Source organism: Callorhinus ursinus, unplaced genomic scaffold (genome assembly GCF_003265705.2).
Source record: "Callorhinus ursinus isolate GAN/ISIS: 27379988/994484 unplaced genomic scaffold, GSC_fseal_2.0 scaffold26, whole genome shotgun sequence".
Classification (NCBI taxonomy): domain Eukaryota; kingdom Metazoa; phylum Chordata; class Mammalia; order Carnivora; family Otariidae; genus Callorhinus; species Callorhinus ursinus.
The window spans coordinates 6,611,395-6,683,303 of record NW_027397088.1 but is presented as its reverse complement, the minus strand read 5'-3'; the positions used below and the strand labels follow the sequence as shown (position 1 = coordinate 6,683,303).

General features: G+C 47.5%; 1 protein-coding gene and 1 long non-coding RNA gene across 2 annotated transcripts; one reads left to right on the top strand and one right to left on the bottom strand.

Moving 5' to 3' along the window:
* Positions 1 to 1,607: 1,607 nt before the first annotated feature.
* LOC112838277 (integral membrane protein 2B-like) lies at positions 1,608 to 2,690 on the top strand. The gene has a single exon (XM_073877546.1). It carries the CDS (start codon positions 1,719 to 1,721, stop codon positions 2,517 to 2,519), a length of 801 nt encoding a protein of 266 aa, XP_073733647.1. The 5' UTR covers positions 1,608 to 1,718; the 3' UTR covers positions 2,520 to 2,690.
* An 18,468-nt stretch (positions 2,691 to 21,158) lies between these two features.
* Positions 21,159 to 45,605, bottom strand: LOC141370121 (uncharacterized). The gene is made up of 3 exons (XR_012373881.1): positions 45,496 to 45,605; positions 26,145 to 26,245; positions 21,159 to 21,286 (listed from the first exon to the last, which is right to left on the bottom strand). It is a non-coding gene; the product is annotated as an uncharacterized lncRNA (long non-coding RNA).
* Positions 45,606 to 71,909: the final 26,304 nt, after the last annotated feature.

The following is a 71,909-nucleotide window of genomic DNA, read 5'->3' as shown; positions in this document are numbered from 1 at the left end:
CAATAGTTACCCTGAATGTAAATGGGCTAAATGCCCCAATCAAAAGACACAGGCTATCAGATTGGATTAAAAAACAAGACCCATCCATAGGCTGTCTGCAAGAGACTCATTTTAGACCCAAAGACACCCCCAGATTGAAAGTGAGGGGGTGGAAAACCATTTACCATGCTAATGGACACCAAAAGAAAGCTGGGGTGGCAATTCTTATATCAGACAAATGAGATTTTAAAACAAAGACTGTAATAAGAGATGAAGAAGGACACTATATCTTACTTAAAGGGTCTATTCAACAAGAAGATCTAACAATTGTAAATATCTATGCCCCTAACATGGGAGCAGCCAATTATATAAGGCAATTAATAACAAAAGCAAAGAAACACATTGACAACAATACAATAATAGTGGGGGACTTTAACACTCCCCTGACTGAAATGGACAGATCATCTAAGCAAAAAATCAACAAGGAACTAAAGACTTTAAATGACACACTGGACCAAATGGACTTCACAGACATATTCAGAACATTCCATCCCAAAGCAACGGAATACACATTCTTCTCTAGTGTCCATGGAGCATTCTCCAGATTGATCACATCCTAGGTCACTAATCAGGTCTCAACCAATACCAAAAGATTGGGATTATCCCCTGCAAATTTTCACACCACAATGCTTTGAAACTAGAACTCAATCACAAGAGGAAAGTCGGAAAGAACTCAAATACATGGAGGCTAAAGAGCATCCTACTAAAGAATGAATGGGTCAACCAGGAAATTAAAGAAGAATTAAAAAAATTCATGGAAACCAATGAAAATGAAAACACAACTGTTCAAAATCTTTGGGATACAGCAAAGGCAGTCCTAAGAGGAAAGTATATAACAATAGAAGCCTTTCTTAAGAAACAAGAAAGGTCTCAAATACACAACCTAACTCTACACCTAAAGGAGCTAGAGAAAGAAGAGCAACTAAAGCCTAAACCCAGCAGAAGAGAAATAATAAAGATCAGAGCAGAAATCAATGAAATAGAAACCAAAGAACAGTAGAACAGATCAACGAAACTAGGAGATGGTTCTTTGAAAGAATTAACAAGATTGATAAACCCCTGGCCAGACTTATCCAAAAGAAAAGAGAAATGACCCAAATCAACAAAATCATGAATGAAAGAGGAGAGATCACAACCAACACCCAAGAAATACAAACAATTCTAAGAACATATTATGAGCAACTCTATGCCAGCAAATTAGAGAACCTGGAAGAAATGGGTGCATTCCTAGAGATGTATCAACTACCAAAACTGAACCAGGAAGAAATAGAAAACCTGAACAGACCTATAGCCACTAAGGAAATTGAAGCAGTCATCAAAAATCTCCCAACAAACAAAAGCCCAGGGCCAGATGGCTTCCCAGGGGAATTCTATCAAACATTTAAAGAAGAATTAATACCTATTCTCCTGAAACTGTTCCAAAAAATAGAAATGGAAGGAAAACTTCCAAACTCGTTTTATGAGGCCAGCATTACCTTGATCCCAAAACCAGACAAAGACCCCATCAAAAAGGAGAATTACAGAGTAGCCGCCTCTGCCGCCGCGGAGCCGCTCGCCCCTGGTCAGGCGTTGCTGAGCCGCGCCGGGAGGCCGGCCAAGGAGGCTGCAGCCCCAGCCAGGAGCCCGCAGCCCCCGCCTCGAGCCCTCCGCCGCCCTCCGAGGGCGCCCCAGGCCGCGCCATGGTGAAGGTGACGTTCAGTTCGGCTCTGGCCCAGAAGGAGGCCAAGAAGGACGAGCCCAAGTGCGGCGAGGAGGCACTCATCATCCCCCCCGATGCCGTCGCGCTAGACTGCAAGGACCCAGATGAAGTGGTACCAGTTGGCCAAAGAAGAGCCTGGTGTTGGTGCATGTGCTTTGGACTAGCATTTATGCTTGCAGGTGTTATTCTAGGAGGAGCATACCTGTACAAATATTTTGCACCTCAACCCGATGATGTGTACTACTGTGGAATAAAGTATATCAAAGATGATGTCATCTTAAACGAGCCTTCTGCAGATGTCCTGGCTGCTCGCTACCAGACAATTGAGGAAAATATTAAGATCTTTGAGGAAGAAGAGGTTGAATTCATCAGTGTACCTGTCCCAGAATTTGCAGATAGTGATCCTGCCAACATTGTTCATGACTTTAACAAGAAACTCACAGCCTATTTAGATCTTAATCTGGATAAGTGCTATGTGATTCCACTGAACACTTCCATTGTTATGCCACCAAGAAACCTGCTGGAGTTACTTATTAACATAAAGGCTGGAACCTATTTGCCTCAGTCCTATCTCATTCATGAACACATGGTTATCACTGATCGCATTGAAAACGTCGATCACCTGGGTTTCTTTATTTACCGACTGTGCCATGACAAGGAAACTTACAAACTGCAACGCAGAGAAACCATCAGAGGTATTCAGAAACGTGAAGTCAGCAATTGTGTTACAATTCGGCATTTTGAAAACAAATTTGCTGTGGAAACTGTAATTTGTCCTTGAACAGTCAAGAAAAACATTACAGGAGAAAAATTTAATATCGCAGCATAACCCCACCCTTTGTATTTTGTGCAGTGATTATTTTTTAAGATCTTCTTTCATGTAAGTAGCAAACAGGGCTTCACTCTCTTTTCATCTCATTAATTCAATTAAAACCATTACCTTTTAAAAATCTTTTCTTCTTTCCAAGTGTGGTGTCTTTTATCTTGAATTAGTAGTTGTATGAAGTCATAGATATTGATACACTTCACCATAGATCTTATGTGTTAGGAAGAATTTAAATTTCTTTAAATCATTTATTCAGATTTTTATGTTTGAATTATGCATTTTCCAGAGGAGGGGTTATCTAAAGAATAATCGTATATATGCATACGTAAAAATGGACCACAGTGACTTACTAGTAGTTGTTAGTTGCCCTGCTACTTAGTTAGAGCATTTGAACACACATTTTAATTTTCCTCTAATTAAAATGTGCAGTATTTTCAGTGTCATATTTAACTATAAGTTGTTTGACTAAAAAAAAAAAAAAAAAAAAGGAGAATTACAGACCGATATCCTTGATGAACATGGATGCAAAAATTCTCACCAAAATACTAGCCAATAGGATCCAACAGTACATTAAAGGATTATTCACCATGACCAAGTGGGATTTATCCCTGGGCTGCAAGGTTGGTTCAACACCCGCAAATCAATCAACGTGATACAATACATTAACAAAAGAAAGAACCATAGTCATATGATCCTCTCAATAGATGCAGAAAAAGCATTTGACAAAGTACAGCATCCTTTCTTGATCAAAACTCTTCAGAGTATAGGGATAGAGGGTACATACCTCAATATCATAAAAGCCATCTATGAAAATCCTACAGCGAATGTCATCCTCAATGGGGAAAAGCTGAGAGCTTTTCCCCTAAGGTCAGGAACGCGGCAGGGATGTCCACTATCACCACTGCTATTCAACATAGTATTAGAAGTCCTAGCCACAGTAATCAGACAACAAAAAGAAGTCAAAGGCATCCAAATCGGCAAAGAAGAAGTCAAACTCTCACTCTTTGCAGATGATATGATACTGTATGTGGAAAACCCAAAGGACTCCGCCCCAAAACTGCTAGAACTCATACAGGAATTCAGTCAAGTAGCAGGATATAAAATCAATGCACAAAAATCAGTGGCATTCCTATACACCAACAACAAGACAGAAGAAAGACAAATCAAGGAGTCGATCCCATTTACAATTGCACCCAAAACTATAAGATACCTAGGAATAAATTTAACCAAAGAGGCAAAGGATCTGTCCTCAGAAAACTATAAAATACTCATGAAAGAAATTGAGGAAGACACAAAGAAATGGAAAAACGTTCCATGCTCATGGATTGGAAGAACAAACATTGTGAAGATGTCAATGCTACCTAGACCAATCTACACATTCAATGCAATCCCCATCAAAATACCATCCACTTTTTTCAAAGAAATGGAACAAATAATCCTAAAATTTGTATGGAACCAGAAGAGATCCCGAATAGCCAGAGGGATATTGAAAAAGAAAAGCAAAGCTGGCAGCAGCACAATTCCTGACTTCCAGCTCTATTACAAAGCTGTCATCATCAAGACAGTATGGTACTGGCACAAAAACAGACACATAGATCAATGGAACAGAATCGAGAGCCCAGAAATGGACCCTCAACTCTATGGTCAACAAATCTTTGACAAAGCAGGAAAGAATGTCCAATGGAATAAAGACAGTCTCTTCAACAAATGGTGTTGGGAAAATTGGACAGCCACATGCAGAAGAATGAAACTGGACCATTTCCTTATACCACACACAAAAATAGACTCCAAATGGTTGAAAGACCTGAACGTGAGACAGGAGTCCATCAAAATCCTAAAGGAGGACACAGGCAGCAACCTCTTCGACCGCATCCACAGCAACTTCTTCCTAGAAACATTGCCAAAGGCAAGGGAAGCAAGGGCAAAAGTGAACTATTGGGACTTCATCAAGATAAAAAGCTTTTGCACAGCAAAAGAAACAGTCCACAAAACAAAAGACAACTGACAGAATGGGAGAAAATATTTGCAAATGACATATTAGATAAAGGGCTAGTATCCAAAATCTATAAAGAACTTATCCAACTCAACATCCAAAGAACAAATAATCCAATCAAGAAATGGGCAGAAGACATGAACAGACATTTTTCCAAGGAAGACATCCAAATGGCCAACAGACACATGAAAAAGTGCTCAACATCGCTCGGCATCAGGGAAATCCAAATCAAAACCTCCATGAGATACCACCTCACACCAGTCAGAATGGCTAGAATTAACAAGTCAGGAAACGACAGATGTTGGCGGGGATGTGGAGAAAGGGGAACCCTCCTACACTGTTGGTGGGAATGCAAGCTGGTGCAACCACCCTGGAAAACAGTATGGAGGTTCAAACAGTTGAAAATAGAGCTACCATACGATCCAGCAATTGCACTACTGGGTATTTACCCCAAAGATACAAATGTAGCGATACGAATGGGTACGTGCACCCCAATGTTTATAGCAGCAATGTCCACAATAGCCAAACTGTGGAAAGAGCCAAGATGTCCATCGACAGATGAATGGATAAAGAAGAAGTGGTATATATACACAATGGAATATTATGCAGCCATAAAAAGGAATGAGATCTTGCCATTTGCAACGACATGGATAGAACTGGAGGGTGTTATGCTGAGTGAAATAAGTCAATCAGAGAAAGACATGTATCATATGACCTCGCTGATATGAGGAATTCTTAACCTCAGGAAACAAATGAGGGTTGCTGGAGTGGTGGGGGGTGGGAGGGATGGGGTGGCTGGGTGATAGACATTGGGTAGGGTATGTGCTATGGTGAGTGCTGTGAATTGTGCAAGACTGTTGAATCACAGATCTGTACTTCTGAAACAAATAATGCAATATATGTTAAGAAAAAAAAAGAAGCAGATAGCAGGAGTGGAAGAATGAAGGGGAGTAAGTCAGAGGGGGAGACGAACCATGAGAGACGATGGACTCTGAAAAACAAACTGAGGTTTCTAGAGCGGAGGGGGGTGGGTGGATGGGTTAGCCTGGTGATGGGTATTAAAGAGGGCATGTTCCGCGTGGAGCACTGGGTGTTATGCACAAACAATGAATCATGGAACACTACATCAAAAACTAATGATGTAATGTATGGTGATTAACAATAATAAAAAATTTAAAAAAAAGAATAAATAGGTATAAAGTACCTATAAGAATATGACAAAAGTTTAAAGTACTTTTAGGTAAATATTTTTTTTAATTTTTTACACATAACTGGTTGAACAAACATACCCAACAGAGCAGATTAATAAGCAAATGTCAGCCTCTAGTGAGATCTCAATTGGCTCTATCATCATCCCAGTCTTGTCAAGTGTTTTTATAAGTGATTCAGATAAAAGAGGGCTACTATAACTGACCAAATGTATGTTACCATGAAACTGGGAATGATGATCAAGACGTTGAATAACAGAATTGGAATCCTAAAGCCCTCAGTGTTGCTCTGATCTGCCAGCCCAGTCAGTGGTGTGATGTGTCCAGATAGAGGGAGAGATGTACTCATCATGCCCAGTGCTGTACTTAGCACACCTGTGGCTGTCCTTCAGAGGCAACTCATTCTAAGAGGAACTTTAAAGTAGAACAGACTCTAGGCAAAGAGACCAGGAAAATGTGACTTGAAACCAGTGTAACTAAGGGCAGATGTGCAATCTAGCATAGAAGAGGTAGCCTATGATTTCATGAGATCCACTGCCATACCTTTAAGGGAATGCCTATGAAACAAAATAGGACTTTCAGCTTATTCTGTGGCATTCCACAAGGCTGAACTAAGATAAGATAGGGTTTGACTTTATAGGAAAGAAAAGGAATATTGAAGGGCACCTGGGTGGCTCAGTCTGCCTTCAGCTCAGGTCATGATCCCACCAGGGTCACGGGATCGAGCCCCACATGGGGCTCCCTGCTCAGTGGGGAGTCTGCTTCTCCCTCTTCTTCTACCCCACCTCCCCCCTCTTGTGCGCCCACTCTCTCTCTTAAATAAATAAAAAAAAATCTTTTTTTTTTAAAGTAAAGGAACATTGACTTAGTACCTATCTAGCGCCAGAAACTGTGCTTACCATTTCATAATAATTCTCTTATCAAAAAACTAAGATACTTATTATTTTTCCATTTTATATGTTGTTCTGTTTATCTATTACTAAATAGCAAACTGTTACAAAACTTAGTAGCTTAAAATAACCATGTATTATTCTTCTATCTCACCCATCTGTAGGTCAGAATTTGGACAGGGCAGATCACGGAGAGCTTATCTCTGCTCCATGATGTCTGGGGCCTCAGTTGGAATGTCTTGAATGGCTGGGGGCTGTTCATGCATCTCCCTCTGTCTCTCCATCCAGCTTCCAAGGGTGGGCTTCCTCACAGTGTGGCGCCCTCTGGATGGGTGAACCTCTTAGGTAGGGCTCAGGGCTCCAAGAGGTGAGGCAGATGTTGCCCTTCCTCTTGGGCCTAGGGTAGAAGCCAGCCCTTGCACTGCATTGGTTGGGGGTGGTCCCAGGGCCAGCCCACATTCAGGGAGAGGGAGCTGGAGAGAGGGCATAAGGCTCCATGGCTGTCTATGACCCATCACACAGGGGAAGAAGCACAGGATCATAGGAACTGGCAGAACCAGGACTCAAACCAGATCTGATCATCCCACTCACTATTCTCAGGCCCTCAGGTGTCCTCCCAGATGTCCTCTAAATGTGTTTTCTGCCCCAGCCTTGCTTCTGAGCTCTAGACCTTTATCTCCAACTGTGAACTACACATCTATGTTTGAATTTCGTGGCAGTCCCTCAGACTCAGCAGGAGCAGGTATGGATCCTAAACTCATCACGGGTCCCCTCTCCATCCCAAACTAGGCAAACCGGCAGCCCCTAACACCCACCCAGGCTCGCTGGTTCAGCTCATTGTGGTGAATCTGCCCCTGCTCTCTCTCTCATTTCCTGGGTCCCAGTCAGTCACTAAGGCCTGTGGGTTCACGTGCACCACAGCCCACGAGGCTGCTCAAGGATCTGGCCCCACTGCCCCTCAAGAGACCCCTCTCCAAGTGCACCCCACCCCAGACACACTGCCCTGCTGCTCTTCCGCCCCCTCTCCCGCCTTCAAGTTTCTGCTCAGATACCATCTCTGAGAGGCCACGCCAGCAAAAATAGCACCATCCCTTAGCCCTTCCATCCCCTAAGCTCACTTTCTTCTTCACGGTATTTTTTGTTACCTGATATGGCACTATTTATTTGCTTATTTACTGATTGTCCCTGTCTCACTGGAACAGTGCTCTTCAGTGGAAATACGGCACAAGCCACGTTTGTAACTTTACATTTTATAGTAGCCACGTGTTAAAAGCCCAAAGGAAACAGGTGAAATTAATTTTAATAATATATGTTCTTTAGCCCAAGATATCCAGAATATTGTTATTTCAATACATAACCGATATTAAAAAAAAAGGGGGGATTGATGGGATACGTTACACGTTTTGGTCTCAGTTTTGAGTTCTGGTGTGCATGCCCTCCTGGCATTTCTCACTGAGACTGGCCCCATTTTAAGGGCTCAGGGGACCCAGGAGCTGCAGTTGTGCTTGGACAGTCCTGTTCTAAAATATAAGCTCCAGGGGTCAGCATCATCGTCCTTCTTATTCACCTCTCTCTTCTCAGTGCCTGAAACAGTGCCTGGCACTGTTTGTGGATTGCATGAATACAATAAAGTATATGCATCCCTTGGGTTTGGGTCTCTCCCTCCCACATCAGCCTGGTTCCTCCTCAACTGGAGGTGAGGCAAGAGCTTGCTCCCTGTCTGCCCCTGAAGGTGTGGCTAGTAGCTACTCCTTTCCCACCTGGGGTACTCTCCCCTTGTCATCAGTTCTAGAAGCCACTGGAAAGAGGCTCTCTGAGGGAGCAGCTGGGGTGCTGTGTCTGTGCCTGCCTCCAGTGGCGGTAAGATTCAAGCTAGGGATGCTGTAGAATATGCCCGATCTGGGGGCCCCTGCCGACGGGTGCCTTGTCGGCTGCTTCTTCAACAGTGTGGTGCTAGCCCGCTGCCCCAGCTCTTGGCCTTGGCTGACAGTTCCAGTCATCTCATCCCTGGATGTCACATCTACATGTGGCCCAGAGCGGTCAGCTGGTTTTCAGTTCCTCTTCTACTGATTCTTCTTTGTTAATGGCTTTATAGAGTTATAATCCATGTACCATACAACTTTCCCCTTAAAGAGTACAATTCATAGTTACCCAAAGGATACAAACATAGTGATCCGAAGGGGCACATGCACCCCAATGTTTATAGCAGCAATGTCCACAATTGCCAAACTGTGGAAAGAGCCCAGATGTCTATCAACAGATGAATGGATATATATATATATATTTATATATACACATACACACACACACACACAATGGAATACTACTCAGCCATCAAAAAAAGAAATCTTACTATTTACAACAATGTGGATGGAACCAGAGGGTATTATGCTAAGCAAAATAAGTTAAAGACAATTATCATATGATCTCACTCATATGTGGAATTTAAGAAACAAAACAAATGAACATAGGGGAAGGGAAGGAAAAGTAAAATTAGATAAAATGGAGGGAAGCAAACCATAAGAGACTCGTAACTCCAGAAGACAAACTGAGGGTTGCTGGAGGGGAGTTGGGTGGGGGGAAGGGAAAATTGGGTGATGGGCATTAAGGAGGGCACGTGATGTAATGAGCACTGGGTGTTATATGCAATGGATGAATAACTGAACTCTACCTCTGAAACTAAAAAATATCTGTTAAATAATTTAATTTAAATATGATGAAAAAATTTTAAAAAGAATATGATTCAATGGATTTTGCTATATTTACAGACATGTGCAAATATCACCATGGTTCATTTTAGACATTTTTCATTACCAGTAAAAGAGAAACCCCACACCCTCATTCTCCCCGACAGCCCTCGGGAACCAGTCATCAGAACTCTCTATCTCTATAAAGCTCCCTATATCCTGAACACTCCCTATGAATGGGATTACACAGTATATGGTCTTCTCTGACTGGCTTCTTTCACTTAGCATCACGTTTCCAAGTTTCCTCATGTAGCGTATCCCTTCCTCTTTATCGCTGAGTAATATCCCACTGTATGGACATGCCCATTCATCAGCTGATGGACATCTGGATTCTTTCCACCTTTCAGCTATTATGAATAATGCCATATGAACACTCAAGTACAATCCCCCACCAATTCTCCCTGTATCTTGCTGCCAGGTTAATCTTTGGCAAACATGGGAGAGCAGGTCAGTTTACTGTTCTGACACTTGCAGGGGCTTGCCAGTGGGGAAAATTCAATGTCTTGGCCCCTCATAGCTGGAGCTCCCTCCATTTCCCCACTGGCTACAGAGAAGCCATGGAGGGAGGGCCATGGTCAGGGCAAAGGCTTTGGAACCAGGGGTCACACAAACAGTGGTTAGTGGGCTAAGTCAGACACAAGGCCAGCCCAGTTTTGGGGTTTGGGGAGAAAGGGGATGATTCTTCCACTATGATTTACTATCAACTAGGCAACAAGCAGATCAAAGATGCCATGGGCTGTGCTCCATAGGGCTACCCACTGCGTCCTACAGAGATGCCCAGGCTTAGGAGGCAGCCGGCCAGATTGAGCTAGCCCCCTCCAGGGGAGAGGACAGAGCCCAGCTTCTCAACAGCTGGAGAGGGACAGCACTCAGGGTCCTCCAGGTTAGCACCGCGGTCACACACACATGTCCTACCTCTTCCTGCTTCATCGGGTACCACCGCAGCATCTCTTCTCACCTGTGAAAGGCAGTATTAATAGCACCAACCTCATAGGATTCTTGAGAATGCATGCATAACATGCTCAAACCAGGCCAGACCAAGGAAAGCACTCAATGCATGTTAGCAATGACTTCTTCCCAAGGCAAATGCTTTGTTCTGGGGAGACTTATCTCCAACCTGTGCTCATCCCCTCTTCATCCCCAGCATCTTGATTCTCCTGTTAACCAAGTTCTGGCTATTTCTATTAGTTTCCTATTGCTGCTATAACAAATTACTACAAACTCAAATGCAATGTCTTAAAACACACAAATTTATTATCTTACCGTTCCGGGGGGCAGAAGGCCAAAATTGGCCAGAGCAGGCCAAAATCGAAGTGTTAGCAGGGCTGTGTTTCTTCTGGGGATGCTAGGGAAGAATTGTTCTCTGCCCTTTCCAGCTTCTCAAGGCCACCCACAGGCCTTGGCTCATGGCCCCTTCCTCCCGCTTGAAAACCAGCAGTGGCTGGTGGAGTTTTTTTTTTTTTTGAAGATTTTATTTATTTATTTAATAGAGAGAAAGAAAGAGCACAAGTAGGCAGAGCGGCAGGCAGAGAGAGAGAGAGAGACAGGTTCTCCATTGAGCAGGGAGCCCCACGTGGGGCTTGGTCCCAGGACCCTGGGATCATGACCTGAGCCGAAGGTAGACGCTTAACCCACTGAGCCACCCAGGCACCCCTGGTGGAGTCTTTCTCAAATGATATCTCTCTGCCTCTCTGAGTCTGTTGTCACATCCCCACTGACTCTCCTGTCTGCTTCCACCCTTGGGTTCTCCTGGGCCCACCTGGATAATCCAGGCTAGTATCCCCATCTCGAGTCAGCTCATTAGCAATCTAATCCCCCCCTTACCACAAAACCGCTCATCATCGCATCTCCCAGCATCAGAGCACAGGTATCTCTGGGGCGCATTATTCTGCCTACCAAACTATTCTTTAATGTTCAATTCTGGTCTCCCCTTGCCACTCAGGTCTTCCCCAAATGACCCAGTCCTCTGCCTTCTTTCCTGAATGCCCAAAAAACTTGCCATCTGTAAGCTTCGTTTTGCATAGCTTTTGTGTCACCTCGGACTGTTCCCTAAGTGAAATGTAATGTCCAGAAAGACATGGACCACGTCTCACCCCATGAGGGAGACAGCGTGGCAGAGCAGAAAGGCACAGAGCTGGGAGCCAAGAGCCCTTTCTTCCATTCCCGCTCCTGACTGGGAAACCCTTGGCAATTTTCTGAACATCTGTGATTCTCATTTTCCTCTCTGTAAAATGGGGCCCATCCATAACTCTAGCCCCAGCCATTGTAGGAATCAAACTAAAGCAACATAATAACAAAACAAACAACTCAATTTAAAAAATAGGCAAAGAACTTGAATAGACATTTCTCCAAAGGAGACATAAAAAAGGACCAACAAGCACGTGAAAAAGATGCTCAACATCACTCATCATTAGGAAAATGCAAATAATAATCACAATGAGATATTACTTCATGTCCGATTAGGATGGCTATTATAAAAAAGACAGAAAATTACAAGTGCTGGCGAGGATGTGGAGAAATTGGGACCTCTGTGCACAGCTGGCAGGAATTTAAAATGGTGCAGCTGCTGTGGAAAACGGTATGAGGATTCTTCAAAAAAGTGAACATTGAATTACCATATGATCCAGCAATTCCACTTCTGAGTGTATGCCCAAAATAAGTGAAAGCAGGGAGTTGAACAGATATTTGCGCACCCACGTTCACAGCCACATTACTCACAATAGCCAAAAGGTAAAGCAACCCAAGTGTCCATCCACAGATGAAGGGATAAACAAAATGTGATGTATACAGACAATGGGATACTATTCAGTCTTAACAAGGAAGGAAATTCTGGAACATGCTACAAAGCGGATGAACCTTAAAGATACTGTGCTAAGTGAAATGAGCCAGTCACAAAAGATGAATATTTCATGATTCCACATATGAGGTTCCTCAAATAGTCGAGTTCATAGAGGCAGAAAGGAGAGAGGTGGTTGCCAGGGGCTAAAGGGTTGGACAGGAGTTAGTGCTTAATGGGGACAGAGTTTCAATCTGGGGAGATGGACAACTTCCCGGGGATGGATGGTGGTGATGGTTGCAGAACAATGTGAAGGTACTTAATGCCACAGAACCATGCACTTAAAATGGTTAAGATGGTACATTTTATGTGATGCATATTTTACCACCACAACAAAAAATACAGCAGTGAAAGTGTTTTGGCAGCTACAACATTTGTACAAGTTTAAGGTGACCGTATTCCTGATATTCCATTGCCTCCTCACCATATTCCTGCGCATATTCCAGCTCCAAATAAATAGTTGCTAACTCAATGCAGAGAGGAGTCCCCCAGGGAAATACGTCCTCCTCTCCTCTCCTTTCCCAGCCCACCTGCAGATGTGTATAGCTGACCAACTTACCTGACGATGCCTTTTAAACTAGAGCAGTCTGAACATTCTTAATGTGACAAAATGTGAAAGGGATGTAGAAAGCAAGGTAGAGAGATGTGCGTGCATTGTGCATTCATGGATTTGTGTTTATAATCCAATGATGCTATTTTTTTAAGTCTGCTAAAGCTGGTTCCACCTGCTGGTTCCTTTTGGTGACCTGAATATGTGTATGCATTCTCCATATGCTTTGGAGTCAGCTCACATAAGCTGTGTTTGTCCCTTGCCTGACTTTACGCAGTGGAAACAGAATCCACAGCACGTAGCCCGGGGAGCCCGAGATCCCGAGCCATGCCGCATGCGGGGTAGGTAGGGACTGAGGGAAGCAATAAGACCTAATAACCTCACCCATTCTCCTAATTGCTTTCTTCTCACAAAGAACCACACCAGCAGCTCTGCTGGCCCTCAGGGAAATCTCTGCTTGTTATGAGGCCGGTGGGCAATCCTTCCATCACTGTGAAATGCTGGCAGTTTGTGTCAACAAATCCAATTTCAGTCAATCAATAGACACCCCGCCTCCCAGCTCTGTCCTCCCAGCCCCACGGAACTGAGAGCTGGCTTCCCCTTCCTCCCAGCCCTGCACACGGGAGACCTGGCAGGGAGAGCTACTGGCTGGGGAGAGGATGTGCCCTCAGTGGGGTCAGGCTGGTTATGGCAGAGGGCCATGGACAGGGAGGGTCCCACTGCCCACCAGAAACTCACTGCGGTGTGTAGGTTAGAAGCGCCAGCTTCGCACAGACAGACCCAGGTGGCTCTGCTACTTTGGGCTGTATGACCTTTGGCAGGTTCTTCACCCCTTTGAGCTCCAGGTTCCTTATTTCGAGGGCAGGGTGGTAATGGTGTCTACCTCCAGGATTGTAACAAGTGTTAGCAATGCATACAAAGCACTCAACCCATCTCTGGCCCGCAGTAAGTATAAAGAGGGAGAGGCGTTTGTGATCTGCCAAGTCTTACAAGCCAAATAGGGCTGTACATGGGAGCTACTGTGGATTTTACAGCCACCATTAACACCATCATCATTACCACCGTCTTCTTGAGGATTGTGTGGAAAACAGCTCAGGCTTATACTAGGAGAGTGGGAACCATCCCATGTAGCCCTACCAATATAGAGGAGAACCTTTGACTGCTAGTTCATGAAGGTACACTAAGCAGAGATGCTCACTGGATGTCATCAATGTTTGCAAAAAGAAATATCCAAGTGGTAGTGTCCTCCTCAGAAGCCTGGCACCTGGCCTCTGGAGGGTCATTTGCAGGTACATGTGCCTAAGGAGGTTTGTTCCACTGCACAGCATAACACCAAGTAGAGACAGCGTTTGTCCTCAGACACACCGGTCCAGAGAGCAGGGCAAAAGGATCCCACAGTGGCTCCCTGAGATTTCTTCATTTCTCCTGGGAAGCCAGAAAGAACAAAGCCCTCTCACCAAAAGAGCCCTCTCATACATAGGGGAGGGCACAGCTTCATAGATCTTTGGGTGCTAAAGGTCCCTGCTGGGCAATAGAGAGTTAACCCCACTCTACTTCTTGCTGGCTGGCCATCATGCCTAATAGACTGGGGGGGGGGGGGCAGTGAGCCCCCCTCTGCATGAGCATGTGAACTCCCCAAAGGGTGGGCAGCAGCAAATCCCCTCAGAGCCGGATGCACAGGGGCAGGCAGCACAGGGTTCTATATAAGATCCAGGAGCACGGGATTTGTAACTAAGCGAGGATGCAAACATTCCTCCCACAGGAAATGGTTAGAAAGAAAGACCTTGGAGTGCATTTCGTGCCTGCTGCTGTTACTGTTTTGTCTAATTGGGAAGAGAAAGAGGGTAATTAGAGGTGAGGTTTCCAGATGCAGAATGCCCTAATATTTATGGACTTTCTACTCTGAGGCAGGCACTGTGAGAGACCCTTCCACATTTATTCTTTCATTTTATGCATCACAATAACCCTGCCTGGCCGGTATATTTACCTTGTTTTGTTAAATGAGGAAGCAGAGGCCCAGATGTAACCAGAAAGCTCAGGGACCTGGCACAGAACAGGTGCTTAGAAATGAGAGATTAAAAGACACTTGCCCAGGGTCATAGTCAGAAGGAAAGATTCAAATGCAGATTCTAAAGGTCCAGGCCACTCCAGACCCCACTTTGCTCTCTCCCTACCTGCTTGCTCAGGGCAGGAGACTGGGAGGCCTTCATCAGGAATGGGTTTTGGCCCTTGGGAAAAACTTCCAGATGGAGGAAATAAAGCTGTTTCTAGGGGAATCTGCTTTTAGAAGAGCAGTCAGACCTCCATGCAGCCCAAGGGGAGATCCCTCCAAACACTTAAGGTAGTCTCAGATGTTTGGAGGAGACAGTCAAAGATTCTGAATTAAAAAGAAACAAAAGAGAGAAAGGCCCCAGGCCAGTAAAATGTGAGCTATATCTGCTATAAAATTGGGTTTTTCTCATGTGGCAGGGGGTCAGTGCCGGCTCCCTTTCTGGAATTTACCTTATTGTGATAAGAGTGAAAACAAAGAGAACAAATCCAGGTCGCCATGCATGTTTGGGAAATTTGGGATTGAGACATGTAAGCACTGTGGGAAGAGTCATGACTCTCAGAAATTTAATTGCTGGATAGAAATGACAGAAATCTGGATTTCTATCCCACCTTAACAGGCTCATATAAAACTCAACATGCCTAAAGTCAGTCAGCTGCCGCCCCCACCATGCCCACCACCACCAAGGGGAACATAGCTGGCATTTTTCTACTTGGGTTGGTGGCATCATCCTCCACCCAACCTCTCAAACTAGACACTTGAGATGCACGCTAGGAACCCTGCCCCCCCACAGTCCAGCAGGCCACCTAGTGCCGAAGGCTCTCCTTGACACTGTCACTGCCCTGTGGCATCTTTCTTCTATTCTCATGCACCAACTTCTAGGCCAACCTCCCCAGTTATAGTCTTACCCTCCTCTGCCCCTCAGTGGCTCAACAGAGATCCCTCTAAAATTCTAATTTGACCATGGCACTCCTCTACTTACCACCTTCCATCACTCACCAGCACTGAAGAATCTAGAGCCCAATCTCCTTAGCATGCTCCAAAAACTTGCACGGTCCCCAAAGATGGATGAATTGGGCCTGCCTCCAAAGTACCCCACTGTCTAGGTAAATAAGCACTGCTGAGAAGGTTCATGTTATGTATCAACTTGCCTAGGTCAGATGTATTCGTCTGCTTGGGCTGCCATGCAAAATACCACAGACCGGGTGGCTTAAACAGTAGAAATGTATTTCCTTGCGGTTGTGGAGGCTGGAAGTCCAAGATCAAGGTGCAGCAGGATTGGCTTCTCCTGAGGCCTATCTCCTATCAGTCACCTTCTCCCTGTGTCACATGGTCAACCCTCTACATACGTGCACGCCTGGTGTTTCTCTGTGTGTCCCAATCTCCTCTTATAAGGACCTTGGTCGGAGTAGATAAAAGCTCACCCTAACAGGTTCACTTTAACTTAAACACCTCATCAAGTGTCCTGTCATATTAAATGCAGTCATATTCCAAGGTACAGGAGGCTAGGACTTCAACATAGGGATTTGGAGGGGACACAATTAAGCCCATGAGAGCCATCGTATCCAGTTTGGGTTCAAACACCAGTTTAGATGTTGCTGTGAAATTATTTTTTTTTTTTAGTTGTGATTGAAATGTAAATCAGTCGTCTTTGAGTAAAGCAGATTACCCTCCATAACATAGGTGGGGCTCATCCAATCAGTTGAAGGCCTTTAGGGAAAAGACTGAGGTTCCCCGAGGAAGAGGGAAGGCTGCCTTTGGACTTGAGCCACAATATTAGTTCATCTCTGGCTCTGCAGATTTCAGACTTGCCAGGCCCTACAAGTGCGTGAGGCAATTCCTTAAACAAATCTCTCTTTATATGTAGAGAGAGAGAGATATATACATACACGCATATATATATATATATATATTTATACACACACACATCTTATTGGTTCTATTTCTCTGAAGAACCCTGACTAACCTTAATCACATATCCCAGAAGATACCGGATAACATATAAAAATGTATATATACGAGGGTAGGCAGTCAGGGGTTGGTATGGTGTTTTCAAAATCATCAGGGACCCAAGCTATGTCCATCTTGATACTCCACAATCCTGAGTGTGCTATCTCATGGTCCAAGCAGGCTGCTTGAGCTCCAGATATCATGTCTCCATTCTGGCTAACAGGAGAGGGGAAGGGACATGAAAGGGAACACCTCCTCCCTTTAGAGACACTTTCTGTAAATTGAACATGAACATCTCGTTGGCCAGAATTTAGTCACATTCAGGTGCAAGGAAATAGGGAGTGTAGTCTCTATCCCAGGATATGTGCACCCAGCTAAAATCAGAAGGTTTTACGTAATGGTAGAAAGGGGGGCATGGATGTGGCAGTGCACCACAATACATTTACTACAAGTACCAGCTTAAGTGGGTGCCAAGAGGAATGAATTATTTAGAAATTAAGAGATTCATGCGGGCAGGGGCAGGCAGAGAAGGCTCTGTGGTGGAAAGAGGACCTGGGCTAATTTTGAAGGAAGGGTTAATTCGCTCAAGCAGGAGAACATCCCCACAAGCTTGTCCCAGGGTGAGCATAAACACTACTGTGATAACAGCATGACACGGTGGGGGCTCAACCCAGGATCGGGCTGAGTGTGAGGCCAGTGCTGGAAGGCAGGCTCTCTCCTCAACAGGCTTGCAGGCAACAACTGCCAGACGAGGATGGACAGGCTGACTGCTAATGGGGCCCACGGCCAAGGGCATGGCGATTCTTCCAGCACCCCTTGAGTCCTCGATGAGGCTGAGGGTGGGGGAAAGCTGGGGGTGAGGGAGGGGTCGTGGGACTGTATCCATCTCCTCAGGGCAAGCCAGCCAATGGGCAGTCTCGCTGATGCTGTAATACCCCAGCTCCGTGTTTCATTGGCCAGCCCTCTTTCTGGGGCTCAAACTATTTATTCTTTTTTTTTTTTCAGAAATTGCAAATAGGCATAAACAAAATACAGAGGAGAAGGACTGAGCCCAGATGGGAGGAAGAACACGCCCCTGAAGTGCAGTGTTGTCTGTGAGGACAGAAGCGGTGACAGCTCCCAAGCCCCTCACAGGCCCCGGGAAGGCCGGGCTCTCCTGCCCAGGCACCTGCTTCACTTCAGGGTCAGTGGAGAGATTTCTCCCCCTGTTATTCATTTTTATTTTCACAGTTTTACAATTCATGTTTCTTACTATAGGGTCGCTCAGAGCTTTTAACACACCACAGTGCACCGCGAAGCTTCGACAAGGATATGTCTGTAAGTAGCATTTCTTAAACCTGGATGATCTCAGAGCCTTTTACTCCCAGAGCATATTAAGGGTCCAGTGTTCCACAGGACACACTCTAGAAAATGCTCCTATAAGGAATAGGTCACTCTGGAATCCCCAGCTTGTCAGGAAATCATGCTCCCAGGGCCTCCTCACCGGGCTGTTGTTCTCTTGCCTTCACACCCACGTTGGAGGCTGCCCTTACCAGGCTCTGCTTGATGGAGGGTTGTGGCTTAAGGCATGAGCAGTGGCCCATGGTCATCCATGCCCCCAACTCGGGGTGGGAGGTGGAAGTGAGAAGTCTGGGGTTGGGGTTGGGGGAGCTTTACGCTCCCTCCTATGTCCCCCTTTGCACCCAAGTGTGGATCCCAGGTGACCAGGATCTCAGCCAGCCAGCAATGACTGAGGTCCTTCTTAGCACCAGCATCCTCGGGTGCTGGAGACAGATCCTGCACTCAGGGTGCTCCCTGGAAGGACCTAAGACAGAGGACAAAGCAAGTCCCTGCAATACAGTGTGCTCAGTACAAGAGTGGAAGTCATACCAGGTATGGTGGTGACTCAAAAGAAGGGAGTGATCACTCTTTTGGAGGGGAAGGTGGGAGGGGCTGTGGCACCAGGGAGAAAGGGAATAGCAGAGGCTAAAGACAAAAGTCAGTGTTTGAGATGGTCGAATAAAACCTACGCGCAGTTCAGAGTCCTTGGAAGTGTTCTCATCCCAGGAAACCAGGTCTGAGAACCAGGCTCATCAGAAAGGGCTAGCCTCGCCAGTGTACTGGAAGTGAAATGAATACCCAGTGCCTGCGCAGAGAGGGTCAGCGAGCCTGGGCTGGTGTATGCTGTGGTCAAGCCCATTGCTGGTTTTCCTACTGCAGCTCTCAGATTCTGTTTGATGCCCCAGAGGGAGCTTTGGTCAGGTGATAGCCACATGGTTGGAGGCCAGCAAGCCTCTTAACCCCAAGCGGGGTCAAGCAAATTGCATGGCAGTAGGGCAGAGGAGTGGGAGTTGGTGGTGCAGCTGAGGCATGGGGCTGAAGTGGAAAGAAGAGGCTGAGGACAAGAAGGAGAGAAACAAGGTAAAAGGGGAAAGAGAGAGGAGGAAAAAGCGAGTGAGTCTTGATGCAGTGCCAGTGCCCTGGGGATTAGGAGCTTTGCATTCTGGCCCCAGCTCCTCTTCTTACTACTGCCTACGTGACCTTGGGCCAGGCGTTTCTGCTCTGGGCTAGTTCACTTTTCTATAAAAGGAGGTGGGAAGAGTAGCTGTGATCCTTAAAGCGCCCTCCTTCTCAAGTGTCATAACAACCTCTTTTCTGGAAGGTCCCTTACCAACTGCAGCTGTTACCACTGTGAACAGGAATGGGTGGATAGGTGCAGATTACACAGTGGTCCTGATGGGGGTAAGGTGGAGATGCTGCATCCTGGGCTGACTCAAAATGGTGCAGTGTGCAGCCCTCTCCCCCTCCATCTCTCTGCTTTCTACCTGCTGAGCCCCCCGGGACCCAGCGACTAATGTAATAGTCTCCTCCAATGCCCCTAATGATCCTGCAGCAACTTCTGCAGGCTCTGCCTCTCTCTGCTGGCAGCAGGCTGTGAGTTCAGAGGAAAAATGAGCTCCCAGCTCTTGGGGAGGTGAAATTAGGCTCCAGTGTCAGCTTAGGACAGTAATAGAGCTGCAGTTTCCTCTGGACATGAGGCCTATGTGGGGCCCATATCTCATTCATTCGTCTGCCCCATAGAATCTAAATACAAAGAGAAGAATCAGCCTTTGCTCTTCATTTGATACAGTACCCTTTCCTGCAGTTGTTTTCAAATGATGTTTAACTAGAATCCTGTCTCTAAATGCAATCTTACACGAAAGTATAAACAACAATTAATGAATAATTATTTCTTGAATAAATATGTGTTAAATGCAGTGTTAAGAACTTGCTACACACTGGGTACCCAACCAGACTTACTCCCTGCCTTCATAGAGCATGGTTTAGCGGGTGAAGCCACCCATAAACAAATAAACATTTGATGAACACTTGTGATCAATGCAATGAAGGAAAAGAATGTGGGGATATGTTTAGGTTGATTTGTCAGGATGGATTTCCTGAGAAGGGATGCTCCTGCCTCTAATGAGGACCTGCTCAGTGTGAAAGCTGAGGCCAGGCAGAGCCCTGAGTGGCTAACAACACCCAGAAAGAATGAGCAGCCCCCACATGCAGATGGGACAGTGAGACCCACCCTGCTTGGTGGGAGGTGCTGACCTTCTCCACAGCACAAGCCAACAGCTCCCACCCATGCCCCCAGTGGCCTGCCAAACACCAAGCTGTAGTTTAATAAAATGTACAAATACAGAGATTTTCACACAATCTATATATATTAAACATTTGAAGGTGACCAACCCTATAAAGAAAACATCAACAAATTCAATAAAAGAAAGAACTTAAAACTGAGGAAACTGAGCTACTAGTGTAATCAGGACAGAAATGTTTAAGTCCATATATTTAATATCTTCAGAGAGATAAGGGAAGGTATCTATGCATCATATATCAAATGAGAAAAGGTGGGTATGACTCAAGAGCTGGCAATTATGAAAAGAACTAATGAGAGATCTTAGAAATGAAAAATATCATTATTCAAAAATTATTCTGACTACTGTGGAGAACGAATGCAAGGAAGCAAGATGCCTATAATCCAGTAAGAGATGTCTGTGGCTTTGGCTAGGTTGGAGGCATAGGAGAAAGAGAAGAGTAGATGGATTCAAAATATATTTTAATGGAGAGTCTGCAGGACTTTCTAACTTGCTGAGGGTTTGAATGTGAGGATGAAGGAGAGGGAGCACTCAGGGATGATGTCTGGGATAAACACAGAACTGTTCCCTGCACAGACCATAAAAACCTCTTTACCCTCTGTGTGCATCAAGATGAGTTGCACAGCCCATTGTGCAATCTCTAAACTGAGCCTTTTCAGGTTTTCTCTTCCCCTTGCCCTTGACCCAGAGGGCTTGAAAATAAGGGGAGAGATCTGAGTCCAGCACCGAATGTGGCCATTACATTTGTCATCCTTGGTGCCTCACGGTGAGTCATGGCTGTTGAGGGAGAGAAATGTGATGGTTGTAGATTGGGTGCTCTTGACAGCAGGCTCTGAGATTGAGTTTTTCACACAGAATGTTGATTAAGCAGCCAACACCTGTAAAAGGGAGGGGAAGGAAGGAGGATAAAGCAGAGAAAGAAATTGAACCAAACCCAATGACAGCCTTAGTCCACCTCAGGGGGGCCATGGGAGCTTGTATAGCTCTTCAGACTTTTTCCAAGTTGGGCTGGAGTGATCAGACCATTATGTACCTGCATCCCTCAGTCATTAGATTTGGGTAGCACTCTCCATTGCTGGAACAGCAAGTCCTTGTTGAAGGGACGTGGGGGTGGCACTTTACAATGCTCAGCACAGTGATTAAGACCTCAGAAGCTCCTCTAGTGGTTCAAGGTGCAGCTTTGTGTATATCTCACTGTGCCTTGTGTGTACCTGCTCTGAGGTCATTACTAAATATATCTCCAATTTTTGGGGAAATCAGAAGTTCAGAGGGAGTCCTAATCAGAGCCAAGAACACCATTCACTGGGGTAGGAGAGAAAGGAATGGCTTTATAGATGGTCAACATAAAGCTGAAATCGCCTCACTTATGGCAAACTGTATAATCTAAGCATGAACCTTGGGAAATTCATATTCTGTAATCCAGAGTCTACAAGTTCACAATATAATACCCTGTTGAGAAAAGCAAGTCTAACTCAATTGATAGAGACCCTCTCTGCTGATTTAAATTCTGTTTTCAGATGACCTGGCTGGCAGTGGGTTGAGCCCCATCTCTCAAAACCCTTTGAAGACCTAAATGTGGGCTGATGAGCTGCTACAGAATATCTTTGAGTCACTACATCATTCAGAGATTCTGTATCATATTAAAGTCTGCTTCTGTGATATTTTGACTTATGAATGTAAAAACTGAGGCAGGAGGCAAATAATGATGTACCTGAACATGCTCTCTGCTATTTGGTTCAATAGACCCTGGGATTTTTGAAATTCTGAAATAAAGTGGTTTACTGGGTGGTGTTCCCTGGAGGGAAGTGAGGAAGCAAGATAGGGAGAAGGAAGCCAAGCAATATGCAAAGTCAACAAAACCCCATGCTTGCAGGATGACTGGCTTATCTCCAGAGGGGAAGTCTGGAGACCATGAGCCCCTCTACCCACCTGTCATTAGGTAGGGGCTATCTCAGAGGAATGAACATTCGCAGGCACTTCCTGTTCTCTGTCCACTCAGGCAAAACACCTTCCAGAACCATGTCTCTGATGAAGAATGGAGTAAAAGCAAACTGGGAGCTGAGGGGCATGGAAATGGGAAGGGAACCTGAGGAGACGGAGCAGAATGGACACCACATCTGCCAGGAGTAAGTTCCATGGTTACTGAGTCAGCACCTATTGTGTCCAAGACCATCTTGCATATTGTGGAGAAGACAGAAGTCACCAGACTTCATGATTCTCATCAGTAACAGACGTCTGGTCCCTTGACACCTCAAACCAACCTTAAGTTTCCTTATCTCTCAGAAATGGCTTCCTGGAATGATGGCAGTGAACATCACTGAATATTAGGGACCATAGTTACATCTGGAAAATGACTGCCTTTTCAATGCACTGTATTCATAATGATAATAGCAGCAAAAATAATAATGTGCCTGAATTTAATTTAATACTCACCACACCTATTTTCTCTTCCTGGAATACAGCATAGTTTTCTATTCTAGCACCCTTGGATCTAGGTAGATTGGATCTAGCCCCCTTGGATCCATTCTCAATAATGTCATTGCTTTCAGGTTAAGGCAGTGAAAGCAGGCATGACTTTCCTTCAGAAACCTTAAAGTCTGCATGTAGAAGACAGTGATGCCACAAAATGGAATGGCAGAGTCCTTGAGTCCCTGGGTCACAGGAGAGCTCCCTGACCAGAATCACACATTGAATCCTGTGTTAGTGAGAAATAAACTTTTGCTAAGTCATGGAGATCTTCAAGCTCTGGGTAGTTAGCTTGCTCTATTACAGTTAACAGTAATAACCACAGAAACAAGTCAGGTAGTATCATGATTTTCATTTTGTAGGTGAGGTAATTGAGGCTCAAAATGGTTAAAAGGCTAGCAAATGGCAGAGATGGAATTCGAGTCTATCTTTTAATCCCTGTCCTGTGTTCACTGTCATGTAAAGCTTAGCGTGACTATGTTTGATGTTTTCCCACACATTGGCTTTGATGGGGTAGAGAGGAGAATATGGAAACCTTGGGTCTCTTGGATGGGATATAGAATGGGGAGGAAGGACACAGAAAAGAGAGGCTCCCCACATCAGAAGTCAAGCTTTGGGCACTCCACAATTTTGCTAAGGGCTTCCCCATCTGCTCACATATGGTCTGTTCCCAATATCCTCACTGTAATGAAGTTGTTTCTTCACGACAGTATGCTCCCTTGTCTCATGTGATTCCAATCACTATTTGCTACTGATAACCGAAGGGTCAAACCCTGAATTCCCAAAGCTATGTCCCTCAACTCCAAGTGGAGAAAGCAGAGAACCTCTTGTTTCTTGTGGACATCTTGCTTGCCTTCTGTTCTGCCAACCACCTGTTTCCTTCTTACTAGAATCTGCCTTAGTTCATCCTCATGCAAGTTACCAAGTCCTTCAGGGAAGTCTAGGCCATTCCCCTAATCAAGGGTGAGAGTTCATGGCCTAAGCTAAATATGATGGAGTGATTGCTCTGCCAGATGATTAGTTTAGGCCTGGGCATGGGATACAATTTTGACCAATGGACCTAAGCAGAAAATCTGCTGGTGAGGTTTTTGGGAAGGCTCTTTTTAACAACAACAACAACAACAACAAAAGATAAAAATGTTTGCTTTTCTGCCTTTGGGCTTGAGTGTGTGTATTGTACCTGAAACCAAAACAATCGTCATGGGTCCATTAGGAGAACAGTCTATGAGGATGAGCCAAACATTTAGGGTGGCAGAGTAGAAAGACAGAAATAACCTGGGTCTTTAAGACATTGGTGAACTGGTGAATTAACCAAACCTAGAACTGTCACCCCTTTGGACTTATTATGTGAGATAATAAACTGCTTAATTGTTCAAATCATGATGAATTGGGTTTCTATTACTTGCAACCGAATGCATCCCAGTGGATTCAACTGATATGTTGCCATATGCTCTATCAGGGAGATAGAGAAAAGAGCATCTAACTCCCACAACTCTTAGTGGCTCAGTTGGCTTTCTTGATAGGTTCTTAGCTTCCACCCACACCCCCCATCCTGACTGATTATAAATCCTTCCCCATTTCTCTTACTCGTGATTCTGCTAATCGTAGCTTCACTGCTCATTAGAGGGAGCATCCACTGAATTACCGCACAACAAATCCTCAGATTTCCTACCCAGTTGCCCAGCTGCCCATTCTTATGGCTGCAAGCAGGAGAAAGATGTTGAAAACCACAAGTCCTGGCAATGCTTTGTAAAGAAATGGTGACCGTTTTGGGTTTCCTTAGGTGAGAAATCAGAAGGAAAAGAAAAGAAGCTCATTTTTTCTAACATTAATTAATTCACATAAGGTCACATTTTACATCATTTTAATTAACTTTCATTGAGTTCACATTCAAAATGAGGAAAAACAGGTTCATTAAAATAAGTCATGAGGACCCTAGGTATAACAGCATGAGGTATTTAAACAGGATAGAAAATTGGAAATCTTTTCCTTCTGCTCTGATGCATGGTGGGGTTTTGTGAATTCCTAAATTTTCTCAAACATATCCTATTTGCAGAAGTGAGGAAGAAATAGACTTGAAAGTATTAACTCTTTCAGGAAGCCTTTTCCAAGACTTCTCACCCCGGCCTGTCCCCCTCCTCAACCATTGGCTAGGCCCCCTGCCCCACTAACACTTTGCAAACCCCTGTCTCACAACCACCACCTTATCCGACATTAATTGTTTAATTTTTTATTTCCTCCACAACATTGTGAGGTTCTTGAGGGCAAAACCTTGTGCTATTTCTTTATTTTCTGGCAGGATACTTGGCATACAGTAAATGCTCAGTATAAGTTTATTGAATGAATGAAAGCCAGGAAAATTTTTCCTGGGTCTCATTTTAATTTAACAAAGGACAAGTATATCTATGTAGCACTGCGTAAAATGAAAATTAAATGGGAAAGTCCTTTATGGTAGTATCAAAGGGCTGCAGAATCTGCTATATATGGCAGGTTGGCTGGTGGCACACAGTTGGTGGCTAGGCCATTCTCTGAAATGTGGACTTAGGACAAGTGTGGGTCCTTGTGCATCACCCCTAGGAATTTACTAACAGAGTCTTAAAGCACACCCAGTGCCACATCTGCACTAATCTGGGGGGCAGATGCTGCCAGAAGTACTTTTGTTCTATGTTTTGGCTTTTCGGATTGTCCCCAAATTAAGCAAAAGCATTTTTCTTAGGTGAGTTGACGCTGATTGTCCAGATACCTGCCCTCCACCACTCATTTTCTCTTTCTTAACAAGCCCCTGTCAGATGAAGTTTCATCTGTCCATGAGTCCTTGCTGAGCATGGTGATGTGCCCAGTTACATAGCAAGTCCAACTGCAGGACTACAGATCCTCCACAATGCCCCACCTGTGTCCTTCCTCATTGTCCACCTCACTGTCCAGCCACTTCACCTACTGTCCTCCTTATGTGACTCCCCGTACGGAATAACCTGCCTGTCCCCACTTGCCCAACCAGCATGAAATGGATGAGGAAAAGGCAAGAGTCTTCTCATTTTTTAAATAGGTGCTTTGTAGCTGGGAAAGTTTGAGGCTGAATTTCCTCAAGCTTGGATTTACCTCTCTCTTGAAATTTGTAAGTGCTTGAGTGACTTATTTTTTTTCCTTTTTTTTAAGATTTTATTTTTAAATAATCTCAATACCCAACACAGGGCTTGAACTTAAAACCGGAGATCAAGAGCCACAGGCTCTACTGACTGAGCCAGTCAGGCACCCCCTTGTGTGACTTACTTCTGAGAAAGCCCAATATTTGGATTTCTAAATGTAGATGCAAACATTATTCATGCCGTGAAAGGATTCTCCCATCTTCAAAGGACTTGTCCTCAGAACTCCTACAGGTCAATAAGAATAAGACAGTTAATCAAATTAAAAAAAAAATTAACAAAATGCTTGAACAAGCATTTCCTTTAAGAATTTAGCTAAATAGCTGATAACATAGAAAATTTTGTTCAATTGCATTAATCAGGCAAATGCAAATTAAAACCATGATCTAATACCGATAGACACCCACCAGCATAGCTAAAATGAAAAACAGAAAATAATAAGTGTTGACAAGGATGTGGACCAACTAGAAATCCTATATGCTACCAGCGAGAGAGGGAATTGGTATAATCACTATAGAAACATGTTTGACGGTATTTATAAAACTGAATATACACATAAGCTCTGACTCAAAGATTCCACTCTTAGGTATATACCCAGTGGAAATGCATATATATATATCCACCACACACAGGTAGTAGAATGTGCCTATCAGCACCATTTGTTGTAGAATATATCTGGTAATTATACAAATGCCAATCAATGGTAGAATGGATATAAAAAATTATGAATTATTCACATGACACAATATCTAGTGATGAGAATGGGCCCACAATGCATGCAACAATGTGGATGAAATTGATTAACACAAGGTTAAGCAAAAGAAGACAGACACACAAAAAAAATGTATTTGAATCCTTTTAAATAAAGTAAAACCTGGAAAAATTAACTTATGTTCTTAGAAATCAGAATAGTGTTTATCCTAAGGGGGTGAGTGACAGGAAGGGAGCACGGGGAGGGACCTCTAGAGTTTTGACACTTTTATTTCCTGATTCAGGTCCTGGTAACATAGATGTGTTCAATTTGTGATATGTGTGCTTTCCAGTATATGTGTATTAAATTTCAATTAAAAAAAAAAGGTTTTTAAAGTGTGATGAAATTTACAAATTTTTCAGGCCAAAATGGAACTTTCTAGAATTATATTTGCTATCCAGAATAAAGCACACTACCTATGTTCAGTTGGATTGAGTTTTTTCCCTCCCACCCTATCTTCACAAGTTCACTACTTCTGCAAGGATAGGGAATTGAGTTAGGATTGAGGGAGTGACTTCTACCTTCATGGCATTGGATCATGTGTTTTCAGTATTCTCTAATTACTCTGTGTCCCTCCACTGCAACTGAGACCCAGAGGACAGAGACCATCTTCCATTCTCCTTTCTCTCCACCCCATCAATGTCTTCTTCAATGCCCAGTTGCCCTGAGGACTCGTCAGAGGACACCGTGCCAAGCTGGAGAGGATTTCTTACCTCTCTAACTCCATCACTGAAACAAGCTCTGAGACAGGATGCCTGTTCTCTGTGAAGCAAGCATTTATTATGTGCCTGGCATCACCTCACTTCACCCCCACACTCCCAAACCTATACCCATTTCGCAGAGGAGAAAACTGAGAAGCATCACCCAAAAGGCCGCATCTTTCAGAAGTGATGGGCTGGCACCAGGATCCAGTTGGCTCCATGACCACACCATACTGCCTGGGGTTTTCTAGAGAAACCTTACTCTGCAATTTTAGTTTCCCAAAGTGGCTACCTTCTTTCTGCAAGCAACAACCTGGGCTGGCTGGTCATCATTGACTGGCCATCACCAGGGAGCTCTGATGTCAACTCTCCATCTCAGGGCCTGGAGACAATTTATCAGGACTCACCTCCTAGAGGCTTGGGCTCTTTGCGGATCCCAGTGGGACCCAAGACAGTGTCACCCGACCCTGAGCCTGCCTACTCTTTCTCTGCTGGAGAGGAAAGAAGCCCTAGAGTTTTGCTAGCTTCTCTGTGGCAGGCGGAGCGTGGAAGCTGTGCCTAATCTGTACCTGGGAAGGTCTGCTCTGGGTGCAGGGGCCCTGCCGATGCTGTCAGGGCTGCCCATTTATAAACAATGGCGGGCCGCCCAAATTTCCCCCAGGCAGCCTGACTGCATGCTTCACCTCACAGCCCGGCTGTGGGGAAGTCTCCATCTATATTGATCCCTCTAGCTCATCACTGCAGACATAAGCCGCTCTGTGATATGCTGGAGAAGGCACAGTACGACCCAGCATGGCGATTACAGCTCAGCTTGGGGAAGTGAGCCACTGGTCTTAAGCTCAGCCCAGGAGGCTTTTTTCTTCTGCCACCGGTGGAATTTTCCCCAGGCCTGCTCGGCCCAGTCCCAGGGACAGCAAAGTGACCACTCCCCAGTGCTCCAGTGTTGTCCTGGAAATGAGCAAAGGCAGCCTCGAGGGCAGGGTCTAAACCAGCTCACTGTGGTGGAGAGCATGGACACCCATGATCTCTGTGCTCAGGGTCCCCAAATTCCAATCTTTGGCCAACCTCCAACGACCATTTTCTGCACTTTATGCCTCCCTCCCTCTCGGGAGACAAGCTGCTGCATGAGCCCAGCAAGAGTGATGGAGTTACAGTTTGGCCAGGACCTTAGAGGCCATCTGGTGCTTATTTTACCAATGAGGAAACAAGCCCAGAGAAGTTAAGTGACTTGCCCAAGGTCACACAGCTCTGGGGGTAGAAGAGGTATGAAGAGAATCCAGGCCTCCTGATTCGATGGACCCTCCCCTCACCACCCCCCCCACAGCATTCCGGGCTGTTTATTCCTTTTTTATTTAAGGGACTCCTCTAATTCCTGCACAATTTCAGGTGGCAGTTTCAGGAGTGTCCGGAGTTGATCTGTTTCCTTCGGGGATGCTAGAGACCCACCAGGGATGACGGCTCTAAAGGAGAGCATGCCCCAGTGCCCAGGGTCCTCGGAGAAAGTGGGCAGCAGGTCAGCTTTGTTTGGGCAGCAGCAGGAAACAGTAAGGGGGACTCGTGAATAGTAATGTCCCAAAGGGCTGCACTGCAGGCATCGGGACATGCAAGGGTCTCCCAGGGAAGAGCAGTGGATGCCTGTTTCCCCTGGCAACACTGACACCTTGTCTGGGGACAGGGAATCCTGCGCTTTGCTCAATGCAGCCACTGGAATGGAAAATCCACCAACCCCCCAGGACGGTGGACAGGTAGCGCGTCTGAGGCAGCAGCTTGGTGAGCGGCCTCTTTTAGTCCCTTCCGACGTAGTCAGAGATGGGCAGAGTAGGGCCCGGCACTGGATCCGTGGCTGGTCCCGAGCTGGTAGCTTCTACAGTTCTTTCTTCTCTTCCCATTCCCCCCCTCTTCCTGTTCCCTGCCTTGGGCCAGCTTTTCCTCCTCTCCTTCTCCACCCCCTCCAGATTTGCCAGGCCTGTACTCTGCTTTCTGAAGGGCCTGCCTGCCACGTAACTGGCTGGGGAGCTGGGCCGATGCATCAGGATGCCAGTGGCGGCTGGTGATTCTCAGTTGGCCCATCCTTGGATAACTTTCCAAACCTAAGCCAGGGTGCCAAGCCCGGGCCAGGCTCCTTGCCTCTTGGGGCCTCTGCTTCCACAGCTGAAGCTCTGGGTCTTTTCAAGCAAGAGCCACCATGTATCCCAGGAAGATGGTGCTATTCTTAAAAATGTTCTTGTCTTTACTACATTTGTGCTCCAAATTCAGACAGAACAGACCTGAGCCCCGGCTTTGCCCTGTCTTCACAGCTGGTCCTCCAGTCCTCAGTGTCCTTGTCTGTATTATGGGACTGCTAATGTCAACCTCACGGCTCGTTTGAAGGATTGAGTGAGGTGATGCCTAGGAAGTGCTCAGCCCAGCATTACCCCAGTAAATGTAACCTTCCCTTGTTACATCTGGCAACGGGGGCCAGAACCACAGCCAACTCCCCTCATCTGCCAACCTTGTCGGCAGTGCTGACTTCATCCCCACATTCTAGCTCTCAGGTTGCCAGGGTAGGACAGAGTGTTCTAAGCATCCAGTTGGGTAGATGCTGCCGCAGAGGAGGACTCCTGAAGGAGCAGCTTCTGGGTGGGAATGGAGTTCATGTTCACAGACGTTTGACGTCCATCCCCATTCAAACCAGTCCCGAGTGCTCATTCCCAAGTCCTGGCCCCAGAGGGGAGGAAGGCAAGTGGGTAGGAACCCGTGAGTGGGTTTCCCCCTTGGGACAAGACTCAAGGTTGGTTGACAATGTTGGGGGTACTTAGGGGTCTGACTCCAGTTTCTAGGAAGCAAACTCAAATATTTTCAGGCCTCAGGTGAAGCAAAGCATGTGTCTCTTCTCAGAGGAATTACCATAATAAGTTTAGGAATCCAGTTACTACCTTCAGACGGGCCCAGAACGCTCCCCCCAGTATCCGCCCCAGTTGCAGTGCCTCCAACCAGAGCCATCCCCCTCACGGGACTGTGCCTCACACCCAGAACGAGCTCAAAAGTCGGTGCTGTTATCATGACCCCGCAGGGGGCCCCTGGCATCCCAGTGAGCCGACACCATGCATGGGGGCAGGGGCTATGACGGGTTCAAGGCCTCGCTACTGTGGCTGGGAAGACTGGGGATCTGGCTGGCCTGAGCAGAAGGACAGTGCAGGCCCATCTGTGTGTCCTGAGCTGCCCTGACCCTCCGCTCTCTATTGGCGCTTGAGGATGGCTGGGAGAGCCGGGCCTGGGGAGTCCCTCCTGACCAATGGGGCACCATGAAGCCTTGATGCTCAGGCTCCCGGGGCAACCCGAGAGCCCTGCAGCCCCCAGCCCACTGTCCTCAGCCGTTCCAGCAGATAGGCTATGCTCATTCCAGGTTTTTACGGTTATCCTCTCTCTCTCTCTCTCTCTCTCTTTTTTTTTTTTTTTTTTTTTTTTTTTTGCTCCCTCTGAGAGGCAAATGTTCTAACAAAGATGTGATGCTGGAATGAGGCATTAATTTCAATAGTCACTTAAAAGCAATTGCCTGGGAAATACTCATTTTCCCATTAAACACTGCATAGCCCAAACCTCAGGTGATTCTCCCTCCTTAATCTCCTTGGCCCCCCCACCCCTGCTTCCCCCACGCCTTAACCCCCCTTCCCTGCTGCCAACAACTCACCACCTGCAGATCATTTCTGCATCCCGTCCTAAAATTACATCCTGAGTAGATAAATGATTCTGTCTGGCTAATAAGTAACCTCTAGACAGCAAATGCCCGACGGGCAAATTACTCTGAGGAAATCACACTGGAGGGGCATCCCCCACCAGACGGGGTGTCTTTCTAGGAGCACAGAGCAGGTGGCTAATCATGTTAGCAGCTTCACTGATACTCCGTTCTTGGGACGTGAGGACCGGCAGGCACATGGGGGCCGGAGGTTTGGGGGGCAGGCTGCCTTTGGAGGTCTCTCCTTGGTAATGAGACATGGCTGATGGAAAGACTCGCGTTTCCAGGTCTTCCCTGGCCCTCCACAAGACAAAGGTGCAGAAGAGGCGAGCCTTTCAAGGCCCCTATCAGGGGAAGCTGTGATCCAGGTGGGTCAGAACCTGACCGACACAGTGGGTGCCTTGAAATTGATTGTGTGTCTTTCACTCCACTTGGGAGAGAAGTCCTGGCTGTCTCCCTTCATCTCCAGCTGAAGGCCCTGGGGTGTGCCTGAGGCAGAGCTAGAGGCTAGAAAAGGGGAGTCTTGGCCCAACCCCCATTTCCCCCAGGCTCCCTCTGTTCCCTGACGCCCAACCCCTTCCTTGTCTTCCAGCTACAGGCTCTCCTGGTTGCATTACTGCGGGGCCCCACACTCAGATGTCATCTAATGTAAGCTCCCTCCACCAGACACTCACCAAACACGCTACCAAGCGCTGTCTGCTCTTTCGCAGAGATTCCAATTATTATTATTAAAAATAAGAGGTGACTGATTAATATGTGGCAGACATCCACAGGCTCAATTCCCTCTGCTCTTTTCATCCACTGTGTGAGTGGTCCACCACCAGCACCAGTGAACAGAAGAAGATCTGAGCCCCAGACAAGTTCAGTCCTGCCCCCTAAGGTCACACGGCCCAGCTCTGAGGATTTGAGCTCAGGTTCTCCTGGCTCTGGGGCCCGAAGGATGGCCGTACCATGCATCCAGCCTGCAGGACACAAGGAAATTCATCTCCAGTGGGGGATCTTCGAGTCCTGGCAAGAGGCAGGGGCTGACCCCACAGCCTTCATATGGTTCACAGCTGGGGCACCTGCAGCCTCTTCACCCTGAGTAAGAGAGACCAGGAACCTCCAGCACACATGGAAAACAGCATGGTGGGTCCTCAAAAAATTCACAATAGAACTACCGAGTGATTCTTCAATCCCACTTCTAGGTCATATCCAAGGGAAACCAAATCAAGATCTCAAGGAGACCTCCGCACTCCCCTGTTCATTGCAGCATTATTTACAATAGCCAACATATGGGAACAACCTAAGCGCCCTGAGAGGGATGAATGGATAAAGAACATGTGGTCTATACGTACAATGGAACATTATCTAACCTTATAAGAAAAAAAAAAAAGGAAACCCTACCTTTTGCAAAAACAGATGAACCTGGAGGATACTATGCTAAGTGAAATAAGGCAGACACAGAAAGATAAATCCTGCAGGATACTTTTAGGTATGTGGAATCTAAAATCATCACACTCATAGAAGCAGAGACTAGAATGGTGGTTGCCAAGGGTTGGTGGATAGAGGGAAATGGGAAGATGTTGGTCATAGCCAAACACCAAGTTTCAGTGACACGGGATGAAGAAGTTCTGGGGACCTAAAATACAACATGGTGACTCTAGTTAACAATCCGTATTATATACTTGAAATTTGCGACAAGGGTGGATCTTAAGTGTTCTCACCACAAGAAAAGAAGAAAGAAAGGAATTGGTAATTATTTGAGGTGACAGATATGTTAATTAGTTTGATGGTGGTGATCATTTCACAACATATAAGTATATGAAAACATCAAACTATACCTTGAATGTGTACAATTTTACAAATTTTATTTGTCAATTATATCCCAATAAATCTGGGGGTAAGGAGAGAGACAGGAGCTGAGAGCTCTACATGCATTCTTTGTGAGTCTCACCTTCCTGAGTCCCACCTGAGGGGAGAGAAGCCGAAGCACAGAGGGGCTGAATCAAACAAGGCCACATAGAGGTAAGGCCTCTTCTCTTCTCTAGGCGATGGGCTTTAATGCTCCCTGTTCTTTGACGGCTCTGAGTCGTCCTTCTTGGGCTTGGGTGCCACCAAGCTCCTGCATTAGCCCTGATACCCGTGTGAACTTGGAGACGTGAACACTGTGGTTCCCTCAAGCCCATGCAGCCTATGTCAGGGCTGGGGTGTGAAACAGCAAGAGAAAGGGTCTTGGGGCTCTGCTCCAGCTGGCCACGCCTGCAGAAGGCCACAAGGGAAGGCTGGGCCACGGGACCGGGAGTGTGGCTAGAGTTAGCCACGCACACATAAGGAGCAGCTTTAGGAGCAGCCCTGCAGCGGTGGGGGGCTGGAGGGGGGAGCCTGCGAAGCTGCTGGAAGCTGCTCTGGTCTGTCTGGGGTCAAGCCAGCCCAGATCCCATCTTTCCTTCAGAGCAGAAAATCAAAGCGCATTGAAGAAAGCCCTGAGAAGGCTGTCGTTTTCCTCCCGTGAGGGCCTGGGGTGGACTTCTGGCAGGGTGGGAGGGGGAGGCGCTTGGAGGACTGACTTTTGTAGTGAAATAATGTGTCTGGGATAAGTGACGGTTCGCTCTCTTCTGCTGGCTGGTCCGCTCCCGCCGGCCTCACCAGCGGAGTGGCAAGAAATGGTAATTTGAGTTCTGTGATCTAAGGGATCCCAAGCACCCCAAGGCAGCCAGAGAGCCACACCGTTTGGAGAACCCAGTTGTATACTTTCCACAGCCTCCTACTGTTGGCGCTGTGTTGTCTCGAGGAGGCTAACACTGCAGCAGCAGCCGTGGCCAGCCCAGGGCCAGGAAGCGTGGGGCCGTGTAGTTGGTGTAGGAATGCGAGAGCATAGGCTGGGGAAGCAGAGAGGCAGGGCTCCGTCACCATGCTCGGTATGACCCTGGGGAAGTCTCAGCCTCTCCAAGCCTCAGTTTGTTCACCTGAGCAGTGGGGACAATAGTGTCAACTTCGCAGCCCGCCAGTGTGACAATTAAGCGAGAATCTTAATAGACGCCTAAAAATGTCAGCACCGTAATGATGGGAGTTTATTACTACCAACGACCCACATTTGCTCCACACCGACTGCAGACGGAGCTCTGTGCTGAGCATTTCATACTAATTGTCTCATTAATCATCCTAAAAATCAAATAAGGTACATATTATTATTACCCCCATTGTACAGATGAGAAAACTGAGACTCCAGAAGGCTAAGGTTTTCCAGAATCACCGCAGAAGGGTATGCAGAGAGCAAGCCACAAGAAGCCGGAGCATTGGATATCCACCATTCTCCTCCTGCCTTTTTCCCCCGGATGCTCAGGTGATAGCTGTTCCTTTAATGGAACAGATGTGCCTCTTATTGTAAAGTCTGCAGCCCCTCCCACATCCATACCTCACAGTCTTCTTTATGTGCGCCATGAAATAGGATACCTGTGCTTTTTTATTTTCAAAATGAAGAAAGCAAGATATTGCAAAGTTGTCACACACTGCTAGCAAGTGGCAGAGAGTGGAAGAAAACCAGCATTTACGCGTACCTACGACAGGGGGCTGTGATTATTTCAGGCTCCTGTTGTCACATGATCTGCAGGGGAGTTTCGGGAGATGTTGGAATTCCCTTGACTTCTCATAACTACCCAGGAAAGAAGGTCTGATTATTTATTATCTTATTTCACAGACAAGGAAACTGAGGTCCAGAGCATTAAATTAGACTCCGAAGCCTGTTAATGAGGAAGGAGAGGATCCCTTTCTGCTTTTCAAGGAATGTGTGGACAACTCTGATTCCCCCCTGAGGTTGAGATGGAGATGGGTTCTGTGTTCATCCCACATACCCGTGCCCGCACCCCAGATCCCACAGATCAGTCAGGGGGAGGAAAGCCCGCGGCACGGGCTTCCCGACAGAGCGAAGGCATGGGTCAAAAAGGGCTGCCACGTTTGTAGGTGGCCAGGCAGATCGAAACGCTGTGTTCCCCACTCATGCTCCTGCATAACTGCAGGTGAAGGCTGAGGCCCATGGCAAGCCGTCCCTTCTGGCCCCTGTCATCATCTCTAACATCAGACCCCATCTTTTTGCTCACTTCCAATACTGGTAACATAATTTGGGGCACACATCCAGTACATGAATGTTTATTGATTTATACATTCTATTTATGTGCTACTGAGCTAACTGAAGCATCACAAAGCAGACACAAACATTGACATTTCAAGGGGCCATACTGACTAGAATTTCTGATGTTTTCTCTCTGCACACCAGACAGGTCCCCTCTGGTGTGGCCCTTCCAGGCTGGGGGCTGCTGCTTTTGGACCTCGATGGAGAGCCTGTTGGGGCCCTGGCCAGGGCCAGACCCTGGGCTGCAATTTCTGCCCTTCTCGGCAAGAGGCTGTCCAGTGAAGCATTTGGAAGCACAGGCTTTGTGGTCAGAGGGAGGGGGTTTGGAGCCTAGGAAGTGACTTTCCTCCTTGAAGCTTCTATTTGTTCACTGCTAACATGAGGTAGACAGCTCATGTGGAGTTGATAGGGCACCTGCAGGGCATGGCATGTGCGTGGCATGCAGTAGGTGCTCAACATATGCTCTGTCCCTACCTGCACTCAGGAGGTATGGATGTGGTGTGGGTACGTGGATATCAGTCCCAAGGACAAGGTCTGGATGAGGAGGGACTGACTGGTGGCACAGGAGAAAAGTCCAAGGACCCCCTGGCTCTGGAGCTCACCCCATCCCATCGGTGAGGTGCGCCTCCCCAGGGAAGCCAGGCTGGTTTCACTCCAGGTAGAACTCCACAAATGGAATCACACACATTCATAATTTCGGCTTAATCCTTCTTTTGGCACCCTCCCAGTTTTACTTGCAAAAGCTTGTACATCCCTTTGGCAACTTAGAAAGCAGAGTAAAACCAGAAAAATAATTCTGGAGAAGTAGAAATTTATTTTTGGCCTGGCATAGCCTCGTGATGTGAGACCTGCATTCTCTCTGTGTCAAGGCAGACCCCCTCCCACCCCCCCCGCCCTGCCCCAGGCCACTTAGCATGACCCACACCACTCTCATGAGGCCACCAAAGAGATAGGACACCTCCTAAGCCACAAGCTGCCGCCTTGAGTGGGAAATGCCTGCACTCTCCCTCCTAGGAGGCAGCCTGCCTCCTCCTGAATGAGCGGCATGCCCTTTCTCCGTTGAGGTGTCAGAGCTGCTCATCAGCTGTAGCGGGATGCGTGAAGCTGCTGTCCCCCGCTCTGACCATGCTCCAGAGTGTTCCAGCGAATAGCAATCCAGGGCCGGTCCATCCCGGTATGTCTACCCTGGAAGAACTGCTTTCAAACTGCCACCAAATTAAACTTGCATTTCCGCAGGGGAGGGAAGTGGTGGGTAACGGTGGAAAAATGGGGGAGAATGGGCCACGGGCAGAGGGGGGCTGCACTGCTTTTTCTCAGAGGGTCTGGATGCTCTGGCTTCCCTAGGAACCATAGCACTGTCTCTGGTATATGCCTACCCCGGAGCCCTCATGTCTGAGCTTTGCGAGCAGGTATCAGATTCCACTGTGGCTGTAGTGGGTGTTGATGGAGAATGCAGCTGGGCTGCAAGGACACATCTCTGGTGCAAGCCTGGATCACAAATATGGTGGCTAAGGGGGGGGAAGGGGGCGACCTGCATAGACCCCTCCCCCATGCTAATAACCCATACTCCTTAGTCCTTACCTTCAGTGCCTTTGGCCCTGCCTTCCTTGCCTCCCCCCTCAAAGTGAGGATGCTCACAACACCGACTACCATCCTTAGCACAAAGTTGCATAATCTTTAACTTTCCTTGGGCTCTGGTCTGCCGCTCTCCGCTCCAGCTACTGCGAGGACAGGATGAATTCATTTGCAAAGGACAAGCACAAACCTCTGGTGCAAAACAAATGCAATGTACCACAGTAAATGGGGGCAGCTCTGAAAAAAAAAAAAAAAAGGACCAAATCCATTGGGGACCCCGTTGCCATAGGAACTGGCGTTACAGCTTGCTTCCGATCATTAATGGAGGGTTTTGCTCTTACAGTATTCTTGAAAGTTCGCTGTCCCCTGTGCTGCACTGCAGAATGCAGCATCGTCTCCCCATTCATAAATATTTCATTACCACCGGCTGCCGCGTTTCATCACGGCGGATAACACTTGGCCTAATCCACCCCTCGCCGAACTCCGGCTGTCCTGTCAGAGAAGTAAGATTGGCTTCTCCCTCTTCCTTCCTCCAGCTCCGTTTACCTGGTGTGAAGTTCTCCAGGTTCCCAGGCCAGGACGGGCGCCTTCACGGTGGCTCCCATTTCAGATCCTGACATCTATTCGCGGTGCCTTGTCTTCCTTTTCCTCCGCGCCGAGGCACCTGTCCAGCTCAGGGCCCGGCGGCCCCCTGGTACCCGCCTTGATGGAGTCCTGGGGGGATACGGGGCTTTAGACTTTGGTTCTGCAGTGCGCTGGCTGAGCTTCAGCTCCCCCGCGGGGGTCAAGGGAGGTGAAGCAGACGCTGGGGCCCGTGGATGTGCTCAGGTGGCATGGGGTCTGCAGCTGCTCCAGCTCAGGCAGCAACACTGGGGGAGGATGACCGGAGGCTCAGAAGCCCAGGTGTTAGTGGAGAGTGAGCACTGGCCTGGGGGGTGACCTGGGGACATTGCCCCTGGGCTATCATTTGCCTCCCATGAGAATATAAGCACACCGGTCATTTGCCACCAGCACCATCCTGTGCAGCCTTCCAGGCTCCGGTAAGAGGGTGTCTGCCCTCTGTGATGACTCTGCACCCAGCCCGCTCTGGGTCACCATGGCACCCCCTTCCTAGGCCTTCCGCAGGCTGCAGGGAAAGTGGGGGCCGATGCCTGGAAAGACACTTGCTGCAAGCAGTCCTGAACGCTTATCGTCCCACAGTCTGCTTCTCTCCGTGTCCTCTTCGCAGGACACGGGGTCTAGGCAGATGCGTGTGGCCGACCCAGGGGCCAGAGTCGGGTGAGGTGGGGCCAAAGACAGGAAGAACCAGAGGGGATCAATACTGGGAAGATCAAGTCGTACCAAGAAGTCCCAGGAAAGAGTTCAGGGAAGACAGAAGACAAGGCCAAGATGCTCAGAAATGGTGGGACTTCTGCATGAAACGGGAATGGGAAGCCGAGAGCCAGGCCGGACTGAGCGCAGAAGGGTCCAGCCAGCAGGCAGGAACACTTGGATGCTCCATTGTAGAGGTCTCCATGGGGGGGCCCACGGGGGTCAGGCCAGCTAGACACGAATGGGAGATAAGGTCGGCTACTGTGATTGCATTTCTCTTACTGCTTTTAGCTCCTTCTCCAAACTCCACCCTCATAATAGATGCCGGCTTGATGGGTGCTGCTGAGTCCCAGAGCACTCTGCCCCACAACCTTCAGCCATGCCAGTGTAGACGGTGGGCCACCCATAGAGACACTCTCCCCTGCCCCTAAATTCCCCAAGCTGCCTCCATGAGTTCAGGACTCTCTTCAACAGAACTTCCAGCCTTCTATTCAGTCTGAGGGGAAAGCTGGTCTGAGACTCGGCGCTCACTCCAGAAGCCCCAGACGCCCTGAACTATCTAATATTCCTATCTATATGTCCTTTGACTTCTAAGACCAGGGACCTAGGGTGTACCCTCACCTTTCTGGCCCTGGGGACACTTGCTGGAATCCTGGCCTGCTCTGATTCTGTCAGGGCCAGTTCAAAGTGGGCTCATACCAGCCTCGAGGAGCCTGGACCTCCCCACACCTGCGCCCGCTCCTGGTGGGAGGAACCTCTGCAGGACCTGCCCACAGTAGCGTTCTTCTGCCAGTTCTCTTTCTAGCCTCATCGGCTCCCGGACACAAATTTAACTCCCCTGCTCACACTCCTCATCACCTTCTCTGCCTATTTTTCTTTTTTTTTTTTTTTAATTGTGGTAAAATACACATAACGTAAAAACTACCATCTTAATCATTTTAAAGTGTAGGTTCTGTGACATTAAGTATATTCACATTGTTCTGTGACCATCACCATCACCTGTGTCCAGAACTTTTTTGTTTCGCAAAACCGAAACTCTGTCCCCATTCAACACTAACCCCCTCTGGCCCCCCTGCCCCTGGCAACCAGCCTTCTACTGTCTGCTCTAAGAATTGGGCTCCTCTAGGAACCTCATTAAGTGGGATTATATAGGATTTGTCCTTTTGTGGTTGGCTTAGCTGTTACTTCACTGGGCATAAAGTGTCCAAGTTCCCTCCGTGTTGCAGCACACGTCAGAATTTCTTTCCTTCCTAAGGCTGAGTAATATCCCATTGTACGTGGACACCACATTTTGCTTTGTCCACGCATCCATCAATGGACACTGATGTTGCTTACACCTTTTGGCTGTGGTGCATAATGCTGCTATGTACGTGAGTGTACAAATATCTGTTTGAGTCCCTGCTTTTCCTTCTTTGGGATATATACCCAGAAGTGGAAATCCTGGATTGTATGGTAATTCTATGCTTAATTTTTTTTTGAGGAACCTGCATTCTGTTTTTTTATGACCACTGCACCATTTTACACTCCCACCAGCTGTGCACAAAAGTTCCCATTTCTCCACATCCTTGCCAACACTTGTTATTTCCTGCTTGGGGTTTTTTGTTTTGTTTTGTTTTTTAATACTCGCCATCCTAATGGGTGTGAAATGGGCTCACTGTAGTTTAATTCACATTACCCTCCTGATTAGGGATGTTGAGCCTCTTTTCATGCACTTGTTGGCCATTGGAGAAACGTCTCTTCAAGTCCTTTGCCCATTTTTCAGTGTTTCAATAGAGTTTGCATGTTTATTGTTGAATTACAGGAGTTCAGCATGTTCTGGAGCTTTGGTGGGAGGCACCTTTGCTATGAATGAGCCCCAGTGACCTTGAGCCACACACCGTTAAGAGTCGTGGGAAGTCTGGTCTCCACAATCACATCTCCTTCATCAGGATCAACCCACCCGCCCTCCTGGGAGCCATCTTCCGTCTCCTTCTTTGCAGGGAGTGGTAAGAAGCACATGAGCATTTTCAGGTTCGGGTTTCCAGCGGTTCCCCTTAGGTGGGATGTGTGACGCATTACTTTTGTGACCTTCCCTTCCTGTGGGTGCCTAGGCCTTGCCTAGGCCTTGCTGACCCCAGGTCCCAGCAGCTCTTTCCACAGATGACTTTGGGGCACCATCCACAGCGTTCCCCTATCACATTTTTCCAGGCAGTGCCAAATATTTCATAATTACAGCTTCAGGGAAGCTTCAAGGGCAAGGAGAAAGGAAATGTGTACCAGAAGTCTTCTTTCCGTTCATTATTGCTACTGTGATAAATGTTCAAGTACTCACCTTCCAGACCCCATTGGCCAAAACACTGCTGCCTTTGTGGAGTATCTATTCTGAGCTGCACGCCAGGCCCAGTGCTGGTCCCAAAGGCTTTCCTGACAGCTTCACCTTATTCCCCAGGAGGTTGCTACTTTCCATCTGCAGGGAGGCTCCCAGGAGCATCAGAGCAAGAGAAGGGAGAGAAGGCAGGGGAGAAAGAACAAAGACAGAGAAGGGTAGGAAGACTTTCCCTCTGTCCTCTGCTCCTACCCGGGGAAGGAGCCCCAACTCCACACCTATTGGCTTAGGAGAAATGCACCTGCTTTTCACTCCAGTCTGAATGTGATGAATTCAAGCTGCACTAAGGCAGAGGGAAGCCTGGGTGAGCCTGATGCTCAGATTCTGACTTTCAAGGAAGATGTTTTCCCCTAACATTGAGGAAATCTGACATATTTGAGGGTTGGCTCTGACCTCCGAGGAGAAGACATGTGTCCTTCAGAACAAGCCCGGGGAGCTGGGTAGGGAGTGGGGGATGGGGGAGGGCAGGGAGCAAAATACTGGGAAGAGAAACAATGGTGGGCAGGGTTAGGCTGTGGGGAAGGGGGAGAAAGCTTCAGGAACACCGCATGTCATTCAAAGAGCCGCTAGCAGAGCACCTGGTGTTAAAAGAATCCCCATCTCATCAGCAACCAAGGCTGGCCCCACCAAGTCTTTGAAATGGAGGATTTCTACAGCAGCAACACCCCTCTTCTCTTGGGTTCCCACCCACCCATCTCCACCCTCATTCCTTCATGGAAAATAGAACCCTAGGTGTGGCCTTTGGGAAGCTCCAAGTTTCTCCAGGTTGTGGAGAAAAGGGGGTGCTCTGTGGGTGGGCAGAACTTCCAGCCCACTATCCTAGGAGGGTCCCTCAGCATTTGTCTGTTCAATATGTATTTGTTGAAGGAAGTCCCACTGCTTAGATATGAGGCGGGTAACCTCCTGGCCTGGAGACCCCTGAGGACCCCTCCACCTCGGACATCTCGTGGTCCCACATGGCCCCAGGCAGACAGTGACAGGTGTCCCCCTCCATCCCCGCTAGCCACGAGGAGCTGGCCAGGCATAGGTGGCTGCAAGGAAGATGGAGTTGGCCAGCATCCCCTGTCCAGACAGCACAAGTCTTTGTCACACCAGGAATGGTCGGTTGCCCTTGGGAGAAGTTGGAATTGGTTGGCACCCGAAGGTGCCCAGGGATGCTGGAATTTGATAAAGTGAGACCTTCTGGGGCCTGGTGTCATTCTAAGGAAGTGAAAGGGGGACAGCTTTTCACCTCCCATGAGGGATTTTCTAGACAAATGAAACAGATTTTTGGTCAAATGGAGACCCTAAGTAGAACTACTTCACAAAACATAACCAGTAGCTAGCGACTTAATCATTTCCCTTTTGCGCTCAAAGCCCACATGTATACAGGTGGAGAGGCTGACTAGAAATCACAGAAACCCAAGAGTCTGGTGGTAGCCTCTGAATTAGGGAGTCTCAGCTCCAGCTGCACATCATGATGACCTGATGTTTGAGCTCTGATGTTCAAGCCCCACCCTTGCCAAGTCTGATTTAAATGGCCTGGGTGGGGATGGGGGTGGGCATAGGGACTTTTTAAATGCTGACCAGGTGATCATGATGGGCAGCCAGGATCGAGGGCCACTGATCAAAACAACATCTGCATGACTTCCACCAATCTCATTCCTTGGTATTTACCCAAAGGAGCTGAAAACATGTCCCAACAAAACCCTGTGCGTGGATGTTTACAGCAGCTTTATTCGTATAAGCCAAAACTTGGAAGCAACCAGGATGGCCTTCAGTAGGAGAATGGATAAATAAATGCTGGTCCATCCAGACAATGGACTATTACCCTGCATTAAAAAGAAATGAGCCATCATGCCATGAAAGACACACAGAGGAATCTTAAATGCATATCACTAAACGAAAGAAGCAATCTGCACAGGCTACCTACTTCATGTCTCTAACTCTATGACATTCTAGAAAAAAGCAAAACAATTGTCCATTATCTGTGGAGACAGTAAAAAGAACTGGGGTTGTCAGGGGTTGGAGGACCGAGGGATGAATAGGCACAGCAAAGAGGAGTTTTAGGGCAGTGAAACGACACTGTGTGATCCCATAATAATGGAGACATGTCCTTACACATTTGCCCAAACCTGCAACACCAGGAGTGAAACCTCATGTCAACTCCAGACTTCAAGTGATGGTGACGTGTCCATGCAGGTTCCTCAATTGTAACAACGGCCCACTCTGGGGGGATGTTGATGAGGGGGGAGGCTGTGCATGTGGGTGGCAGGGGGCCTGTGGGAAATCTCTGCACTCTTCTTCACTCAACTTCGCTGTAAACCTAAAACTTCTCTAAAAAAAAAAGTTAAGTCTCTTTAAAAAGTTGCATAAATTCACACGGGCAAGAATCTTCTCACGTGATTCACTATATTGAACTTTCCATTAGTAAAACATAAAAGTGATGCATTTTTTAAAGATTCGGGTCAGGTATGTGTTGACAGAAGTGAAATGTCTGTCACTGGTTCATGTGGCAGCAACAGCGTCTTTTGAGGGAAGCGCTGAGGTACACTTTCCCCCAGCGAATCCTCAAGACCAGGCTCATGGCCAGCCCTCAGCAGGGACTTCTGAGAAGAAAAAAGCTTCAAAGACAATGAGAGGGGTGCCTGGGTGGCTCATTTGGTTCGGTGTCCGACTCTTGATGTCGGCTCAGGTCATGATTTCAGGGGCATGAGATCAAGCCCTGCATCAGGCTCCACGCTCAGCATGGAATCGGCTGGAGATTCTCTCCCTCTGTCCCTCTCCCCACTCGCTGGCTCTCCCTCGCTCAGATAAATAAATAAATCTTTAAAAAAAAATTGAGAATACCCCAAATTAGCCACCCCCACATCAGTGTTATCTAGAATTCTGCACCCAGATACTCACCCTCTCCTCCCAGGTTTTATGTGGCTGATGTTTCTGGGAGTGTCCATGTACAACATGTGAGTAGTTAGGAACCCATCACAGCTTTGTTATCCCTCTTCCTGCGAGCAGGATTTGACAGGAGAAAGTAGGCAAGAGGAAGAGTGAGGACCCCAGGGTTGAGACGGGGGCCCTTCGCCCTCTCCCGCTCCTGCCTGCCTGTTTCTAGGGGCTGCTCTGTAGCAGGGGCTTGCAGGAGGGATGGCCAGCGGTCTCCAGCCGGTGTGCACAAGGCTTGGGAGGTCCTCCCTATTCCAGCCAGACCTGACCCAGTGCCCACCTCCAGAAGAGAGGCTGGGCATGTGGACACTGAGGTGCCATGGCCATTCGTGGCAGCCCAGTGGCAGGGTCCGAGAAGGGAGTGGGCGCCCAGAGGCTGAGGATGATGTGCCCATATGAATTCCCTGCATGGCATGCTTCAGTCTAGGGCTCCACATACAGGGCACAGGGGACAAGCTCTGAGATGCTTCCCAGTCCAGTTGTCACCCAGGGCCTTTGAGACGCCAGCAGGGCACTGGGATGTGGGTCACACGGTGTGTGGAAGCGACGTTCAGTCTTGAAGGAAACCTGGACTGTTTCCGACTGGGATGTGGTGGGAAAGAGCTTCAGGTCTGGAGTCAAGAGACCTTCCATTTACAACCCTGTGGTTTTATTTCCCTAGACCTCAATTTCCCCATCTCTAAGCCAGTGCGGATGTCTGCCGTGCCTTCCGTTCTAGAGGGTTGTACGGATCAGGTGGAGTGAAACCCTTTGAAATCTTATTGACCCTTCTAAATATAAGGGACCATTATTTGCCTGATCTGCCACTGGCTCTCTGAGGGAACATGGGGTCGGCATTTAACCAAATGCAACTTGCAGAGAAATCAAGATGCAATTGGTGATACAGGCCGTCTGTGCCCATCACCCGCGCCACAGAGGAAATCACTCTTTGGGGTTGCGTGATGCCTGTCTTAGTGGCTTCCAAAACAACTAATCCTTTGATGTTAAATTAAAAAAAAAATTAATTTCTCATTAGAGTTCCCTGAGAAAGGGAACTTTGTTTTTTGGTGGGTGTTTCTTTTTGCAAAGGATTTTTATTAATAATAATTTTTAAACCCCTGGATCTGGAGTCCACCCCTTGTTCTAGAATCCTGTGGTGGTACAGGCCCTAAGGAGTTGCCTGAGGCTGCTGCCCTTGGAAGGGAGCTGTGCTCCCTCCCAGCTCCCAGCTGGGCTGCCTCGACAGCCCCTGGCCTGCCCAGGACACTGACTGCATCTGCAGGAGGAAAGAGGGGCCCGGAGGGCATGGCGCTCAGGGTCCCTGACGACCAGCCATCCCCACAGACAGCCCCCTTTGCTTCTGCCCTATGAACACCTCTTGGCTCCCCCAGGAGGCACGCGACAACAATGCCCTTATAAATAGGCTCCTCCGACTTGGGGAGCTGGCAGTTTCAAGAAATCCGGTAGAAGAAACAGCCAGTGTTGCAATCCCGGCAAGGTTCTTGGGCTTTTTCTTTTTCTCTCTTTCCTTTTTTTCCCCCCCCTTTCCCTGTTTTAACTGTTAAAATTCATCTCCGACATTGCACACAGGAATGAAATCAACAGTCTCTTATCAGATCCCAAATCCGTCAGCGATGTCTACCAGCTGCCTGGAGCCAAAAGCCTCTTAGCACATGTGTGACTTGAGCTGAAAAAGGGGCTGGGACAACAGCACAGGCAGTTTGGTTCTGACACCCTCGTTCCCAAACATTTGCTCATTTAGAGCACGGCAAGTAGCACTGCCTCCATCCTTGTCTATCTCAGTTCCGTGCGCTTCCAGACATGGTTCAAGCATCCCCCGGGGAACGCGTTAGTGTCCTCTCTCTGCAGGCACTGGGGACCAAGGTCACTGCTCTCCCCCTCACCCTGTCATGCAAGCCCACGTCTCCACAGGGTGGGAAGAGATGAGGGTACTGCCCAGGAGGCACGGGTGCCTGACCGGGTTGGGCTGAGCCGGGCGAGAGGCAGAAGGCCAGTCATCCCTGGGGCAGGGTTCAGCCCTCACTCACCCTGGGCTGAGTGCTTTCAGAACTTGGGTGCTTTGTCTGGCCAGTCCTCGGGCAGCTCCTTTGCCTGGGCAGCTCCGGGATCACTGGAGTGACACACCTTTTCCCGTGACTTCTGCTGGAGAGAAACACAAGACTTAATGGAATGTCAGTTTCCTGAGAACAAGGGTGGGGTTAATCCATCTATGTATTTCTGGGTCTGGCATATAAGTGCCAGTATTAATAAGAACCACTCATGGGGCATCTACCAAATGCCAGGTACTTTATATAGATCTTCTTGTGGATATTAATCTATTTCTTAAGCACATGAGTGGAAAAAGCTAGAAAATTAAGGAAACTTCCTGAGGTAGCCAAAGTTGGCAAAGCTACTTTTCCCTTGACTTTTTTATTATAGCGATTGATGAATGGATACCTCAAATGGATGAATCAATGAATGCTGGAGTGAGTGAATGCATCGATCTCTGTTATCCCATCTAGTAATCAGTCTCTGTGTCTGTCTGAAGACAGAGAGAGAACATGACTGGAAGGAGGAACTTGGGTCTGCCTGGCAAACGTAGGGGACCCCAGGAGCTCAGGCAGGTGAAGACCCGGGTTTCTAGGTGGGGGGGTGGGTGAGCTCAGACTCATGGACAGTAGAAGCAGGAGCATCTCCTTCCTCTCCTCTTCAGCCTTCATGCCTGAACCCCAGTGCTATGGGGGTGCATGGCCGGAGTAGAGATGTTTTAGACTCTGCAACATCCAGGGGGAGACAAAGCAAGGATCTCTCTTTGCTGGTTGGAAAAGAGGCTATTTGCACTTGGTTATTCATACGACCAAGCAGAAGAGAGGGCACTTCTGATTCTGACCCCATCATGCCCTTCGGTAGTATGTTTGCCCCAACAAGAGTACCCTTCATGGCTGTCTTGATCTGATTTAACCTACATAAGATGAGGCAGAGGAAGTGGGGAGGAGCAGAGCCCAGGTGAGCACCTCTCCAGTGGGCCCATCTGGCTCCAAATCATCTCCCTACCACCCAGGTGGAGGGCATCACTCAGCAGCAGTTGAAAGGATAGAACCCAGATGTGTTGCCTTTGGAAATCTGAGCAGGAGAGTTTCCAAAGACAGTCTTCCTGCCCCTTCCTTGGGGTGTCCCCAGCCACCGATCACTCCTCAAACAGCCCTTCCCCTCCCCTTCCTGTGTCTCAGCCTTGTTCTCTGCTCACCCGTCACCCTCACTGTCTTCACCCTTAGCAAGGAGAGCCCTGACACTGACTCTGAGAGAGACAGCAACCTGGTGTGTTTGTTACTGCCGTTGCTGCTGGCATCCCACGTCACAGAGGGACACACAGACAGACCGCCAGAAGGACGGACCCAAGAGGAAGGCTTGGTGAACAGGACAGGAGAGCTTATTCAGCCACATTCTTGAGCTCTTACCATACATCCAGTCCTGCGTTAAGCTCTGAGGGGGTTTGAGAAGAGACAGGGGGATAAGTCAGATGTAGTCTCCTGCTGAACGGATGGACAATGAGCCTTTATCCCATGTTTCAAGGGGACCCAGGATTTGCTTTAATCGAGTGTGATTAGACACTCAGGCATGAAGATGACCGTCGTGAAGAAACAAGTCTGTGATACAGGAGGAACTGCACCCCACGCAGGGCCACACGGGAAGAACCAGGGCTGGTCAGAAAGCAGAACTAGGGGGAGAAAAACATGGGCCAGAATCTTTACTGTGGTTTCCTTGGGTTGGAACGGGCAAAGCAAGGTGGGCAGGCTTAGGATTGGCTATTTTAAATCAATCAGTGGGCTTCGCTGTGTCTTTCTGCCCTGCGGGGACGCCTGGGTCTCCAGCTTTCCCCAATGGTCAGCTTCCTCTGGGCTTCTCCCCCTATCGCTTCTGCCTTTCATTTACCTCTTTTGACAATGCCCCTGCCTCCATCTTCTGGAAAGAGCCTTGTAAAATCTGCAGTCGGCCCGGATTCCCATTCCCTGAAGGGATGTCTTCAGGTGACAGACCCTCTACTTCCACGGCCTTGGGAGGGACTGCGTGTGGGCTGGCTGGCTGGTGTTTACTCCCCTGGGATTTGACTATTCAGAGTTTAAATTTGATAAAGTGTAATTTTTTATGTGTTCTTTCTTTTTAATATATTTTTATATACTCATATATCATGTTTACATATTTTTATATATTCTTTCCTTTCTCCTGAAGTCTAAGGTATATGCTCAGCCCTATCTATCCTAGGATGGCATTCTCCTTTCTACCATGATTGTTACTGATTCTTCTTCTAAGACCAAAAGTTAATTCAGATAGTACTTCCCCTTATTGCTTCTTTTTGCTTTTCATTTCATGGCCAGTTCAAAATTTATTTGAAAAAACTGTGAAATATTTAAGATGTACACAACATCTATAGGATAATTGATGAACCTCTGTGCATCTGCCATCTGATTAGAGAAATAAAATGGTACCCGTACATTTGAAACTCTCGGAATACCAGTCCCTGGCTACATATTGTACCTGCACACAAACAGGAGCACACAACCATGAAGTCAGACCTTACCATCACCATGGTTTTCTTTACACTGTTACTACATATGTGTGCATTCCTACCTGTTACACAGTATTGTTTTTTCATGATTTACATTTATTGTAAATGCATCTCCATACATGTATCCTTTTTTTTTTTTATTATGTTCAGTCAGCCAGCGTATAGTACGTCATTAGTTTTTGATGTAGTGTTCAATGACTCATTAGTTTCGTATAACACCCGGTGCTCATCACCACACGTGCCCTCCTTAATACCCATCACCTGGTTACCCTCTGTAACCCTCAGTTGTTTTCCCGGAGTCCAGAGTCTCTCATAGTTTGTCTCCTCTGATTTCTTCCCAGTGTTCCCTCCCTTCCCCTGTGGTCCTGCGAGCTATTGCTTATGTTCCACATATGAGTAAAACCATATGGTAATTGTCCTTCTCCGCTTGACTCAATATAATCCCCTCCAGTTCCATCCATGTCAATGTAAATGGTGGGTATTCATTTTTTCTGATAGCTGAGTAATATTCCATTATATATATGAACCACATCTTCTTTATCCATTCATCTATTGAAGGACATCTTGGCTCCTTCCACAGTTTGGCTATTGTGGACACTGCCGTTAGGAACATTGGGGTGCATGTGCCCCTTCTTTTCACTACATCTGTATCTTTGGGGTAAATACCTAGTAGTGCAATTGCTGGGTCATAGGGTAGCTCTATTTTTAACGTCTTGAGGAACCTCCATACTGTTTTCCAGAGTGGTTGTACCAGCTTGCATTTCCACCAACAGTGTAAGAGGGTTCCCCTTTCTCCGCATCCTCGCCATCACTTGTTGTTTCCTGTCTTGTTAATTTTTGCCATTCTGACTGGTGTAAGGTGGTATCTCATTGTGGTTTTGATTTGTATTTCCCTGATACATGTATTCTTATGCAGCTTGCTTTTTTTACTCAACATTACATTTTTTAGCTTCATGAATGTTAACATACAGAACAATGGCTCATGCATTTTCACTGCAGCCTAGTACTTCCTTATATGAATATATCACAATTCACGTATCCATTGTTCTAGTGATGAACATTTTAAATGACTCCAGTTTTGTTTTTTTTTTTGCTTTTTAATTCAAAGACTGCTGCTATGAAGATTCTAGAACAAGTCTTCTCTCACATTTCGATGAGATGCATTATCTTCACAGGTTTTTTTTGTGTTAAACCATCTTTGGATTTTGGTAACCTGCTTACAATGTATTTTTATTTTTATAAATCACTGGGTTTGGTTTGAAACTTTAACATGGATGCCTGTGGTTACAGGTGACCGGTGGCTGTTCCCAGTGTCAGGATAATCCTTGAAAAGCCTGGCGTAATTTGGGGGTGGGGTAAGAGTATAACCAACTCCTTCCTGACTGTTCCAACCATACCGCCCATTGTGCACCCCTCCTCCTCAGAGACATGCTGCACCCCTGGCTCCAGGCCCTTCGATGTCGTTTGGGCACACAGTAACGGCAGCTGCTGTATCAGAGGTCCTTCTCCTCCAGCTGGGTCCATTGCCAGGGAGCATGTCTGCCTCTCCTCCGCTCCAAGAGTCAAAATCCCACACGGTGTCCACGCTCACCCCGCCATCCCCAGGGTGGATGGAGAAAGTGTCACCTACACAGCCAGGTGCTGCTTGGCAGGTAGACGTTGCTAATACTGGACAACTCACTCGATTTGTGAGAGGGACACAGATCCCCTCTTATTGAGAGACGGTGGAACACGTGAATGAGAAGTACGTCTTCTTCACAGGGACATACGGCTTTGCAAGGAGGCTAATGTAGAGTCTGTTTTGAGTTACTGGGGGAGGGCGAGGGAGAGGGGAGTGGTCTTCCAGGGTCTGCCTCTTCTACTCTCCCCACTTGGAGCAAACCAGCAGCTGCTGAGCTTAATGCTGTAGGAGAAGCGGGGGATGGGGGCAGGGTCTACCACCAGAGTCACCCACTTCTGGCTTTTTCATTTTGTAGGAAACCATAATTACTTGGGGAAAGGGAATTCAGAGCACCTTGAAGAAACCTAAAGGAAGAATCACCCAGGCTTAAACGAAATGCCCCGTCCCTTCTGCCACGCGCAAACCCAGGCACGCCTCTCAGAAAGGAGAAGAGACCCCAGAAAGGAAAGAGCCACAGGGGGCGTCTAGCCTGATGGGCCCCCAAGCCGATGCACGGGGTCTCCCTGCCTCTGGCATGGCCCAGAACCACCAGCAGCCGGATGCTGTCCGCAGGCACATCAGCAGCACCTGGGCTTTCAGACCCCTGAGTGCCAGATAGACACCCCCTGGCCAATCAGACCTTTGTTAAAACCCCAGAGCCGGGGAGGGGAGAAACGCTGGGAACAAGCCCAGTTATACTCTCTATCTGCCGAGAGGAGGTTCAGAATGAGACGTGCATTATAGAAAATGTGGAGAAATATGTATTTTTGTCTGCTGGGTCTGTGGGCTACGAGTCACACTTGCCACACCTTGTTAAGAGGTGACTCCTGCTGTGTCCGTGTGTCGTTAGCCCCAAGCTGCAACTCAGGCTGCTGCTGGTTTGTAGCTGCAAGATGCAGCCAATGCACTTGGGAAGAAGCTGCAGCTCCCTGGATTCCTAGCTTGCAAACTCACACCCAAGGACCGGCGGTGACCCACCTAGTGATCAAGCTCTCAGGCTCGGCGAGGCTGGCTTTTCAGGCTGTGAGAAGCCAGTGGGGACATGGAAAATCCAGCGAGGAGCGGGGCGGGGGGGCGGTGGAGGCTTTAGAGCCTTCCATGAGCAGCTGGGAGCAATATGTTCTCAGGCCCTGAGAATCCCCACAATAACGGTTCTGGCAGCGATGGGATCTTGCTGGGAATCAGGCGTGTAAGTTTGAGACCCCTTGTTTTCTAGTTTCTCCATGACCATAATAGTCATCCTGTTATGCCTCAGTGCATTTCTTATCGGGGCCCCCGTGAGCTTGTGTGGCAGAGACATTTGACACTCCACAGGCTGTATGTAATTAGACGCAACGGAACACACTGGTGGTTCTATTTTATTAAAGAAAAATGGAAATAAATTCACCTCAGAGAAAAGATCAAACCATGAAGTCATACAGTAAAGGGAACGGACCAGAAGGTTCTCTGCGTTGTGCTTGGTGCTGATTCTTCGGGTGAACAGTTAAATTGTCTTTTAAAGTCATTTTCTTTTTTCTCTCTTTTTTGAACTAATTCTATCCAACCATCCAGCCCAGACTCAGAACTGTTAACCTGGAAAAGAGGGGACATGTGGAGGTCGCCTTGGTAACTAGCACCTGTGTGGCTGGAGCTCCTGCCCCTGGCGGATCCAAGCAGAGCGAGTCTGAATTGCTCTTGCCGCTCAGCTCTTTCCATCTTTGCCTAGGGGCATCAAGAAAGGTTTAGAAAGATGAGCACCAAACACCCCCGTGTTCAGAGGACCATCTCTGCCTGGTGACACAGCCCCTGCTTCTCCCTCAGGTTTTCAAATTTGCTCATTAGTGTGGGTTGCAAATCTGCCTTTTTTCCCTACGTTATCCTCAAGTCTCTGTTTAGAACATCAGAATTTTTTTTTTTTTTGGTATAAAATAGTACACTTTGACCCAGAACCTGGCTAAATGAACTAATCCACAAGATAGAAAAGGCTTGTATGTCTGAAGATGTTCACTGCAGCATTTTTTATACTGGTGACAAATAGACAGCAACTTACATATAAATAGTAGGAGGGGGATTATGTAACTTGTAGTATATAGGAGAAATACACACTTTTGCAGTCAACTTATTATAACTGGCAACAGAGAAAAACACATCTCACAATCCTAAATTTTAAAAGAATACAATGTTATACATGTAGTAGGTAAAAAAAAATACAGGCACAGGACAGAGGACTATAAGGGAATGCATAGAAGAGTATTTGTTATTGTCTTAGGTGGGTGGCTTTAAGCATGGAATGAATAAAATGAATAGCATCCTTAACTTCTCCAAATATAAAGCAATATCATAGTTGTTATTATTATTATTATTATTTTGAGAGAGAGAGAGCACGTGTGCACTTGAGCAGGAGGTCAGGGAGGAGAGGGAGAGGGAAAGAGAGAATCCTGGAGCCCGAGGCGGGGCTCAATCTCATGGCCCTGAGCCGAAATTGAGAGTCTAACGTTTAACCGACTGAGCCACCCAGGGACCCCAAATCATAGTTATTTTAAAAGGTCTCTTATCAGTGTTTTTTCTAATTAAACCTGTTAGGTATGGGGCCAAGTGAGTGGAGGAGGTTTAAAGTTTGAACTTTTTCAAATTTGCAGGATCTCTTTTCACCTGAGCAATAAATCTGCTCTTCTTATCGCTGTTTTGTTTATTTCTTTAGGCAAAATGCTTATTTTTCTTATCTAGTTGTTTTATTTAATGCTGTCCCTTATGCAATCTTTGGATCTCTAGGGAACTATTTTCCAATTGACCCTCTTATCCTTGTTGCATCAATCATGGTTCCTGTCTTCCCACTGCAGTCTCAAAACCATTGCGTGTTAGGACAGAAAGGATGTTACAGTCCCTCTCCCTAGTGTTTCTCAAACTGGGGTCAGTTGCAGGTGGGGAGATACAGGGCTTTGTTTTCATTTCTTCAATTTACTTTGGGTTGATCACTGTATAATAGCTATAAGCATAAATCATTTGTATTTAGTTTTATAATTACACATATTTAAGTGTCGTTACAATAGAAATATTTTTAATCAACACAAGGGAAGCATGAGCATTTTCTTTATAAGGGGCCAGTCCTTACTAAGACTTCACCTGTCTTCAAGTGATAAAGACCCTGGGTGCAAGGAAGGAGAATAACTGGGTCCTGCTCCCTCTGGAGTGGGGAGACTAGAACCTGTGCAGTGTGCTTAACTATCCCATGTAGGGTTTAGAAGTTCCAGCTGGGACTGGCCCATCAGACTTTATATCACAGATCTGAGAGCTCAGTGAGGGTTGTGCCTTCCCAATATCATCTTTATAGTGATGATCACATTTCCATAACCAGCCTAGACCTCTCCTCCGACCTCAAGATTTACACACTTGACATCTCTTCTTGGATATCTTAAACCTGACACAGCCAAAACAGAACCCCTAGTCCTTCCCACTGACAAGGATCTCCTCCTTGACCAAACTGTAGTCAGTCTCCTCTGAACCTTCTTCTCAACTTCCTTGGCCTTGGCCTATTGTTCTTTGTGACCCCAGAATAGCAAGAAGCCTGCCAAACCATTTAGCAAGAATTCCCCCACCCTTGACACCTAATCGAGGTCCTCTTGGTAATTTTCCACAAGCTGACCCCCTCACCCTGCCTATTGGCTGTAAATCGCTGCTACCCTATTGTATTGGAGTTGAATTTTTTTCTTTTTTTTATTATGTTATGTTAATCACCATACGTTACATCATTAGTTTTTGATGTAGTGTTCCATGATTCATTGTTTGCGTATAACACCCAGTGCTCCACGCAGAACGTGCCCTCATTCATACCCGTCACCAGGCTAACCCATCCCCTCACCCTCCTCCCCTCTAGAACCCTCAGTTTGTTTCTTAGAGTCCATAGTCTCTCACGGTTCGTCTCCCCCTCCAATTTCCCCCTTCATTCTTACCCTCCTGCTATCTTCTTCTTCTTCTTCTTCTTTTTTTTTAACATATAATGTATTATTTGTTTCAGAAGTACAGATCTGTGATTCAACAGTCTTGCACAATTCACAGTCCTCACCATAATACATACCGAACGCCCTGTCTCTGCCACCAGCCCCCCACGAGTGCCAGCCCCCACCACTCCAGCAACCCTTGGTTTTGGAGTTGAATTTAACCTCTCTCCACTATTGCAATACTCTTGAATAAAGACTTCCTCACCTGTTTAAGTCTGTTCAGTGTAGTTTTTCTTGGGCACCTCCCATACACCCCAAATGAGTGCACTTTCAGTTTTCTCCACCAGTCCCCCAGGTGCTGGAGCCATGAAACCCAGGTACCATCCCTGATGCCAACCCTCCCGCTGTTCTTTGCATCCCAGCAATCCATCCGGAATGCCTTCTCGCTGCCTCTCTCCCCACCCTAGTGCCAGTCACCATGATCTCTAGCCTATGTGATTGCAACCTCCGGCTGGTCTCCCACTTCCACTTTGGCCCCTTCCAATCCTTTCTACACAAGGCAGCAAGAGTGAAATTCTTATAGGATAAATGAGATCATGGCACTCTCCTGCTCAGGCCTTCTAAGGGCTTCCCATTTCTCTGAGATTAGAATCCAGACTCCTCACCTGACCAAAGCCCTGGAAGATTGGCTTAAGCCCTTCTCTTCAGCCTCATCTATTGTTACAGACTTATGTGTCTGTTTATCTATCTTTATGTTTCCTTCCCACTAGAATGTAAGCACCATGAGGGTAGGATCATGTCATTCTTGTTTGCTTTCATCTTTACATACCTATGGCTGTGACTGGCATGTGAATACTCTCAACCACAATTTGTTAAATGTGGTTAATTTAACCTTGTATTGAAATTGACTTTCAGACCTAAATGTGACACGGGAAACCATCAAAATCCTAGGGAGAAAACAGGCAGCAGTCTTTTGGACTTCAGCTACAGCATATTCTTACTAGACACAACTCCAGAGGCAAGGGAAACAAAAGCAAAAATGAACTATTGGGACTTCATCAAGATAAAAAGCTTCTGCACAGAGAGGGAAACAATCAACAAAACTAAAAGGCAGTTTATGGAATGGGAAAAGATATTTGCAAATGACATATCTGATGAAGGGCTAGTATCCAAAATCTATAATGAGTTTATCAAACTCAACACCCAAAAAACAAGCAATCCAGTTAAAAAATGGGCAGAAGACATGAATAGACACTTTTCCAAAGAAGACATCTAGCTGGCTAATAGACACATGAAAAGATGCTCAATATCACTCACCTCAAGGAAATATAAATCAAAACCATGATGAGATACCACCCCACACTTGTCAAAATGGCTAAAATTAGCAACACAAGAGACAGGTATTGGCGAGGATGTGGAGAAAAAGGAACCTTCTTGCACTGTTGGTAGGAATGCAAACTGGTGCAGCCACTCTGGAGAGCAGTATGGAGGTTCCTCAAAAAGTTAAAAATAGAACTACGCTAAGATCCAGCAATTATACTACTAGGTATTTACCCAAAGGATACAAAAATACAGATTTGAAGGGGCATATGCACCCTTATGTTTATAGCAGCATTATCAACAACAGACAAACTATGGAGAGAGCCCAAACGTCCATCAACTGATGAATGGATAAAGAAGATGTGGTATATATACACAATGGACTATCACTCAGCCATCAAAAAGAATGAAATCTTGCCATTTGCAATGACATGGATGGAGCTAGAGTGGATTGAGCTAAGCGAAATACGTTATAGAAAGACATATACCATATAATTTCACTCGTATGTGGAATTTAAGAAAGAAAACAGATGAACATATGGGAAGGGGGAAAAAGGGAGCGAGGGAAACAAACCATAAGAGCGTTGTGGGGGATGTGGGTGGGAATGGGCTAGATGGGTGGTAGTTAGTAAGGAGGGCACTGGTTGTGATGAGCACTGGGTGTTGTATGTAAGTGATGAATCACTGAATTCCACTCCAGAAACCAATATTGCATTGCATGTGAACTAACTAAAATTTAAAGAATAATAAAAAAAGAAATTAACTTTCAAATAAGCCCTCAGTCAGCTGTTCCACATGACCCCATATACAAAGCAAAGAGCCTAGTCTTCCTGGTGGGTTCCAGGATCTTGTCTGCTCCAAGCAGCTCCTGTATGTCCATCTCATCACAGCCAAATACAGGCTGGTTGGGAGCAGAGAAACACGTATCTTTTATGTTAGCTTGAAAGTAGGACTGAATGTCCTTACCTTCTGTGTCAAAAGGGGGGGGGGGGGGTCAAATGACATTGACATTGTGTAGGCCGCAGGCAGATGAACTTGCTCCATAGCCCACTGTAACCATGAGTTCTGAGAAGTTGAAATGCACCCAAAGAGATATTTGGGAAATCTGATACCTCTTCAGTCCAACAGCAGAGAATTTTTATATTTTATTTCCCTTGAAAAAGTCACTAGGAATAAAATTAAGCATAAAAGGGTTTTTTTTTTCAGCTTATAGCTAAAAGGCTTTTTAGTTGGGCAATAGATTTTTGCTGCAAGTGGTTGTTTTATGTATGTCTGGTCTCTGGGATCCCCTGCTCAGTCTTCCTTAGCATCCCACACCGGAAGTGGGGAGAGAGATCCTCAGGAAACTCCCGTGGCTTCAAAGTACGGCCGGCCTTACCCTCCTCAAGTTAAACAGTTTCTGAATGTGATTACATTAGGCTTAGTAAACAGATGACAGGACAGATGGGACAAGGGCTGAGTGAAGTCCTGAATAAGCGAGAGCAAAAACAGGCTTTCTTGGGAGACGTGTGTACACCGGTCTACACAACTGGTCGGGGTGTGGGCACCAACACGCATGGGGGGCAGACAGGGCAGTGGGAGCTTGAAGAGCTCTCTTCTGATTGCTTTTATATTCCAAGTGAATTGGGAACTGAGGTTAGCTGCTGAGTGTATGTAGGAGGAAGGGGGTGGTGGGGGCTTCAGGAGAGAGAAGGTGTGGAATGTTTGTCGAGAACAGGGAGAAGTGTGCTGACCGACAACATGTAGGAGCATCTAACAGTTCTGAGGGGCCACTGAGGTTTGTGGTCATGAATTTAGAGTGACGCCTGTCTGTGTTGGTTGGCCTTTTCCTCCAGGAACAGAAAGCCCTGTGGGCATGAGTGCAGAGTAGGTGGAGAGACACAGACAACCAGGGGAGTGGTTTTGCCAGGCAAGTGTGATGAAGACGGGAAGGGTGACTGAGTTATATATTTGCCTGGGACTGATTAAAATGGTAGTATGTGGGGTCTTTTCATCACAAGTTCTTTTTTTTTAAGATTTTATTTATTTATTTGACACACAGAGAGAGAGAGAGAGCACAAGCAGGGGGAGTAGCGGAGGCAGAGGGAGAAGCAGCCTCCCCACTTGAGCAGGGAGCCCGATTCGGGACTCAATCCCAGGACCCTGGCATCATGACCTGAACTGAAGGCAGACGTTTAACCGACTGAGACACCCAGGCTCCCCATCACAAGTTCTTTTGTGCCATTTGATCACTAGATCCATAATTGCTAATGTTTTTAATTAGAAAAAAAGAGTAAAGTAGATATTGGTCAGATTAAGAATGAGCCAGTCCAGGGAGATATGTACTGAGGTGATCTCAAGTCCGGCCTCCACATCTGTCAGGTGCTGCTCCCATCTCTCTCCTCCTTGGGTAAGGTATGACCAGGACATGGTGATTGAGGAGTCCACTCTAGAATCTCCTGGGCCTGGGAATGGGTTTCTTGTCAGAGTGTGCCTGGCTCTCTAGGGCCCCCACTCTCCTTAAGATCAAGTCCATTCCTCACTCTTTGTGAGGTAAAATATGTGTCAGTACACCAAAGGCAGGAGACTGAGGAGACTGTCCATCTGTTATGGGCTGAATTGTGTCTCCCCCACCCACAAATTCATATGAGTCCTAACCTCCAGTACCTCAGCTGACCATATTTGGAGAGAGGGTCTTTAAAGAGGTAAGTAAGGTTAAAAGAGGTCACTGAGATGGGCCCTAAAGCAATCTGACTGGTGTCCTCATAAGAAGTGGGGGATCAGGACACAGGCCACATAGCAGGAGGACTGTGTGAGGACCCAGGGAGAAGGTGGCATCTACAAGCCAAGGATGGAGGCCACAGAAGGAACCAATCCCACTGACACCCTGATCTTGGGCTTCTGGCCTCCAGAACTCTGAGAGAGAATATTTTTGTTATTTAAGCCACTCAGCCTGTGGTACTCTGTCATTGCAGCCTGAGAAAACCAATATACCATCCAAACTGGGCAGACTGTTTTCTAGAATATTACTAAACTATGTCAAATATTTTAAGACTGTTTTATAAAATACAAGCTGAAATGTTTCAGCAGTGCTTCCGCCTTTGCACATGTAGGTATAAGTGAATTACTGGTTGATGTATTCATAGGTTTAAGCATAAGGTATCTGGTTTATTTTGTATGTGTTTAGTTTTGCCTAACTGAATTCTTTTGCGATTTATATTAAGTCCCCAAATGACCTCTTCATGTAATGTTAAGGAAAGATTCAATAATTTCATCAGATAAGTAAATAAGTAAATCAGATGAAACCCAAATGAAATCGAAAGTCATCATGTTGGGGTCAAGTTTGTTCTATTTAGAGTGATAGTACACATTATAGAATGGGGCATAAACGAGATGTATTCTTAATTGTGTGTGTGTGTGTCTGTATGTGTGTGTGTGCATATTGATGTACAAACTCTGGACAGAACGTTTAAAAAAAACCCAACTATGTGAAGGTGCTAGAGAGTGGATATGAACAGCAGAAACCGGAAGGGCACTGGCTCTGGGTAGAATGGGTGTTTGGCTCTCACCTGGACACTCCCTGGTCGGCAGGTGGACCAGATGGAGCTGAGGTAGAAAACTCAGTCTTACTGCCTTGAGGGGTCAGAGCTGGGAGAGGGGCTGCCTGCAGGGCTGTAAAACAAAGGGGGAAATGACAGATAGGAGACAGCCAGCAAGGGGAGCCCTAACATCTGGATATACACTGCCCCAGGGTCCACGGCTGGCCTCTGACTGCGCAGGCCTGGGAGAGAGTCCAGGGAACCTGGGAGGAGGAGGCTGTGGAGTGCTGAGGGGAGCAGCCATAAAAGATGATGCAGGATGGTACAGCTGCTATAGAAAAAAGTATGGAGGTTCCTCAAAAAATTCAAAATAGAACTACCATGTGATCCAGTAATTGCACTACTGGGTATTTACCAAAAGAATATGAAAACACTAATTTGAAATGATATATGCATCCTCGTGTTTATTGCAGCATTATCTACCATAACCAAATTATGGAAACAGCCCAAGTGTCTATTAATAGATGAATGGATAAAGAAGATATGTATGTGGTATACGCACACTTACACACACACACACACGAATATATATATACACACAATGTAATGTTACTCAGTCATAGAAAAGAATGGAATCTTGCCATTTGCAAGGACATGGATGGAGCTAGAGAGTATTATGCTAAGTGAAATAAGTCAGAGAAAGACAAATGCCATATGATTTCACTCATACGTGGAATTTGAGAAACAAAACAAACGAACAAAGGGGAAAAAGAAGAGACAAACCAAGAAACAGACTCTTCACTCTACAGAACAAACAGATGGTTACCAGAGGGGAGGTGGGGGGAGGAATGGGCGAGATGGGAGAAGGGGATGAAGAGAACACTTCCATGATGAGCCCTGAGTGCTGTATGGAAGTGCTGAGTCACTATATTGTATACATGAAAGTAATACACCCTGTATGTTAACTATATCGGAATTAAAATTTAAAAAAAAAGAAGACGATGTAGGAAATGTCAAAAGGCTGAACTCTCGGGGGAGCATTTTCTCCTACCACAGTGGCATTAATCTAGAAACCAACACTTTGAGAATCCCCAGATAGCTTCAATGGACATTAGTGGCACAACTGATGAATTGTGAATATGGGCTGAGGATTAGGCAATAATATTTATCCATGTAAAATTCCCAGATTTGGACAATTATACTGTTGTTATATAAAAGACTGTCCCTGTTCTTGAGAAATATCTGCTGGGGTATTTGCAGCAAGATGGAGCAGTGTCGGGGAGGGAGAATGATAAACCCAATCAACATAAACAAGTGGTGAATCTGAGTAAAGGTATAGGGATTTTTGCAACTTCTATTTTTTGCAACTATTTTTGCAACTTCTCTGGAAGTTTAACATTATATCAAATAGAAAAACACTCAAAAACCTAACTCTGATCCTATCTGTCCCTTTTGCTTCCAATTTCTTCTTGAAAAGTTTGTATTAGATATTTGAGGCAAGATTTTCCATTGCATGGGTTGAATCTCTCCCACCCGAGTGGGGAACGAAAAGGTTGGGACTGTGCCCAAACAGCAGGTACCCAGCATCTGGCTGTCCTCAGCTGGCCCCACTCCCAGGCACGGTCTCACTGTTAGGTGGCTTTTAAGTGGCCGGGCCCCTGTGTTAAACCACAAAGCGAATCACAGAAAGCCAGCGGCAAAGATTAGTGTCCACTAGATAAATGACCAGCAGCTATTGTCATCTTGTTCAAAGGGTAGAAACCTCTAGATAGGAAAGGTGAAGAACAATTGTCTCTGAATAATGAATTCGTGAGTGGTGGGGTGGTAGAGAGTGTTCAGAAAAGGATGAAGAGGGAAGGGAAAGGTCGCCTTACACCGCAAACCTTTTGAAGAGCAGTATTTGCTTTGTGACCTGCTTCTCTCCTGGCATCTCACATCCCCCCACACCCCAGGCTCTTTCTATCTGCTCTCTGTTGCCTCTGAAGTAGACATGAGCTCCGTACACTTGTCCTTCTAACAACCTCTCACCTGCATTCCCATGTCTGGGACAATGGCTCCCTTTGGTGTCTCGATGGCGCTGATTCCCACAAGACAAGGTAAAGATGCCAGAGACTACATGCCCCAGCCTGCCTTGCACGCCAAGAGGGCCGTGACTCTGCACCCCCAATCTGATGCACCAGCCCGGAGTCTCGGGGACCCGAGGTCAGAGTGGCTGCAGGAGACAGAGACCCTGGGCAGCGGGGCAGGGGCAGTGTCTGTGTGGCTATGGCGGTGGTGTCCTCACGGTGAGGGTAGAGGTATGGCTCCCAACCAGTCTGCGATTCACCCAGCACCTTCCCCCTACCCCATGCCCTGCCCCCAACACCTCTGCATGGATTTTTTTCTTATTGTGGTAAAATACGTACAATATAAAATTTACCACCCAAATCATTTTCAGTTGCACAATTCAGTGGCATCAAGCACTGTTGTGCAACCATCACCACCATCTAGTTCTAGAATTTATCACCTCACATGGAAACCCCATGCCCATTAAGCAATGACTTTCCACTCCTCCCCTGTCCACACCCCAGCCCTTGGCAACTGCTAATTTGCATTCGGCCTCTAAGGATCTGTCTGTTCTGGAGGCGTCATATGAATGGAGTCATTATGTGGTCTTTTGTGCCTGGCTTCTGTCACTAAGCATAGTATTTTCAAGGTTCACCTGTGTTCTAGCATGTTATTGGAACTTCATTCCCTTTTATGGCTGAAGAATATTCCATTGTATGGATGGACTACAGTTTGTTCATCCATTCATCCACTGATGGATGTTTGGGTTGTTTCCAACTTTTGGCTGTTTGTGAACAGAGCTGTTGTGAATAGTCTTGTACAAGTGTTTGTTTGAACACCTGTGCTCAGTTCTTTGAGGTATGTACTGAGGAGTAGAATTGCTGGGTCATATGGTAAATCTATGTTTAACTTACAGAGGAGCAGCCCCACTTCTTTTCTTAGCTTCTTTTTAACACACTTTTTTTCCGCTTGATATGAGCAGAGTTTGTTTCTGTTGCTTGCGACTAAGATCCCTGACTAATGCCTCATTCCCATCTTCCTGATGGAAAAACTGAGGCTCAGGAAGATTGAGTGGTCTGTCCAAGGCTCCTGGCTGGTAGGGGCTCGATCCAGGCCACAAACCTTTTACAGTGTAGCGGCAGGACTCTGGGACAATGACATTCCCTCTGTGTCTTACTTCCTGTATGATGCGGTGCAGTGGTTCCCAAGAGGGGTCCCCGGAGGCCAGGGTCTCCATGATTCAGTGGTGGGGGTCCAGGAGCTGTTTTGAATATTTCACAAAGCTTAATGGAAAACCTCCACGTTCCCATAATGAGGCCAGTCAGGCTATCTAAAATGTCAAGTTTCTTTGCTTTTGGCAGGAATTAAATCAACCCAGGGTGGTAATAAGGGTTATCTCCTGCTGATTAGAGTCTCCGGCTGGCAGCTATGTCTATCTTTGATTAATTTAAAAAATGGGAAAATGAATAAATTATTACTTGATAAATGCAGTTGTTTGGTAGATGAAAATCTCTTAAAACATGGGGTCCTTGGGGGGAAAAAGTCACAAATGAGTTTCTTGGTGGTTAAAAAAAAAAATCCATCAAAGCATTGGCCTAGTAGGAAAGTGTCCTAGGCCAGGCCTGGAGCTCTGCATCTGGCCTCCGTTCTGCCACTGACAGCCAGGCCTCGTGGAAGTGACGGCTCCCATGAGGTCCTCAGTTTCTTCCTTTCTACCACGAGAGGCGGTACCTCGTTTCTGACCCTGACGAAGGAATGAGGCAGTGGAGAGAGAATTCATTTCTTCTAGATGCCACAGCAGTCTGGCCTCCCAGAGAAGCCAGACCCAAAGCCTGGCCTCCCCCAGGATCTCAGCATGGTCAGAGCCAAGAGATCCTGTGCTGAGAAAACCTGAAGGCAAAGGACACCCCTGCCTCCCTCCAGACCGCTCCCCTGCCGTGTCGCCCATGTCTGTGGTGGATGCCGCCCTTCTCCTGTCGTTGTCAGCTCACCCGGTCAGCCCCAGGTCTCTGTCTCTCGTTTCCATCTCCCCTCTCTGTCAACCCTCTCCACCCCTCAGCCGTCTCCCACAGGGATCAGTGCCCAGCTCCTCCTGGCCATCCCCTCCTGCTTCCCTGGCCATCTTCCCAGATTATGGGTATGTTCTCCTGCTCTTGGCCAGCAGCCATGACCCCCGCCCTCTCCAGGGCGTCTCTCACCATCTTTCTTAACACCAGGGCCCCACCACCAGGAGCCACATGCAGTCCCCTTGCCTGGGCCTGGCTGCTCCCTGCCTCCAAGACTTTGGGGCAACCACAATTGCTATCTTGACATTTAACTTAAGAAAGCACCCGAGGGCTTAGCAGTTTGATTTCTGGTGATACACACTGTCCCTGACCACAAATACAGGAAGCCCCCGTGAATCAAAACACCGGTTTCTGTGTGATTTTGAACCAGTCCCTCCACTTGTCTCGGTAGTGAATACTCTCATTGCTGGAAAGATTATTTGCCATCTGCCTAACCATGAGTTAAGGACATAAATAAATGAACATTTGTAAAGAGTTTAAAAACACTAGAAGAAAAGGCATGGGCCGTGAGTTAAACACACTTCATAAAGAGTCAACTCTGGAGGGCCATCTTTCATGTTGTGAACACCAGTGTCCGTGACGGATTAATCCACAAACGGATGTCGGTCACCCTCGTGGGCAGAAAGGTCTTGGGGGTGAGCTCCGTGGGAAGCGTGCCAAGGTCTCAGTGGCCTTAGCATCTAGCACAACCAGGCTGAGCCCCACAGCCCCACCCTGCCTGGCCTGGCCTCTAAACACACTCTGTTCAGAGTCTGGACCCCAAGTTTCAGCTTAACTAGTCCCCTGGCCTGGGACAAGTTGCCCCTCCCCCTGTTTTTCACCACACTCCATTTTTAAGGCTGCTCAGCAAAGAGGCAGCAAAATGCAGGAGAGATCTAGAAGTAACCCTGGGCCTGGCATCCAGACAAATGGGTTCCATTCTAGTTCCTGTGGTTTCTGGTTGCCAAGTAGCTGAATGACATTGGGCCAGTCCGGGAGACACTGTTGGTTTCCTATAAAAGAACATTCCCCACTCCCCATACTTTCTCTGGTAGAAACTTTTTCCTACAATAGAGGCTGGAAATGCTAGATACTTCCTTTCCCGGTTGTCTTGAAGTTGGAGTGTGGGCATGTGAACCAATCCTGGCCAATGAGACTTGAAAGAAAGCTAAGAAATATGTTCCCTATGATAAAAAGAAATTTGTGAAGAGAAACTAAGACCCTTTCCGTTTTCATTCCTGCTTTTGGAGGCTGTGTGGAGATATGTTGGTTGATGCTCTTGCAGCCCTATTGCAACCATGAGGGGAAGACATTGTCCTAACACTGCAGTTGGCAGAACACAAAGATGAGAAGAGCCTGGGGTCTCAGTAACAGCATCAGACTGCTAAATCAGCTGTGTCCTGCAGGTTTCTCGTTCTCTGAGATAATTGTGTAAGCCAGTCTAGATTGGGTATTCTGATACCTGACCATTGAAATCATCCAGATAATACAGCAAGTCATTTGACTTCTCTGCGCCTCAGCCAATTCATCTCTATAATGGGGCCACTGGACAAATGATTGCTAAGGTCCCTTTGCGTCTAGACTTTTGGGACACCTCCAAGTGCCACATTTTTTCCAGTAACTTCCCAGACCTCACAATCCCCAAGTTGGGATTGCAGTCCTCTCTGAATCCACAACCAGATTTCCTTTCTTTCATTTTCTGTTCACCAGCTCCAGCGCTAGCTGGTTTCCCACACACTGTGTCACTTAATCCTTATTAACAGTCTAGCATCCCATCCTGCAGCCGTGGCTCCGTGAGGTTAAGAGGCATTGTGCTCAAGGACCTCACATTTCAACGTGCATCTGCCTGATTCTGAAGCCCAAGTTCCTGACCACTTTGGTGATCTGCCTGCGTTATCTTCCTTATCATGAGAATGTGCTTTAGGCAACCCTACTAAACAGTATATTTCAAGCCCTGAGGCCCACACACAGCATAAGCTCCAGGAATGAACAGATTGTCCTGGTCTGAGTGGAGTCACCAGCGAACGCCATTCACAGCCTGCCAGAGGGGTTGGCCCAGAAAAGGCAGGTCCCCTGGGGGGCCTGGGCCCCGACTGGAACAGCACAGAGTGACCGCTTCAGAGCCAGCCAGCTGTGCGGCGTGAGGCAGGGAGGCCAGCGCTGCTCAGCTCCCCCTCCTCTGGGGTCCTGCTGGTGGCTCGTCGGTACAGGGATGAAGAAGCTCAGTGAGCTATTAAGAGACCCTGCTGCCTGTGCCCAGCCTGGATATGGAGCTGATTAATGCGCAGTGACAAGAGAATTAGTGGCTGCCCTCACCAGGGAGCGGTGATTTGCTAGGCACTGTTTCCCTCATCAAAGGGGGTGAGCCGAGGCCAATGTACCTCCCTCTGGTGGGGGCCGCAGTTTTAGCCCTCCATCAGCCAGGGCTGAATTCATCCAGGCCAGAGCCGCCTTCTCTAGGTGGCCTGGGCAGGGGGTAGGTGGATGGAGGGGAGAGGAAGAGGGGAGGTGGGAAGGGGAGAAAGAAAAAGAAGGAAGAGAAGCAGGGATGGAGAGAGTTCCGTCCAGCCGCCTGAAGTGAAGGCTCTGCGGGGAAGGGCAAATGAAACCGGATGAAAGATGGTACTTGGGATCCCTTGAACTCCCTTGAAACAGGCAGGACTCCTGCCCAGGTGGACGTAGGGAAGCAGTCACTGGCTGGGGCCATGGTGAAAGTGGCCACCCGGAAGCACGCCCAGCCATCTGCCACCTGGACAGTGAGTCAGATCCTCAGTCAAGAGTCTTGCTGCTCCCTTCCCAATGCAGGGCGGATTCTCGGAGGATCCAGAAGACTCACCTAGCACGTGAAGAGCATATGAAACTTGTTCTTCCTCTTGAAGGCCTGTCTCCACCTAAAGACAGCACAGCCCCCAGATTCCTAGCTCCTTCCCCAGGTAGAGTCGGGGGTCCAACTGTGAGGTGACCCTCCTCACAGCTCCAGAGACCAGAAGTCCAAATTCAAGGTGTTGGCAAGGCCATGTTGCCTCCGTAGTCATCCCTTGCCGGTTTCTGGTGGCTTGGTGGCCATCTTTGGGTTCCTTGGTTCGGGGCTACATAACTCCAATCTCTGCCTCTATTGTTGCATGTCACATGGTGTTCTCCCTGTGTGTCTCTGTCCTCAGGTGGCTATCTTCCTATAGGGACACCAGGCCTCCTGGATGAGGGCCCGCTCTATCCCAGTAAATGACCTGATCTTAACGAGTTCTATTGCCAATGACCCTGTCTCCAAATAAGGTCACACTCTGCAGTAACTGGGGGGGTCAGGGCTTCAACATCGCCTTTTTGGGTAGATACAATGCAACTCATAACAGGGGCCGTCAAGGATCTGAGAGGTGGAATTTTCTTCCTCGCTCCCTTTGCAGCCTGATTAAGCCCTAACGATGAGCAGTTCAACCTTCCACGCTCTGAAAGGAGCTCAATGCCCTAGCCCAAAGCTTCTGGAGATCTAGCACACACACCGATCACCTGGGATCTTGTTAAATCTGATTGGATTCTGATTTGGCAGGTCTGGGGCAGCGGCCTGGGACCCTGCATTCCTAACCAGCTCCTGGGTGACGCTCATGCTTCAGGGGGCCCCTCGTGACCAAGTAAGGAGCTGGCCCCCTGAGGCTTCCTCAGGAGGTCAAAGGCTGCCCCTCCTGCCCTGGGGAGGGGCAGAAGGCTGCAAGGTCCACAGGCACGAGAAAATAGCAGCCCTGTTCCGGATGCCTGGTTGAATCGCCCCGGGCCTTGTGCTGGAGCTGCAGGTGGGACTCTGGGCGGCCAGATCCCGGGGAAGGAGCGGAAGACCGAGTGCTGCCAGCTCCAGAGAAGGCACAGCACTTCTACCCGTTTCCACATTAGCCCGAACTCAGTAAGATCCCTCCTTTTATTTCTCTCGGGAGATACTTGAAGGATGCAATCACTGGGTCATACGGTAAATACATATTTACAACATTTTATTACTATTAGATGTCAACGTTCTTAACATTTAAAAAAAATAACAGTTTGATTAAGATAGAATTCACATGCCATAAAAGTCACCTTTCCGAAGCATACACTGCAGTGGATTTTAGTACGTCCACATAGTTAAGCAACCATCACCACCACCTAATTCCAGAACAGTTTTCCAACATGGGCTTAGGAAAAATATTAATACAGCTGTAATAGCTCACTGTGCTAAAAGCTAAGAGCTTCCATGCCTTAGCTCCTTTAACCCCCATCACGGTCCCCTGAGTATGATTAGTATTCCCATTTGTAGAATGGGGAAACTGAGTCAGGAGGCTCGGGAACTCCTCAGGGTCACCCAGCTACTCAGTGGCAGAGCCACATTTCACCTCTGCTGCCTGACATGGGGGGCTTTACCCCTCGGCAAGGCCTTCGGCTCCTCCCAGGTTGGGACCCCTGGGGGGAGGGGGCTGGGGGCTGTGGTCAGGCCTGGTGGCCTGAGGGCGGGAGGGAGAGTGTCATTGGAGTCGGATTTCTCAACCGGGCCTCGCTCTGAGCCTCCCCCAAGTGGGAGACAGATATTCTGTGGATCCGGAAGCCACGGGCCAGCTGCCTGGCTTCCCTGTGACCCTGGGTGATTCCCACTGATAGAAGATGGACCCGGGACGTGCTTTGTTATAAGCTCCATGCCCAGGGGTGCAGCGTGGCTCATGTCACGGAGCTGCTCCACCCCCAAGGACTTTGGGGAGCAGCTACATGGCTAAACCAGAGGCTCTACCAGCAGCCCTCGGGTCCCCTCCTTTCCCTCCGCTCTGTGCCACTGTGCCACCAGGCCCAGGCAGCCTCTAATCTATCTGCGTTTGCCACTGTAGATTAGTTCCGTCTGCTCCATAACTTCAGAAATGAGTTTCCTGACCAGCTGAAAGGGCTGGCCAGTGCCCTGTGTGCACCCCCCGCTCCAAGGACAGCAGCGAGAGCCCCATCATTTCTCACCTGCGTCCTGTGCGGGCCTGGGCTTGCACCCTTGCTCCTCCACCTTTGCCCGGTCTCCCCTGCACGCGCTGCCGCCCTCTTGCACAGAGCTAGCTGCACACCCAGGTGCACCGTGGACTCGGGTGATCTTGCCCCCAGTAGTCCTTCTAAAGCCTTCTCTGCCCAACTCTTCCAGAATCTGAGGTTTTCTCTGCTTCTGAGCCGTAGCATTCATTTGGTCGTGAGATGCAGCACGATAGTTTGTCTCTTTGTTATTGTACATCCATAATTTACATACAGCGAAAGGCATAGATCTTCAAGTGGATGGTGTGATGAGTTTTGACAAATGCATTTGTCCGCGTCACTGCCCTCCTCTCAAGATATAGAACATTTCCATCACCTAAAAACGCCCTGTGTGCCCCTTTCAGTCAATCACTTCCCAGGCCCAGGCAGCCTCTAATCTATCTGCGTTTGCCACTGTAGATTAGTTCCGTCTGCTCCATAACTTCAGAAATGAGTTTCCTGACCAGCTGAAAGGGCTGAGCAACTTTTCATCTTCTTGGCCATTTATAAATCTTCTCTTCGTGAAGTGTTTGTTCAAGTCTTCACCCATTTTGTTCAAAGGTTTTTTTTTTTAATTATTATTGAATTGTAGGAAATGTTTGTGTATTCTGGGTCTAAGTCCTTTGTGAAACATAGGTTGTAAATATTTTCTCCCAATCTGTGGTTTGCCTCTTCATTTTCTTAATGATGCGTTTCAAAGAGTGGAAGTTTTACATCGTGAAAAGGTCCAATTTGTCATTTTTTTCTTTACTAGTCCCTTCTGTGTCCTTTCTAAGAAATCTTTGCCTGTTCAAGGTCACAGAGATAGTCCCTTATGTTTTCTTCCTAAAGCCTTACAAGTTCTGGATTTCATATTTAGGTCTATGCTCCATCTTGAATTATTTTTTGTGTTCAGTGTGAAGTAGGGGTGGAGACTCTTTTCTTTTTTTCTTATGCGGATGACCAGCTATTATTGTTGAAAAGACTTCCCTTTCTCCTTGGAGTTGCTGGGGCACCCTAGTTATTTCTTATTACTAATAAAGTATAGATGAGTTCAAATAATTCACTTTTGATAGGTTAGGAGATGTTAAAAATAGACTCTCAAGTTCCCTCTGTAAAATGTCAAGCTCACACACTTGCATTCTGAAATCCTTTCTTGGCCGGGAAAGATGAGGTGCCGCCGTCTCGCCGGTGAGCCATGATCTGTACACAGCCCCGGGTGCACCTGAGTCCTGCGCCAGACCCGCCAAGAGCTCAGGGTGTGGCAGGGATCCTGGGCTGGGAAGTGCTGCTTAGAGGTTAACACACTGATTTTCTTCCTTGTCGTGTAACCCATCTCAAGTGCCTTCCTTGATTTCTGCTATTAACTCAGTGTGGCCTGGCATCCCCTCCATTGTTTGATTCATGAGAACGCCAAGCCCTCTGTAAGGCTTGTATGCACCATAGGGAAACACACACACACACGCTGGCCTTCATTTTGAGAGAGAAGGCTACGGAGGGCACTCCCCGTTTTACAGCTGCGGCTGCAGAGGGCAATGTGCTGTCTCAGTGTTCTTGTCTTTTCGGGGCTTGGCAGACACATGGCCCGGTGGAAGGGTCGTGTGCTTTCGTCTTATGGAAACATGGCCTTAAATTCCAGCTCTATTACCCACTGACTAGAGGACTCTGGTGCTGGCCTTGGGCTTGATGTTTTCAACTTCTCAGTAGACAGACCGTTGTCATGAGGCTAACAGGAAACCCTTAAGAGTTTTACACCCGATTTTCTTACTGCTTGCTGAGCCATTCATTTCATACTCAGTCTGCAAGAAGAAGGGCAGGGATTGTCACCTCCATTTTAGCGCGGAGGAAAATAAGTCTTAGGGATGCTAGGCAACCCGTCTGGGGCAGAGCTGGGTTTAGACCTGGACCCCAGCCTCGGGCTTGGCCCCGTGCCCAGTGGGGCACCCCTGCGCTGCTCTCCTCCTAGGAACATCCTCAGGGCTCAGGGATGGGAGAGAAAAAGTACCAGAGCGGGGCGGTTGCGTCAACCTCACAGGAAATCTGCCTCGAACCCCCGGCCTTGAATAGGGCACTGGCTTTTTGGTTGCCGTTGATTGCTTTTAAAGCAATACGGCATTTCTGGGTATAGAAGCCACCCAGAAACCCCTGAGCCAATGCGACCTTGAGGTCGGAAATAACCACATTATCTCCTGCCCCACTGCCTCACCACCCCACCCCCGGTGCGAGGACTCCCTCTTGGGAGCATGGATTGTTCTTGCAGGGTCCTAGACTGTTCAGTTTTGGGTTCTCCTCTGTCACTCAGGAGCTGACCTTTTCAGCCCTGACAGTGACCTTGAATCTGACTTGCTGTCCAGAAGCAGCTATGGCCACAAGTGTAAATTCTACTGGAGGCTTTGAGCGTCAGGGGATCAAAAGGGTCTCCTAGCAGTTTTGACACAGATCCCATAGCTGGTCCCAAGGGCCTACATCAAAGTCCCTAGCGCCTCACGGAGAGTTCCTGTGGCTTGTCTGTGCTGCTGTCACCATCCTGAAGCTTGAAGCCCCTGCTGCCAATGTCTCCTCAACAGCGGCCCGTTGCCTCTGCCACGGTCCAGAGGGAATTCCCAGCCCTGACTTAGCATTGTCCCAGGGCCTGGGCAGGTGCACAGGGAGGAGTGGGAGGCAGTGTTAAGAGCACAGGCCTGGGAGTCAGAAGGGCTTCCTCCAATGCTGGCAGTGCAACATCTCCCTGCACACAATTAATCTCGCCCTTGGAGATTAGATGATAATGGCACGAGCCTCGGGGGCTTGTGAGGATGGAATGAGAGGATGCATATAAACTCCATGAAGGCTGGACTTAGTCCCTCTTTCCCTGGCTCCATCTGTTGCACCGAACAGCGGCCCCCACTCTACATGGCTGAATGAAGGTGGAGCATCGTGCCTGGAAGACCACGACGTTAGCCACGTCAACCCCACTGTCACTGTTACGTGCCCTCCCACTACCAGGAAAATACGTATCTGACCTGCAGATGGGGAGGGGTACATGGCCCCAGCTAGTAGCCCGGAAGTGCTGTTTGAGTGATGGTGGTCAGTGGGGAGACCGGCAGACTCCCGGCCTGAGAATGGAGGACATGACGTGTCTGCTGGAGTGTCTCGGTAGGCAGAGTCAGCGCGTGGGCATTTGGAGGCGGCCATGTATTCTTTCTTTATGAAAATAAAATAAAAAGTAAAAGAACCTTCAGTGGCGAAGGGTTTCCTTTCTCATTTCTTGTCTGCCAGACCACCAGCCAATGGCTGGGCACGTTGGGCCCGTGTGGCAGTGACTGGCTTATTCCAGGAATGACAAGCTCCAGGGGGACAGTGCAGGGGAATTGGGTCAGCAGGGGGTCACCCAGCAGGAAGACGGAAGAGCAGGGAGGGGACAAAGGGAGGAGTGGCTCCACCACAAGGCTCCACCCCCGAGGCGGCAGGTGGTCACAGAATTTATCACCATGACCTTCAGAGTAGCCAGAGCCTGCTGACCTCTGTCCGGCTGGTATCTCGAGAGTCCTGCTCACACGGAGGGCTGGAAGGATACTTGGTGCTCAGCTCCAGGACACGGCTGCAACCGTAGCCCGAGCCTTCCTGACCCTTAACGAGCGTCAAGGCTTTCAGTGGGCCTTAAACCTAAAGACATGCTCAAGATGTCGGACTCAGTGTGGTGGTGTGGAAAATGGCTCTGGGAAGCCTGGTTCTAGGCCTAGCTCTACAGTAATTAGCTGTGCCCTCGGGTAAGTCACCTTGCCTCTCTGGACTCCAGTGTCCTCACATATAGGCACTCATCTAGGGGGAGATATGGCGCTCTCCAGGATCTTCTTCTTCTTTTTTTTTTTTAAGATTTATTTGAGAGAGAGAGAGAGCAGGGGTGGGGCAGAGGGAGAGGGAAGGAATCCCAAGCAGAATTCCCACTGAGCGTGGAGCCCCATATGGGGCTCGATCCCACGACCCCGAGATCATGACCTGAGCTGAAACCAAGAGTCGAATGCCCAACTGACTGGGCCACCCAGGCGCCCCTCGCCAGAATCTGATTGTGTTCTAATATTCCACAGTTCTACCTTTTCCCACCTGAATAATGGTCAGAGGAGGTATCATTTACTGCTGGCTCGTTAGGTTCCAGGTTCTATGCCAGGTATAGAGCAGGAGATGTCTCCTTTGGTCCTCATGAGCACCCTCTGTGGTAGGTGTTATTATTATTCGTATTACACAAAGGAGGGAACGGAGCATCCCAGAGGCTCATGGTGCTGGTGCTGGTGTTAGTCACCACGCTCGAGTTTATACAGAGCCAGTCTGTCCTTAAGCTGCAAAGTGCTATTCATCTTATGGATTAAATTTCTTTTCTTATCATTTCCTTTCTTGTTACGTACTCTCCTGTGGGAAGCACATGAAAAGTC

What these genes read in the sequence shown, in the direction of transcription:
- LOC112838277 (XM_073877546.1), top strand. Translation starts at nt 1,719, where the DNA reads ATGGTGAAGGTGACGTTCAGTTCGGCTCTGGCCCAGAAGGAGGCCAAG.